Here is a 64,134-nt window from a genome sequence, read left to right on the forward strand (position 1 = left end):
GAAAATTGGGCTAGAATTTTGATTTTTTTCCCTCTCCAAGTCCAAACAAACTGCACGCTTCAAATTTGAGACAAACACTTTCCCGCATTGGAAATGTCTGAACAAATCACCATTGTGACTATCAAGAATTGCCTCTGAGTGACAGAAAATAAGTTATTTTAGACTTTTCAATTTCAATGCACACATATTTTCACTTACCCTTTCCACTAACTATAGATTTTGGGTTTTTATTACAGCGTTTGGGGCAATCTATCCTTGACTGAATTGGTGATAAAACTATTCATTTCATATTGTTTATTTCTGTTTTCACCAGAAAAATACTGAACTAATATATACTTTATCCCCACAGAAAGCTGACCAAGATCAAGCTTTCATTTTTAATTCAAGCCAGAAAGGGCAGAGATTCATCTATGAATTGTTTTGCCTCGTGCAGCTTATGAGGCAACACAACTGTAAAGTCCCTGTGAAAGATGGCAACAATTTTAGTGAAGTCCAGCTATTTTGTAATCATGCAAAAGTTGATAGATGTGATCCACGAGATCATGTGATACAAAATCTTCTAGGAATGGAAGGGCATTTCAGAAGGATGGGACACTACACAAAATCCTGGTGCTTCCTGTATTAAAAATACAGGTCTAGGAGGGTGAAGAAAGTAGATGCTGCACTCCTCAGGAAGATGCCATCATACCTTTGCCTGTCATACTTGGGTTTTCTGTGGCGTTTCTCCTCTCCCTATCATGTTCCAGAATTTAGTTAGCCATATATATAATTTTTTTAATTTTAAGCAGAGCTAGTTTGAGCATAAAGATCAGAAAACAGGATTTGCCCTTGTCAGTAGCTCTAAATCTAATCAGTTTGCAGCTGTTGTGTGGCCACGATGCAACTCTTGAGGGGAAATTCAATTATATTAGGACAGCTGGAGATAACAGCTATCAGTGCTGTTATCACATATCCCTCGGCAGTTTATCCCACACCCACGGCCCGCGGGCGAGCTCGGCGCTCCTGACTAGCGTTATTATTTCAAATAAGCCTCTTAGGCAGCCGCGCAATCTGCTATCCAGCTCCGGGGCTAATTACAGCACCACCGAATCAATTAGTTTGGCAAAGACCTCGGAGATGATCACCGAGTCCAGCCTATGGCCCGACACACCGCGGCACTGAGTGTCCGTCCGTCCGTCCCTGCACCTCTCCGGGGACGGGACGGGCACTGCCCCGTTATCTCCAGCGCCCGCCCCATCCCCACCTCTCCCCGAGTGTCTTTGAGCGAGACCCAAAGCTCGATTCCCTCCCGCCGAGAGCAGCCGGCGGGTGAATGTTTTCACTCCCAGTTACGCGTCCAGGTGGCGGCAGCTTTAGCGGAAAGGCTTTTCACCCAACCGCAACGCCGCAGAGCGCGAGCCCTGAGCTCGGGCGGCCGCCGTGGCCTGTCCGCCCGTCCCCGCCCCAAGCACCGCCCCGGCCCGGCCCCGGCCCCGCGCCCCCGGCCCGGCCCCGTGCCCGCGGAGCGCCCGGAGCCGCCCCGGGCCCGCCTTCCGCCGGAAGTGAGCGGCGCAGAGCCGAGCGGGGCGGGCGGGGCGCGGCGGCCGCGGTCACCGGCCCTCCCGGGCAGCGCCGACATGGCCCGGCCGCCGCAGAAGGAGATCGTCTACAACAAGCTGCTGCCCTATGGCGAGCGCCTGGAGGCAGAGGCCGCCCGCTTCCTGGAACACATCAAGGGCAACCTGGCCCGCGCCGTGCAGCTGCAGGAGCTCTGGCCCGGCGGGCTCTTCTGGACCAGGAAGCTCTCGACGTGAGTGCCGGGGCGGGACGGGGAGCGGGGCCTCGGGCTGCGAGCGGCGCGTCAGTCCCGTCCCTTGCCTTGCCTTGCCGAGCCCAGCCAAGCCGAGCCCTGCCCGCCGGGAGCGCCTCCCGCATAACGGAACCGCTGGCACCCGGCCGGGCCCCGCTCCCGGCCGCTGTCCCGTCCCTGCCCTACACAAGGCCAGCGCTTCCACATCGGAAACGGGGACAAAGGTGGCTCCGGCCGCAAGAGCTCGCCGGCCGCCTCTGAAACTTCCGAATTCTACGACTTAAGCGCTTGTGCGATTAACTCGTGCTTTTGTTTTTAATACGTGTATATTTTTAATGCCTGTTTAGCCACCTGTTTCACCCCTCCCCTTCTTAAGCAAGCTGTGGTTGATACAATCTCCGTGTCACTTCTGCTATAGGGACACGAAGTCTTTCTCAAGACAGGCCATTTGTTGGGTCAGTGCTAGCAGGATTAGACTCTGGCTTAATGCTGTGTAAACACCGCTGGTGCCCTTGATATCTTGGCTGAACTCTGGCGTGGGGTAGATTGTGCTGATGTTGGCCGTGCTGTGTGTGCTGGCAAGGTGGTTTTTGTACAGATGAGCCCGCGATGGTTTCGTAGATAGCACCGAGTACGACATAGTTCCTTCTCGTGAATTTTACGAAGTACACTTGACCCTGTTTTATTCGGGACACTCTGGCACTTTGGTATGGCATCATATGACAGTGAGTCCTGTAGCTGCAATCAGTAAATTCTGTGGATGTTTATCTTGTTTGTTGCTGAATGCTGTGTGTGCCATCACAAACAGTGTTTCCTGTGTGCCAGAAACAACAAAGTACGTGTGTTTGAACCGTTTTGAAACACTCACAACTTCTCTTCTTACATAAGTCATTTTTTTTAAATATCAGTTGATAATTGAATGTACATTTGTCAGTCAAAGCCTGTTAGATTCGACTGTATTGGAATGTGTCTTTCTGTTTCCCAAGAGGCAGTCTTAGATAGAATTACAGTGGTGGTTGCAAAATGACTCACGTGTTTGTGTTATGTGACAGTTTGAACCTGCTTGGAGCCAGTTCAACGCTGCTTCCCTTCCCACCCCCAGCATCTGCCAACTCATACTGGTTTCGGTGGTACCTGTTGCCTGTACCTGTGGTGGAACTTCCTTTTCCCATCGAGTTGAAATAAACTTAGGAGTCCCTACTGTGAGAAAGATGAGCTTTAGCTAAACAGGCTCAGTAGGCACAGAAATTCATTCTAAGTGTGCCTTAGAATCACCCTGTTACTCACTCTGTAAATGGCAATTGCTGTTACCACTTCAGGCTCCAGGGCAGTGAATTTGACCTGTTGGGAACCACTGCTGTGCTGCTTTATGAATCACAGAAAGGTCAGCGGGCTCCAATTTGTGGTTTTCCACCTACACTTTGAAGTTTGAATTCATTGTGAGTGTTTGCAGCTTGTCTGATGCCTGTTAGTACCAAGATTTTCTTTGTGGCATTTTAGATACGGGGAGGCTCTGAGTGTGTTTGGTGTGGGCAGGGAAGGAAACAGTGGGCTTGGTGTAAAAAAAATAAGCTGGTGTAGCTAATGTGAGAGATGTGCTGCTGCTCTGTTTGACTTGACAAAGTACTTCTAGGGATAAAAGGCTGAGAGAATCCAGGTTGTTCAGCCTGGAAAAGAGAAGGCCTGGGGCAATCTAATTGTGGCCTTCCAGTACCTGAAGGGAGCAGACAAAAAAATGGAGAGGGACTATTTGTGTTAACAAAATACAAATAGCTGGAGTGCTTGGAGTGCCAGGACAAGGGGGAATGGCTACAAACAGCCAGAGGGCAGGGTTAGATAGGATATTGGCAAGGAATTGTTCCCTGTGAGGGTGGGGAGGCCCTGGCACAGGCTGTGCAGAGAAGCTGTGGCTGCCCCTGGCTCCCTTGAAATGTCCAAGGCCAGGCTGGATGGGGCTTGGAGCACCCTGGGATAGTTGAAGTTGTCCTTACCCATGGCAGGGCGTGGCACTGGATGGGCTTTAAGGTCCCTTCCCACCCAAACCATTCTGTCATTCTGTGAAGTACAGTAGCAGAAGTTCAGGTGTAGATAAAACACTTCCAGCCCTGTGGTGCTCATAATAATAGAATCCAATTTCTACTGTCTCTCGATACTCAGGGACTCATCTCCAAATTTACTGGCTCCCTTTTTTCCCTCCTGAAAAAAGCTATAATTAATAAAAAGAATATGCTCAGAATCTTCATAATGGCATGATGGCTGTTTAGATTTGTTGCCAATGTCTGAATTGCAAAGACCAGAATTCTTGCAGTATTCTGTGAAATAATTTGCATCTTTATTTATAGTAGAGATACAAATGTTAATACAGATATGTGTACGTGTGACTGAGCAAAGCAGACAGTGGCATGCAGATGATATACCTGCATAGTTACACCTCCTCAGCTTTTTACAACTCTGTGCCACAGGAGAGAATGAAAGTGAAACTCAGATCTTTTTTTGAATTAAAAATTTGAGTACTCTTTCATGGTGACAGCTGAACTGTGTAATTTTTATACCCCCCACAGCTGGAACCATGACTTGCACATATTTATCTTCAGGCCAGCTGTTTCAGCTGTCTGATGTCACAAACTGAGTAGGGAGGGAGGGGACAGAAAAGAGGCAGAATAGTTTATCAGACTTATGTCTGTAAGCTGATTTGAATAATTCTTTTAAGGGTCATTTTCAGTGGTGACACCTGGTTTTTTGAGATGTGTGTGTGGACTGTGGTGAGACAACTTTCTCTCTTGTGAGGAGACTTACAATTGGATGAGGTTTCTGAAGCAAGTAAAACTTGCCCCAAAGACTGGCAGTTAAATCTGTAATAATTGCTCCAAGATTCCTCCAGCTCTGTCTGGTAAAAGCTTGTAAAATACTAACCAGTTGTGAAAGCAGAAGAGTGAATCTCAGCTTGCCACAGCGTGTGTGGGAAAAGCAGGTTACATCAAAATAATTTGCTTAACTGGTCTTGCTCCATAATTTTTATGGTCTTTTGATCAGCAGTATACATTGTCTCAGCTTCCCACTCTTTCATGATTCATAGTTTGTTCTAAAAATTAAAAAAACACTAACTATAGTCAATAAATGAACATATTAATATGATACGGACGTTTCACGGTTACTGTACATGGAGTTAACTCTGCAGGCAGGCAAACACACAAATGCCTTTCTGTGCTTTCTGCTCCAGCAGTCAGGGGTGTGGGAAGATGAAGGACTCAGTTGCTGTTCCTGACAATGTTATTTTATTTGCTTGTCAGGTGTAGACTTATAAAATGACACTGAAGTGTCTTGCTGTAAGGTGTGGAAAAAATGCAGCTCGACTGTTTGGAAGGGGAATGACAGGACACTGAGTTACAGTGAGGATGGAAATGTCTCCGTGGGACTTTGCCAAGTATTTTAATCACTATTGCCTAAAAGTCTTGTTTGACATCTTTCTCTCATCTTTATCAGGGAAACAGAAGCTTTCTTTGGCTGTGTGAGGGATGTGTGTGCTGTGTACATGTACATGTGATTTAAGCAGTCCTGCTGAGCGTGATTCATTGCTTTTCACATCGTTTGTCAAAAACTGAGCTTTAAACCAGTCGTGATCCTGTTCTGTGTGTTAGGAAATGCAGATGGAGAGCCAGGAATTTAGGGGAGTGTGCTGTTCAGCTTCTGGAGGAGAGGTAATTTTTAACTGTAGCAGAGCAGCCAACTTTCTAGGGCAGTTTAGGGTGGCCACATGATATGATAGTACACTTCCTAAAAATAGGCCTATTGTACTTTTGGAGGGAGAGATTGGATATCCAGCACTCTGAGACTGGGGAATTGGCCTTATGGTTTTCTTTTTTTTTTTTTTTTTTGTAATCTCCAGAGACCCTGTACTCTGTAGAGAAAGGCTGGAGTTGGAAACAGAATTTTCATGTCTTAATCATGTTTTTTGTGTTGTGTGGGTGCGTTTTATTTGTTGGGTTTTGGAGTTTTTTTCCATGTAGCTGAACAATGAAGGGCAATTATTTTGTCCTTTTTGCAGGATAAGAACTCAGAAAACCTCAAAGGAATCAAAAAGGCAGTGGATTTAAGATTTCAGATGTCATCTCAATGTAGTATTATCTGCTTTCAGAAGTCTTATCTTTTATTTTACAATAATTTAGTTCTGCAATTATTTTTTTCCCCAATAACCCAATTATCCTGAAGAGGCACCATTTCTATGACAAAAATGATCTGTCTGATTAGCCCCTGGGTACCCTTCAGGGTTGATGAAGTTCTGCCTATATTCTTTTATTTAGTAATGGTGATACTTCATCCCTTCTGAAGGGATATTCTGAAAATACTGCAGTTCTCCTCTGACTGATTTTTCTTGTTTAATCTTGAGGAAAAGTCTGAACACCCCTTTCTAGAAGGATTTATTTTCTGACACTGCCTTAATGCTCAGCTGGATTAATACAAATAATTGACCCCTTTCAGCTCTGCCTCCCTCCTACATAAAGAAGCTGTAAAATATGGGAGCAATTTGGCATCAAGTCCTGCTGCTTGGGCATAGTGACATCTTTGTGTTCAGCATGTTTCTGTGTACTTTACTCCTTTCTTAATTAAACAGCATTTTGTGTAGCAGAGCTGTTGTTAGCAAATGTCACGAAGGAGAACCAGCCAAACATTTTATTTTCAGTTATATATAGTAATACTGGCAGATAAATTGGATCTCTGTGTTTCTTTGTAGTTAAAACTTATTTTCCAGGCTTCTGCAGTTTCTTCTTCTTTTTTTTTTTCTTTTTTTTTTTTTTTTTTTTTTTTTTTAATCATACATGTTTCACCCATTTTTCTTTCCCTGAGGATTCTTTTTTGTGTGTCTTTTTTAGGCATGTGAAAAGTGTAGGTGTTCAGCTCTTGGTGGTGTAATTCTGTAGGTAGGTAGTGTCTCTGGCCAATCCAGATTATTTAGGTTCCTGTGGTAGAAAAGTGGGTTATCCTGTATTTTGTTTGTTTCCTTCTGTGTGTTGAAATTAACGTTAGTGAAAACGCTGCCCATCAAATGTAAACATCCCCCCCTTGAATTTGACAGGAAAAGGGAAGTGGAAAGCAGCTTTCTTATGCCTCTTTAAGAATAGTCAGAGCAGTAATAAAAAGGGAAGTTGCCTCCCAGTGAACAGTAATTTTACAGTTGTGCCACGCCTAAAATGCTCTGATAGCACCTTATATAGGTTTTTCTGGTGCAGAATATCTTTCAAGATATTCTGCACCAGAAAACTTGCACTTGAAACATGTTTATTTTTTTCAATCTCAACTTAAAATGAGCAAACACTTCTTCTGGAGTGAGTCTGATGGATCTAGCCTTGCTGGAGACAGTGGGACACACCACTAGCAAAGCTCAGTGTCTAAATCAATTGTTCATCCTTGCTGGATGCTGTTGGATTTGGGCTTGTCTTGATACTTTTTGGGTTGTTTTTTTAGCTTCTGGATTATGTCCTGTACATGAGGTTACAGTATTTGTAGAATCTTAGAGGGCTGTAAACTTTATTTGGTCATTCTTTTTCTTCCTGTAATTGCACTTGTAAATCTTCCTTTGGTGTGTATCTTTAGGTTCTTACTTGTTGGGCTTGAGAACCAGGTTTTAGTTTTGTTTCACTAAACAGCAAACCAGAGGGATTCTGGGTCAAATTTTGGATAAATGGGATGTTTCAAAATATTGCTGACTCTCCTTGTGTTCGGTTTGCAGATACATCCGACTGTATGGCAGAAAATTCAGCAAGGAGGATCACGTGCTGTTTATCAAACTATTGTACGAGTTGGTGACAATCCCAAAGCTGGAGATCAGCATGATGCAAGGATTTTCACGCCTGCTGATCAACCTGTTAAAGTGAGTAGAGATTTCTGCTGACTGTGGAGATTTCTGTCTCAGAACAGTTGATCTCTTGCTCAATGTTGTGCCTTTCATGTAGCAGAGTTCTTACAGGTTACTTCACTTATCTGCCCTACACAGTGCTGGTGGTTAAAGGGTTCTCTTGTGCAAACAAATTTCAGAGCTTTAGGAGTGGGACCGAAAGTGGAAGAATGCCAGTTTTCCCCATATCAGGAAAGCCAGACAGTTCAGAGAGCCAAGAATTAAGGCTGAATCTCATCTAGGGAGAAGATGAAAACTGGCTCACGAGTCCATAATGTTTATTTCACTTAGTCAGGAAAAATCTTGACAGTGTCACTTGTGCTGAAGGCTGCCAGTGGCCAGCCTGGCCCTGCCTGGCCTTCCTGCAGTTTGTGCCAAATTGGGAGCAGGGATAGGGGTATTCCCATGTGCAGCATGTCCATGACAGTGTTGAATCCTGAACTGCTTGGTGTTTTGTTTCCTATTAGGAAAAAGGAACTGCTTTCCAGGGATGATTTAGAGTTACCATGGCGACCACTCTATGAAATGCTGGAAAGGATATTGTACTCCAAAACAGAACATCTGGGATTAAATTGGTTTCCCAAGTAAGTTCACATTTTAAAACATTTAATAGGCCATTAGTACCTGCTTTAAAGTACTTTGTAATGTGCTTTTAATATCTGGAATTTGATACATGGGAAATATTCTGTTTCTGTTTTCACAAGGCACCTTTCAATAATTGTATGCAGGGCTGCACTGAATCATGTATCTCCTTCTGCCTGTGGCTTGTGTTTGTCATGCTGTTTCTTTCTGTATGAATGTGATTAATTTTTAAATACACTGCAACAAAGGTCTCGCTCAACTTATTTTAGGGTGTTAACCCACAGTTTAATAAATTTAATATGAAATATTTAACAGTATTGTTGTGGTTTAACCCCAGCTGGCAACTAAGCCTCGCATGCTGCCCTTCCTGGTGGGACTGGGGAGAGAACTAGAAGGGTAAAAAGTGAGAAAATTTGTGGGTTGAGCTAAAGATGGGTAATAATGTGAAGGAAATTAACTTTCCCCAGCCAAAACCAGCACAGGTACTAAGTTATATGTATGCTGTTCTCTTCTATAACACAGTAAAGTTGTGGGGAAAAATATACAAATGGTACTGTTCTTCAGTATTTGTCCTGTAATCATTCCCAGGATCTGGAATCCAGGTATAAATCAGTCTGCTCTCCAAAAAAAGTGAAATATTTTCTGTAGGAGATACAGGTATTTACTCAAAGTGATGCCGTGATAGGGAGAAATAATTTCTTTTCTCCAGTTAAAAATTTTAGACATGTTCTGCTGATTTTAAAAATGAAGACTTGTTTTCTTTGCTTTCTCTGCACTGTCAATCCCTCTCCATCTGTCAGATTTTCAGACTTAAAATTTTCATAATTATCCCAGGCAGAGAAGGTCCTGCTCTATAAATTATAAAAGATAGCACATGGATAATGCATTATCTTTGGTTGAATTGAAACTTTATGTCAAGAAATGCAGGTGAAAGTGCTTCATTTGCTTTAAAAAAAATAATTTTCTGAATTATACTGAAGCACTGCCACTGATTCCTGAGGGTAAGATCCTACTGCTGAGAAGGAACATGAACAGGAAATATATGGAGCATTTCAGGCTGAATTTCTCTCGTGGCTGTGTAGCTGAAAAAAATCAGTTTGCTAAATTGAATTATTTTGCTAATTGTAGGTAAAATATGAAAGAGCAGAGCCTTCCTTGGTTTATTTTATTTTTTTATTTTTGTACCTGCACACCTTCCTCTGGGGGGATGGTGTTGAGTAACTGCTCACTGTGTAGGGGGGAGGGAACTTTTCCAGGAGGATAAAGGAGTTTAAGCAGGAAGGAAGATTTCTATTGTGATGATCTGACTGAAGCATTCCATTTTATTAACTTTATTCCATGTCAGACACTCCATGCAGTGCGATTCCTTCTCATACAGTGCTCATCCTTTTTCAAGGGGTACCTTTTTGGTGGAAGTCAAGGTTTTAAAAGCTGATTTGTAGCTGTTTAATTTATCTCCTGTTTTAATTGAATTTTATTTTTGTTTACATTCAGTTCATATCGACCAGGCTGGTCTTCACCTAAAACATTTGTGCTTAATGTATTACATAGGTGGTAAGAATGATTCTTTTTTTTTTTTTTTCTGTTGAGCTCTGGCCAATGTCCCTTCTGCATGTTCTGTTGGGCTGTAACACTGTCACACAGGTGGAAGCCTCTGCATAAATAATTGTATTTGGAAGGCCAATGTTAACCTGACACCACTGGTTATGAGAATGTCGCACTGGATGTCAACCTTGCTAATTGGGGACCCAGGCAGTGTGTGTGGAGTGGCTCTCCAGGGCTCTGTTCTAACTAATTTAACCAGCAAATGTATTTCAGGGGTTTAAATGAGAGCTTAGTTTTCCATTGGAGCAACTGTTGTGTGTGGTTATGGATAAAATCACCACTGATGCAGGGGCATGTTATGGAGTGAAGGCACCTTCCTCTTAAATCCAATGAAATCATGGAAAGTGCTTTAGCAGTGAGGTAATGGCTTCTGGAAAATCCACCCAGCAACAACCTTGGGGCTGTGAAGAGCTGCTGTGTCAAGAGTTCACTGGCAATTTTTGTAGGGAAACAGTAATCGGGAGTTTTGGTGCATGAAAAATGCAGAAAACTGGTGCAAGTGGCAGTGGGATTGCAGTGGAGTTTGCTTTGTTTGGGTTTTTTTTAGAAACAAGGCTTAGTTGTACTAATCCAGTGAGAGATGGCTCACTCTAGTTAGGAGATCACTAAAATAATTAGTGAAACTGTAGCTGGTTGCTCTTTCCATTGTCTTGATTTAAGCTCTGTGGTGGAGTGTCCACTTCAGAACTAGACTTTACCTTCAGACCTTCTCCTGAAAAACTCAAATTTGTCTTACTGCTTTTTGATAATGTAATTTACATGTTAATCATTTTAACTGAAGCATGTTTCTCTGTGTAAATGCAGGGGGGAAAAAAAACCAATTTGCAAATCAGTAACATCATACCCTTTCCAAAAGAAGAAAATAATCCTGTAGTGCCAAAAAAGATAACAGTGATAGGTGTTGAAAGTGGTGTTGGGTGTTCCTTAATGTACCTCCCCAGCTGCATTGTCCTGTCCTTGGCTAACAGTCCCCTAATGGGAATATTCCAGGATGTCTCCTGTAGCTGGGCTGTACTTGAACCCTCTTGAATGGAAGTCCCTTGGGTAAAAATTGTCTTGCTGTTGCTTTTTGTTTTCTGGCTTCCTAAATTTGTAACCAAAAGAAAGGAGAGAACATCCCAATCTTTCTCCTTTGCTCCCTCACACTAACAAATGCTGAGATCCGACTTAAAACTCGTTAATTTTAAAAATTTGTTGATCTCTGGCCTTAGTGTTTGTTAAAATTCCCGTCCTTCAGGTTTTCCTTAGTGAGAGCTGACTTGAGTGGAATGATAGTCTGGGGAGAGCTTATTTGTTTTTGTCACCCAAACATTTATCATGTGAATTTTTAATGCTCTTAAGGAATGTGCTGGTTCATGCTTTATTTATCTGCTCTTGGAACAACTGTTATCTTTTTTCTAACTCCTTCAAGGACAATATTCACTTGTACCCAGGATCTTCCTGCAGAGTTTGGTTTTATTTTTTGTTTAATGACTGGTTGGCCTTTCTTCTCCACATTTTAGAGGCAGTTAACTTAAAATTTTCTTTCTGGGAGAGGTCCTGAGTTGCCTTTGTCACTGTTGCATAAAATATACATAATTTTGCATCTTCTAGGGCACTGTTTGACCGAAGCAGTGCTCTGAGGGCTGGGTGGGCTTTTGCTGGCTTGTATTGAGTGTTGAAGGGAATTGGTGATTTATTCACTTTTTTAGTTCTCCTGGCTGTATGGGATCAATTTGCTTCATGTAGGACTGGAGAGACAGTAGCACATACTGAGTATTTGTGTGTCTCACAATTAATTGATCTTGGTGAAATTCTAAAGATGATCTATTTCCATCATCTTTTTCTGAGCAGAAAAGCATTTTTTAACATTCCTTTGGGATGATGAATGAAAGAGTGCAGTATTTCCGTTTCTAGAGAAGGAATATGTAAAAAATGTAAGAATTTGTTCTGCCAGAATTTTTCTTTTTCATTCAGGGAATGTTTTTGGGTAAAGGTGCAAGTTAGTCTTGAGGTAGTTGTGTAATAAATGGAAGGTTTGAGGAACGTGACAATTTACTACCTTTGTGCTTGCGTTGGTTGATCACTCTCTGCTCCCCCTCCCTTTTATTCTTTGAGTTTATTCTGAGATTCAGTCTTTATAAAGGTTTGATGGCATCCTGTGACAATAGGTGACAATAGGTGAAATGATTTTTTTTATAAGTGTTCTTGCTGTGGATAAAAGCACTTTTAAAATCAGCTCTTACTTGGGAGGAACTCCAATGAAATAACCCTTGATTTGCAGATAATTCCTTTCTTCTTACAACCACTGGACAAAGCCCAAAACCACATTGAAAAGGACAAATAATGGTGTTTGGAGCCTTAAAACAACAAGTTGCCTTTATTTATCTTACAAATATTCATGAATTCCACAAACCCATTTTTCTATGTTTTCATCTCCCCAGAAGTCACTTTGCTGGTTGTTCGTGGACAAAATACAGGATGCCACTTCCATGAAGTGATAGTAATTCTTCACTTAAATGCAGGAAATACCAGAGTGGTATATAAAAAATAGGACCAGGAGTTGAGCAGAGCAATTTTAATTGTTATAGTTAGGTCTGTGGAGAAGGCAGGTAGCTAATGCATGTTCAAAGAAGACATCTAATTGCACCAACATTATCTTAAGCTCTGGAGATAAAGGTCAGCAAATGGTTGTTTATTTTATGCTGTCTCTGAAATTTAGTAATTTATTATTCCTAACATTTCCTCTTCTCATTTCAGTTCTGTAGAAAGTGTTCTGAAAACACTCGTGAAGAGCTGCAGACCGTAAGTGTTTGTTTCTTGATTTTTTTTTTTTTTTTTTTTTTTTTTGGTATCTTTTATATTAATTTAGGAAGGAGGGGAAAAGTGTATGAAAGACCCCCCACCCTACCTGTCATTGCTAGGCTGCTGCTTGAAAATTTAGGATGGAGGGTAGAGACTTTTCTGAGGTTTATTTTTCCTTTTTAACAGCCTTGATGTAGCAATAATTCTGTTGTATAAAAAAAAAATCATATCTAATATGCATTTTAAATACTGCATTGCATGCATACTTAGTATGTTTTAAAAGAAATTAAATCACCAGCGTTCCTGTAATGTTTCTATAAATGATCCTTCTGCCTGAAGTGATATTTTTTTTATGCTGCATCAAAAGTGACTAATAGTTGTTTGATTTGGACCAGCCTTCACAGTGAAATGGTTTTGCATTGTACAGATTCTTCTCTGCTTCAACAAGACAATTTTTTAATTGGTGGTCTTAAAATGATGCACCATAATGTCCTTGATTTAGCTGTGTTTTGTGAAGGTTTTTGGAGGTGAGGGCTGCCTGCCTATGGCCCCTGGGCACATGGTTTTACTCTAAAGTGAGCATTGATAACAAATTAATAGCTGGTTTTCAATATGCTTAAAAAGAGCCAAAGTTTAAAGCCAAGTCTGTGTATATTCAATGGTGTCCTTGTTCTCAGGTATTTCCCAGAAGATGCCACTGCAGAAATGCTGGATGAGTGGAGACCTTTGATGTGTCCCTTCGATGTCACCATGCAGAAGGCCATCACCTACTTTGAGCTCTTCCTGCCCACCACCCTTCCCCCTGAACTTCACCACAAGGGTTTCAAGTAGGTGTCACTGAAGAGTGCTCTGCTCCAAATGCAAGGAATCATCTTTTACAGGATGATTTGAAGTCACTGGTGGCTTTTAGCAGCATTTTTGGCAGGAGTTCAAGACAGGAATACTGTCAACCTGCTTCTTTGGTAAAAGTAACCTGCAGGAATCTTAGTCCCTCTTCCCTACTGAATAAAGCAGACAGCAAATCAAACTAAATTGAATTAAGTGGAGTTTGTAAAGGTGAATTTAAGTCAGAGACTGGTGTGGAGGGTTTGCATCCTTGGCCTCAGGTGAATTCAGAGAAGGAGCTAATGACACTTGTGATCAAAAGGGACAGATTTCACTCTGCAAGGCAGAGGGAGATGAAGTGTTACTTGTTTTTATCTGTTGGGGTGGTAGAGCTGAGGTAGATAAGGAAACTCCTGGAGAGACAGTTGTGTGAAAGGGGGATCAAAAAAGAGTCAGAGGAGAAATAAAGAAAAAAAGGCAAGGACTAAACGTCAGATTTGGAAATACGCTGCGAGCAGCAAATTGATAAAAGCGTGTCCATGTTGATCCCTGTTCTTGCAGAATGAATTGAGGTGCAGGTGAATTCCTGCAACCATCTGGCAAAGTGAGGGATAGATATTCAGTGAGGGAGTTGCTTTCTCAGGGTTAAAATTATTTTGCTTCTGTTTTCTTTCAGGCTTTGGTTTGATGAATTTATAGGCCTTTGGGTGTCAGTTCAAAATCTTCCCCAGTGGGAAGGGGTAAGTATTTGCTTTTCATCTACACTGGAAGAAATCCTCATTTAAATATTCCTACAATGTGCTTGAAAGGAATTGAAGCCAAACAGTGATTTAATGGATTTTCTCCCTTCTGCTTTAACTAGTACAAGAAAGCAGAGACAATAATTTCATTATTGTAAGCAAGCAATTACTGTCTAAATAAATGAGACTGCAGTTGTGCTTGGTGAACATTGTCTAATGGCCAGCTCAGGCAGCTTTTCATTCCAGCCTTGGGAATGCTGGCATTTTCCAGATTGCCTGCTAATACTTAGAGTTATGCAAAGTGCAGTTGTGATTTCTAGAAATTACACTTCTGTTCTGTCTTTTAATACATCTTGGGTGGTCCCTAATTTTGAGTGGTGATATTTTGCCTTCACTGCAAAGAGCTGCTGTCATCTTTGAGATGCAATAAAGAACCTGCACTCCCCTTGGCCAAAAATTCCCTTGTATCTTTCAAGGCAGGTAGGCTGCCATGTGTCTGTGTGCCTCCTGTGAGGAGATCCAAAGCTGGGAAATGAAAAACTCTGTCTGGAGGCAGCCCCAGCAGCAGCTCAAGTGCTGTTGGTGTCAGCTGAGCTGTGCCTTGGCTTTGCTGCAGTGAAACTTGGCCTATCCCCAGTTTCTTTCCCTGCTCAGTATGAACATAAGCTCATTGGCCATCTGTCTCCTTTTACTAATCTCCTGCCTGGATACACAGGAAGAACTTCTCCATGTCTGAGGAGAAAGCTGATTTCCAAACCACTGCGGTCACACATTCGATGGTTCTTCCTGCCTTCCATCACAAATCCAGAGGGGCAGCCCTGGGCCCAGCACTTGGCAGTTGTCCAGATTCAAACACTGCTGATGCCAAAGCTGCTTTTCAGATTCTGTGTTCACTTTTGCACTTTTCTGATGGCTTTTGCCACCCCCCCCCCCAAAAAAAAAACCCCATAATTCTATTCCTTCTGACAGAACTGTGTCAGCTTGCACTTGGACATCATGATTTAGTTTGTTTCTGTCAAACTGTGTAATAAATAATCATCAGCACCCTTTCACAAGTTATCTCTGATATTTTTCCTCTTCCACTGTATTCTGACAGTTTGATTGTTTTTTTTTTTTCCCAAAGCTTTCACTTTTTGTTTGCTTTTCTGTCATGTCCATGTGCTAAAGTCAGGTTCATTCCATCAGGTTGGGATGCAGATAATTAGACACATGGGTTCTGACTCTGCAATCCAGTTTAAGCCTCTGTATGCTGAAAGCTTTTCCTCAGCTTGCTTTGGCAGGAGTTAGACTTGCTGTTTGAAGGGGAGCTGTGGAATTAATTCCTTGTGTGCATAGTAAGGATTTTTTTTCCATGTGTATTTCCTCATACCAAATGAAAAAGGCAGATCATTAAAGAAAATGTAACCCTTGTCTTCAGGCTGTGTCTGATGCCCTGGATTGAACTTGGGGGTTTTCCAGAGCTGTCATGTCCTTCAGCCTGAGAGGTGACTTCTTCCTCTGGGCTATCTGTCTCAGAATTAGGCAGAATTATTTAAGGCCCTTCCTTCTGGCTTTGTCATTGCTTCAAAATACTAATAGAAGTATTGAGGACCTGGTGGGTCTTCCTGATTTGGAGAAGCTCTTAAAAGCAAAGTTGGTGGGTGATGTGCTTTTCATCATCAGGATACAAGAGTGAGTCTTCATCTCCCATTTTTTTGGTTCAGTCCTGATAACTGTCTTTCCTGAGGACATCTTCCAGTTCCCTTTTTGACTCCTAGGGCTGTCTTCTGGTGATGGAGTGTCTAATTCTTCATGGGCAGTCACAGACTGCTCTCCCAGCTGACAGCTGATGCCTGTGACCTTTACAAGCCACTGATGGGTTTAAACCAAAGCACACAAATGTGGCAGCCAGCAGCACACACTGAGTAGGATGGATCCTGCAGGAACTAATTGTCCTAAACAGCTAAATATTGGGAAAAGCTAGATGGATGAGTTGGTGGAATTTTCTTCCATGTCTCTGTATAAGTGCTATTTTAGGCCAGTGAAACATGTCTTGGTGTTTCTGATGGAGTGAAATCTCCCTTCCCAAGTGCTTTTAGTGCCATGGGTAACTTTTATCTTGTGTATGTGATGTAGCTGGAGGGCTGTGCATCTTCTATTCTCAATATATTCTCATGAATATTCCCTTTTTTCTGGTTATTTTCAGCATCTAGTCAATCTTTTTGCTCGCTTGGCCACTGACAACATTGGGTACATAGACTGGGATCCATATGTACCAAAGGTAACAAGTGCTCTTTTCATGATATGCCTTACTTTTTTGCTTGGTGGGTTTGGTTTTTTAAAACACCTTTGGATTAGAAAATTAATTTATGCCAATGTGTGTTTTTCTTCCTGTCAGATTTTTACTAGGATTTTAAGGAGTTTAAATCTGCCAGTGGGAAGCAATCAGGTTGTTGTTCCAAGATTCTTAACAAATGCTTACGATGTAGGACATGCAGTCATGTGGATCACAGCCATGATGGTGAGTAACTACTTCATAAAATGAAACAAAAATTAATGCAAAGCCTTAAATACATACTTAAGATAAATATTTGTTCTGCTGAGCTCACTGCAGAAGTGTGGTTTTGGGCTTTTTTCCCCAAATTATATTGTCAAGTCCATTGTTCCACTGTCAGTGTGGAATGAGGCTGGAAAGGTTTGTGTCACAGCTGCTGCCTGTGGCATTTGGGAAAGGAACAGGCACCTGTTTTAGTGTGAACCTCAGCAGATGGGATGGAGAGAATTTGCTCTTAGTGCTGAGCTGAGGGTGGGGTGTGATTTGCTGTTTTGAAGTCTTGCTGTGGGGAGAACACTCCTGTGCCTCGTGCTGCTGTTACCTGTTCATTTTATCTTGGTCTGTGTGATAAAATTCTGTGGTTTATTTGTTTCAGGGTGGACCAAGTAAGCTGGTGCAGAAGCACTTGTCTGGCTTGTTCAATAGCATTGCCTCTTTTTACCATCCCTCAAATAACGGGCGCTGGCTGGTGAGTCAAGGGGTTTGGGTGTCAAGACAAGAACTTTGGCTGGGATTTCAACCTGTCAGCTCTGTGTGCTCCAGATTCTCTGTTGGTGTATGGTGCTTGGAGCTTTGGATTATCAAGATCCACGATTGCACTGTCATTCAAACCATACTCCTATTCTCATGCCAGTGCAGAGGTCCAAAACAAGACATCTAAATTGGATATAGCCAGGAAAAATAAGGTTTTTTGGCACTTGAAATGAGGCTCAGACACACCATCAGTATTACCTGTGTGATGTTTTTTCTTACTGACCTACTGCCTTCAAGTTATGAAAATCTGGGATGGGCCTTGGGGCAACTTGGTCTAGTGGAAGGTGTCCCTGCCCATGGCAGGGGGTTGGAACTGGATGAGCTTTGAGGTCCCTTCCAACCCAAACCATTCTGTGATTCTATTATACAAAGCAAGAAGGATTTTTAATGCATTGTCTAGTTTGAGACACAATTTTTGATGGTGTAACTGGAGGAATCTTCTGTTAAAGAATGCAAGAATCTCCCTGTGATAGCTGGTGGAAAATAGAGGTTAAAACAAGGCTGGTCACAGCAGTGCCAAGGGAGCTGGCTTGTTCTTGAACAGGGTATTTGCTTACATGTGAATGTGCAGAGAATGCTCCTAAAGATGTCCTAATTACGTAAATAGTCTTGATTCTTGACTGTATAATTATGTGATTTCCATTACTTTTTAAATCATGAGGCACAGTGCTGGCAGCACAATTACTGATATTCTGGGAAATGAAGTCTAGCGACCAATTGTGAACATCATATTTCAGAGCCCTTCTGAGTGTTCCCTTACTGTGTAATTCCAAGACCTTTCCTGACTCATGTTTTGTTGTGCCCTGAGCAGCTCAGGTTGTGCTGCTGCCAAGCCACTGCCCAGCATTTCTGCTCTGTTCCCAGAACAAACTGATGAAGCTGCTGCAGAGGCTGCCCAGTGGGGTGGTGAGGAGGCTGCACCGCGAGCGCTACAAGAAGGTGACCTGGTTAACTCCTGTCCCTGAGAGCCACAAACTCACGGACCAGGACGTGACAGATTTCGTGCAGTGCATCATCCAGCCTGTTCTCCTGGCAATGTTCAGCAAAACTGGAAGCCTGGAGGCTGCCCAAGCCCTGCAGAACCTTGCACTGATGCGTCCTGAATTAGTAATTCCACCTGTACTTGAGAAGTAAGTTTTGGAGGAGCATTGCAGCATCCGTGTGCCCTTCCCAAGATGTGAATAGGAAAAGCAGTCATAGTAAATAATAAATTAATTGCTTGCTGTGAATGAATGCCTGCAATGAGAGAAGCTGCTGATACACCCTCCTGAGCAATCACCTCAGAATGGGAGCCAGGAAGAACTCGATTTTTTTAAATTAATTTCTTTGTTCTGTTGTTTGTTTGGTTTATTTTTTTAAACACCTGGCTAGTGGCATAGTTCTGGGAGCTGTTGAGAGCTCGTGTGCTTTAGGATAGGCAGTCCTCAGGTGGCTTGCATTTCTGGAATTTTGTATTAGATAGTGTGGGTGGATCAGTTGAAAAAGCAACTTTGCATCCTTTTTTCATAAGCCACCTGGTGGGTTCCAGATACATGGGATGGTTGTGTAGCAGTAAGGATGTATTTTATATTTCTGTTTGGTTCAGAGCATGCTACAAGTTGTTTAAAATCACTGGCATTGCTGACTTTGTAATTGCCAGACCGTGTGCCCTGGTGAAATACTTGGTTTGTGCTATTTCTAATGCCTTGAAGCCTGAAATTCCCAAAGAAAAATGGTGCTCCTTCCTGCTCCACTGAAAGCTTTCCTCCTACCCCCTGCCTGTGATCCCTGTGCAGCCTTTTGTACTTTAACAAAACAGCAGAGGAATGAGTTTGATTGAAGAGCCCTCCCCGTGTTCCACGCCTCCCTGACTCAGCTGTTTGCAAAAACTTGGTAAATCCACTCTTCTGCAAAACATCCCAAGCCCAGCAGTTGCAAGCAGAGCAGCAGTGCTGGGTAGGGCTGCCCTTTCTGTTTTGAGAGCAGACCCAGCTTCTTCTCTGTAGTTCAGAGTATCCCTGGAATGTTTGCCTTGGCTGCAGTTCCAGATGATTTGGGTGAGCTGTGCTCTGGGTGACGTAGAGCAGAGCACTGTGACTCCTGTCTGAACTGGAGGCTTTGCTAACAGCAGGAAGCGTTGTTATGCAGTTTGCTTATGTTGTTATGCAGTTTGCTTAAAAAAGTTAAAGGTTAAAAAATCACAGTAACTTCCCAGGTTTTAATAAAGAGGTCTGGACTTTAATGTAACATGAAGTAAGAGGTCCCCTCTCTGTTTAGAGGCAGCCAAGGCACGTTTTCATGTTTGTCACAAGAGCCTTACAGCTGGCATTGCTGCCAAGTCCAAACAGGGAAATCGTGGTAGCCTTGGATGCAGTTCTTAATTCCTGTGCTGCAGCTGCTCAGATGGTCTTTAATCCTGAACCAGTGGTGGATAGCACTGATCCAGTGGAAGGAGCATTGTAACAAAGCAATGTTAAATCTTTCAGAAAATGATAAGAAAAGAATTTTAGAAACATTATTTTTTTTTTCTTTAATGCAGAAAATGCCATGTGCAGTCCACTTCTATTTTCTTTGAAGGCTTTAGAAACATTCCTGTTGCCAATCTGCCTGCTTCCCATTTTACAGAACATATCCTGCACTTGAGACCCTGACGGAGCCTCATCAGCTCACAGCCACCCTGAGCTGTGTCATTGGCGTGGCTCGCAGCCTGGTGTCCGGGGGGAAGTGGTTCCCTGAGGGTCCCACACACATGCTACCTCTGCTGATGAGAGCCTTGCCTGGGGTGGACCCAAATGACTTCAGCAAGTGCATGGTGCGTGTACAGATATTGCCTTTTTTTAGAAGATGACCAGCCAATCGGCCAATAGAAATATTTTAATATTTCTCTAAAAGCAGGTAACTTCCGTGTCCAGAATTTATCAGCCTTTTTTTTTCCTGCACAATTTTATTCCTAAAAATTTAATATTACAAGCCTCTTTGGCTCATTTAACGGGGCAAAATAGTTGTGATAAGCATTGTACTGAGTTTTTGAGCTGTTCTGAACAACAGGATTAAATAGCTGCTCCACAGCTCCTAGCAAATATTCCTACTCTTTTAAGATCAAAAGGAAGCCCTTTATCAGTAGGTTTTCATTATATTAAGTTATAAAAGTCCATGTTTTCAGAAATTCATATTAATTGGCTTAAAACAGTATAAATATTGGGGTTTTGTACCTTTCAAGTTCAGCACAGAATAATGGTTGTGTTTCTTAAAAAATTGAGGCTGTTTTTACAGTGCTGCCTGTTAAGTTTTATGTATGAAATCTGAAATAGCTGTTGAAATTTTAGGGTGGAAGAATTGATTTCTGGATTAATTTGCTTTTTTTAGTATAATTTAGATCCTAAAGAATGATCCTATACCTTAATTGTAGATTGTATACAATAACACTCATTAAAGAGCTGTTTGTACCTCTCAACAGATTACATTCCAGTTCATTGCAACATTTTCTACTCTGGTGCCTTTAGTAGATTGTTCATCTGTATTGCAAGAAAGAGATGATCTTTCAGAGGTAAGAGTGCTGGGTTGGTATAAAAACAAAGCTGTAGCTTAGTTTTCAATTTAATTTTTGTATGCAAAGTGTATGCAAAGATATGAATCCTGTTTGTTTCTATCAGTGGAGCTGATACCAGTGTGCAAATAGGCTTTAACAATGGCTCTTAGTCACAGCTTGTTGTAGAGAATGTTAAATTCAGGCAATTTAATGTTTCTATGTCAAAACTAAATTGCTCATATCCCTGTGTGGTGTTATTTAACCTGGAGCTTTCCCTGCCTTGGGGAGGATGTTGGACTCTGTAATTATTTTAAATAGTACATTAGATGGGTTTTTTCCTTCATTTTTCAGGGCTGTTTTCTTCCTAAAGAAACCCCTGCTCCTCCTTAAAGTCCTGTTTCCCTTCCCTGATTGAGATCCTATTGCTCTCCCTTCAGATATTTGTTAATCTCTTCCAGTCAGGAGATAGTAACAGCATTAGACAGTGAGTTTTATCCCCCTTATCACCACACCTGTTTGCTGCTGGAACACTTTGTAGCTCAGAGAGCTGCAGGTTGCCCACATTATAAGGTGAATTTCATTGCTCCAGAGCTGCAGCACTCAAAAACAAAGAGGAGTTTGTTCAGTGAATATTTAATGTAAATCTCTGCCCGGAGAGCAGGTCTGGCAGCACCCTGGCACTCGCTGACCTCCTGCTGCAAAGGAGGATCAGTGGTGAGGCCAAAGGTTGTATCCATGGAGGCAGACCTGATTTCAGCAGAGAGGTTATTTGGATACACAGCCAGGCCAGGAAGTTGGGACAGGACAGTGTCAAGAACCTGTAATAACTGTTTCATGGAACACTTGAGTCTGTGTGGTGGGAAGTGCACTGGAGGATGTTCTCACTTAGACATTGGTAGTAGTTAATACGGGAAATAAACTTTGTTTTCTTAATAAAAGCCAACCTCATGTGTTTCCTTTGTGTTGGAAAACTGTAGGTGGAGAGAGAATTGTGCTCTGCATCTGCTGAATTTGAGGATTTTGTGCTGCAGTTTATGGATAGGTGAGTGAGCTAAGGCTAGGGGAAAGCTTTGCATGAAAAACTCTATAAAACTTTCCAGTTTCACTTACTAACCCTGCACTTACTGGGTTTATTTCTGTAGATGTTTTGGACTTATAGAGAGCAGCACCTTAGAGCAAACCAGAGAGGAGACTGAAACAGAGAAAATGACTCATTTGGAGAGTCTGGTGGAACTGGGTCTCTCTTCTACTTTCAGTACAATCCTTACCCAGTGTTCAAAGGATATCTTTAAGGTATGTAGAACATGAGCTTTTAATCTCTTTTAGGAAACTTAATTTTGGGTTGACAACAACTGGTGCATTCAAACCCTTCCTTCCTTTGTGAATGTGAACTTCCACATTTAACCAAGAAAAGAGCTGAGGGGGGCAGCTTGAATTCATGTCAGTTTGGTTCATGATTTTATCTACATCCCTACAGAGCTTTCCTGCAAACCAATGATAAACACAAAAAGAAATCATTCCAACAGTTTATTTTATCCCTGTAACAATTTAGGTTGTGGATTTTCCTGTCTTTATAATACTGACCCACCCAAGCCCCTGCTTTCCTTTTCTCTCCCTCTCCCTGCCACTTCTTCAGCTGGGCCAAAGAGGCTGTTCAAGGAGCTGTGTGGTTAATGGGATCAGAAAAATCACCTGGATTAAAATAACTCAGAGGGAGAGGGTGGAGAATCCGGGTTAATACATGGACAGCTTCTTTCCCTGTAGTTTGGATTACCATATTTCTATTTAAATGAATATATAGTTGGAGATGCCAGGTTTTGTACATTTTGAACATTGGGTATGATTTTTGTTTGGAATCTTTTGGTAAATGCAAGTCTTACATTGATTCTTCATTGTCATTAAGTATTTAATTTGTATTTTCCTATTTGTCCATTATTAAAGTATTCATGGGATCTACATTGTGTATAGTTGAGCTTGCCTTGCAAGCTGTTGGATGGAAATAATCTGCTTTAAAAATAGTTAAATAGTTGCTCCTTAATTCCCTATTTATTTGTTAACTAAGGATTGTCTTGGCTTTCCTTCATTGTGACATGTGAAATAAGTTTTTCTGTCATCAGCCTGTGACTTATTCCTGGAAAACATTTTCTGTGTAGTTTTTCAGAATTACCCTAAACTTATATTAGTCATCAAGAGTTATCCACCTCCTCTCTTCCCAAAGAGAACATTTCAGGCTTTCCACAGAGCTGCTTTCTCTGGCTCTCTATTCTGATTTTTTTTTTTTTTTCTGTGTGAATTGTGGGGTTTTGGTTTAAAAGAACACAGGGTTGTGTAGAGATAGTGCCTTCTTTGTAACATCAAACATTTTGGAATACCTAATTTGTTTGGTTTTTTTAAAAAGCAGCCTCCATCTTTTTTATCCTCAGGTTGCCTTGGAGAAGGTTTTTAACTTTGCTGTTTCAAATATATTTGAGACAAGAGTTGCTGGTCGAATGGTTGCCGATATGTGCCGAGCTGCAGTAAAAGTGAGAGAAAATCCTCTTAACTTCCCTCCCTCTTTAAGAAAAAATAGCTAAAGTTGTTGATTTTTCCTGTGTAATACCTGTACTTTTTTCATGTCAGTACAGGTGGCTCTTAATATTACTAAAATTGGCTTGTTGCATATAGCAATATTTCAGGAGGTTAATTCTCATGGTATTTATCTTGCTTCTTTGTTAAATTTAGGTTTTATTGACTAAGGATCATGAAGTCAGGCTGACTGTTGGTTGAATTGGAGTTGGGATGCAATCTAGTCTTAGATGTTTATCAGTGTGTGTGCTGAATTGCCTCAGATGTTTTGTTTTAAAATGGACTTTTTGTGATGCTGTTTCCAGTGCCGCCCCGAGGAGTCCTTGAAGCTTTTTGTACCACATTGCTGCAATGTCATAACTCACCTCACAGGCAGTAAGTTTCTAACATTTTCAGTGTTAATGGCCTGCTTTTGAGTTGATTTTTATTAAGCTTGAAAAGATTGATATTTTCCACAAGTTCATTTCAGCAATGGACAAATCCATTATTCTCTCTAAAAAACCCAAAGTGACAATTTCAAGGCCAAAATCTGTCCTGCTACAAGACCATGATTCCTTAAAAATAAGGCAGTTTGAAATGTCTCCAGACATTCCTCAATTTCAGGATGGTACATCAGCTAAAGTGACTTCCAGCTGGGCATGGGTGCAGTGTGAGTTGGAGGGTTGGGTGTCAGATTTGGGGATGGAAGCCTCTGGATTCTGATGCAGCTTGTTTGGAAAACATGGCTGCAATGTGGTGACAGCAGTGCTTATCCCTTGTTCCTCTAGATGATGATGTGTTACATGATGAAGAACTAGATAAGGAGCTGCTCTGGAATCTTCAGCTTTTATCAGAGGTATTCCCAAAAATGTTCTTCCCATGGTTGTGTGTCACAGAATCCTGCTTAATCCTGCCCCTGAAAGGAGAAAAAAAAAAAACTTATATTAAAGCAATGTAAATGCTGTGTAATTGGCACTGGAGAGCTTCTGATTTTTGCCTAACTTTGAATGCAACATGAGTGGCTGTTGTTTGAAGCAAATAAACACAGTGTTGCCTGTGGGATGAAATTAAAGCAATTATTGAGGGGGAATGAAAGAACAAGGATCAATGCAGGGAGAAACATAAGAAGATTTTTGGTAAATAGAAACATTTTAGAATTAATTTAAGAAAATACAGAAGTGTTGCTAGAAAATTCAGCATGGGGTCAAGCAGATGGCATCACTGAAACTTTTCCAGCAGCTGTGGGAGCTGGAGAATGGAGCCTGGCCCAGCTGGGCTGAGCAGGGTGACCCTGTCCAGCCCTGCAGGAGCAGACTGATGTTTGCAATGTCTCTCTGTGCCCCCAGATCACTCGAGTGGATGGCAAGAAGCTGCTACAGTACAGGGAGCAGTTTGGGAAGATACTGCAGCGCACCCTACACTTAACCTGTAAGCAGGGTTACATTCTGTCTTGTAACCTACTGCACCATCTTCTTCGTTCTGCTACACTTATCTACCCCACAGAGTACTGCAGTGTGCCAGGTGGCTTTGACAAGCCTCTTTCTGAATACTTTCCTATCAAGGCAAGGATTTTCATTTATTTAGGATTAGAGGATTTGACTTTTTGTTGGTTTGTTTTATTTTAAAAGCAGCTGTACGCTCTATGGTTTTATTTGGAGATTTCTGGATGGTGGTAGCAGCAATGGGAAGTGATGCTTTGGGCTTTGACACAGAGAGCAAATGACAATTGATTTAAAGTATATTGGTAGCAAAAAATGAATGTTGTTGTTTGAGTAGTTTTATAGTTTTGAGTAGTTTATATGACTTACTAGTGGTTTGTGATGTTATGTTTTTTACCATGACTGCATGACTGCAATAAGTTAATACACAGCAAGGAGATGTGGTGTTTTACAGGTCAGCAGAATGACAAATAATGATTCTACCATGAGCTTCAGATAAAATAAAGGAAAAGTGGCAATATTAAAAGTTACTGAAACTGTCAGAAGTCATGTGTTGGTCTGCTGTTAAGACTTTGAGGTCAATTTATCAATATTCCAGTTTAAAGGCAGCAATTTTCAGCTGGCCTGTTTCAATATACACCTGCATTTTGCTGAGAAGTGTTTTTACATAATTCCCAATTGCAGATAATCTCTTGTTACTGAAAGCTAGTCCAGTTTTGTAACTGATGGGGACATCCATTTGGGTCGGTTAATAATTTAAAAACAAGCAAAAATGTCCTAAATGCCAAGCACCAAAAACTTCCAACAAAACAAACAAATCAACAAACCCCAAAAAAACTGACAAGCACACAGTCATTTTAAATTCCTCCTCTGAAACTGAAAAAGTTTACAATGACTTTGCTGTTCTCTATGGGAGTATGAAAAGTCTGAGTTGTACTTAAGAATGTGTCTGAATTTATATCCAGTCAAAGGAATTATTAAGTTATATTTCAATTAGACCAGTTCAGTCCTTTTCCTTTTAGTGCTTTCAGAGATGTGTTATTTTCTAAGTATGTGTAGACATACATAGGATTGGGATTTCTGTTTGATTTTATGGTAATGGTGTTTTTCCTAGACTTGTCAGGATAACTACTTTACTTTATAGCAGTAGCTAGTTCCCATGTGTTTGGGGTTTTTTTTTAAATAATATTAAATGCTGTTTTTTTAAAAAACACAAATGAGTGTTTTAATCAAGTAGCTTGATTAATAAGAAGCATCTTTATTTGCTGCAGGACTGGGGTAAGCCAGGTGACCTGTGGAACTTGGACATCCAGTGGCACGTTCCTTCATCTGAGGAAATAAGCTTTGCTTTTTATTTGCTGGATACATTCCTGCAGCCTGAGCTCACCAGGCTGGAGCTCTATGCACTTGGAGAGCTGGAAATGTCCAGGTAGGATGGAGAAAGGTGCATGTATCCTTTCCTAGTAGTTCTTGCCAGTCACAGAGGCAGTACAAAAACTGAGAGGAAAATACTCTAATTTGCACTTTGATGTTATTTTAAGATTTCCAAAGCTCCTACTTCAGCTGAGATAGCATCAAGATTTCCTTAAAGTAACACAGGAAAGAAGTTGTGCACGTTTTGCATTTTAATTTATATTCAGACTGTAAAATATTCACTCTAAAGTATTCCCTCATCCTCCCCATGGACAGAAGGAATTTTCTTGGCCTTGGGGTAAAGAGTTATTTCATAGGTTTTATCTGAGATTTAGATAAAATTCTTCAAAGCAATTTTCACATTAGTTTATCTTACCTGCACAGTTTTGAAATATAAAATCTCCCATGTTTTCCAGAAAATGAAGTTAAATATTGGGATTTGTAAACAAATTAGATTGTCTGAAAAAAGCCCAGCTTGATTTCTGCAGTGCTTCCTCCTGTGCTTAGAGATGATGCAACTAAAGAAAAATCTTCCATAAAACTTCAAAAAAAATGTGGTTTGTCTGTGTATTTTCAAGCAATTAACAGATAAGTAACCAGGTTTTCCTCATTGTTTAAGAGATGATGTGCAGCAGTGTCTTGCCATTGTGCACAACTGCCTGATTGGCTCTGGGAACATTCTGCCTCCTCTCAAAGGAGAAAAGGTGGCTCATCTGTAAGTAACATTTATTTTGTATCCCTAACATTCTCAGTGATTATGTTCCTTCATGCTGGGTTTTAGTGCTTTCTTACTGCTGTTGTCACACAACTGATGCTAGAAGCTTGCTTATAGGGCACACTGATAGTAAATACCAAGATAAAAAAAATTCACATGTCAGGAAAGGACTCCAACCCTCCTGCCCTTCCCTGCAACAAGGAGCCATGTGTGTTCACAGGCTTGACAGAGACCAAATTCCTGCCTGTTTAATAGAACTGATGAGGTTCTGTTAACTGGGAAATCAAAATTCTGGGTTCAAGGTGTCTTTATGGTGTCCCTGCCTCTGACGAAGTCTGACCCAAAGGGTCGGACCATTAAATGGTTAATTTAATTAAATTAAACCTTTAAATTAACCATTAAATGGTTAATTTGTAAATGTGAGAACTAAGGCACACTATTACTAAATCTAGAAGTCAGTATGCTACAGCCATGACATTTAACTTGTTAAAATTAATTAAATGCCAGTGCATTTAATGCACATACCTCATTATTTGTGTAATGTGTAGTAATAATTAACTTTCATGCAGGGTTCCAAGTCTGGTGTCTTTAGAAGAGACAAAGCTGTACACTGGTGTTGAATATGGTGAGTAGATCCCTGTCTGTTCAGATAGGCTCTAAGTGTTGCTTTTGTGGTTGTTTTTTGTTTGTTTGGAGTTTTTTGGGTGTTTTTTTTTTTTTTTGTTTGTTTGGAGTTTTTTCGGTGTTTTTTTTGATTTGTTTTGTTTTGTTTTTGGGTTTTTGCTGTTGTTGTAGGGCTTTTTTGTGCATTTTTTTTGTGTGGGTTTTTTTTTTTTTTTTTTTTTTGTTGTTGTTGTTTTGTAAAAATGGTGGGTTCTTTTGGAGATGATAATTTTGATTCTTCTCTTCATAGAAATAGATTTTTATGACCAACTCTGCCATGTCCTTAGATATAACAAATGGTTATTTTTGTAATAGTTCATACTGCCAGTTCTGAATAGTCTGCTCTGGCTTTCCAGAACAAATTGCTTTGTATGCTGTTGTATGATTAACAGAAAGTGTTTTGTTTTCTTTTAGATTTATCCAGGGAGAATTACAGAGAAACAATTGCAAGGGTTACAAGGAAATTGCTGCGTAAGTTTGGCCACTCCTGTAACTAAAACCAACTCTGTCATACTTCAGTATGATTTTATAGATGAGGAAATTGTATTTGTTTACTTTGCCTGTAATTCTGAAAGTGAAGCTTTACAGAAACAAAATCATTGCTGATATTTAAAGCTCTTTTCCTGTCTGATTATACATTTTATTTCTCCCAATTGTAGGTTACATTCTTGATAATTCAGAAGATGATACCAAGTCTTTGTTTCTCATAATAAAGGTATGCTTTACATTTGTGAGACTTAAGGCCAGATGACTTGTTTTGCAAAACAATCACTCATCCTCTCTTTCTTTCCACAGATTATCAGTGATGTTTTGCAATTCCAAGGGTCTCACAAGCATGAGTTTGATTCACGGTGGAAAAGCTTCAATCTAGTGAAAAAATCAATGGAGAACAGGGTCAGTGGCTTGGCTTTGTGAAGTTTTGGTTCCTGGTTTGCAGATCTGATACTGAAATCTAACCCAAAGGATGCCTTTTTTTACAGCTTCAAGGAAAGAAGCAACACATCAGAGCCTTGCTGATCGACAGGGTTATGCTGCAGCATGAGGTAATTCTTCTCCTTCAATCCCCACTAATTTGCTTGAAAAGCTGCTTTGCACAGTTAGCTAAATGTCATCATAACAATATTCCTGCAGTGGTGTTCTTATATGTGTGAAATGTAGAAACAATCTGTCCTTTCTTTGTGCTTCCCATGAATTCAGCTGAGAACTCTGACGATGGAAGGCTGCGAATACAAAACTTCCCACCAGGAGATGATCAGGGATCTTCTGTGTTTGTCCACGAGTTCTTATGGGCAGGTGAGGAGCAGCCCCTTTTCAACTGAGTAAACTGAGCCCCTGTTAAATTTATGGAGTATTTTGTTGGTCTCTTCAAGTGATTCTACATCCTAAATCTGTTGTTCTGGCTGTTTGCTTTTCAAGTGTACTTCAAAACACCTCATTTCTGGCAACAAAGAATCTTCTGTAACTTTGTAGCTGTTCTCATGTAAATGCCAGAAACAAGAAGTAGGATTTTATAAACAGGGTGGGGTGTTTACAACCTTCCACAAATAATTTTGTTTCTGTGCACAAAGACATGATAAAAACTTTATGCATAAATAACTGAAATGGATGAGGATGTTACTTTTATTTAATAATTTTTTTGTTTCAGGTCAGAAGTAAAGCTCAGCAAGCATTCTTCACAGCTCTGGGAACCTACAATTTCTGTTGCAGAGATATCATTCCCTTAGTTCTGGAATTCCTGCGTCCCGACCGGCAAGATGTCACTCAGAAGCAATTTAAAGTACTGCCTCATTAACTTGGTTTTGTGGCTGTCTTTTGAAAGTGTTTAGATGAGAATTTTTAATGGGGAAAGTGGGATTTGCTTGTTTATCAGCACTGATATTTTCATGGCTAGTAGGCATGACTGGTGGAAGGAATTATTTGTATTAGATCTATTTTCAAGAGAAATACTGTGTTTAAATATGTTCCCTGTATGCTCAGGTATTACCAAAATGTGAGTTAGCACCTATTTTTAAGTTATGGAATGGAAATTGAGGAGCTGTAGTCAAGGTGAAGCAGTTGTGAATCATCTCCTCTAACATAATTGAGAAATCAGGCAGCCAATCTGTGGATAAATTAATTGGCAGGGCTTCCAGTCTCATTAAATGAAGAGGACTGTCAAATTACTGAAGATTTTGCACTGTGAGGCTGAATGTTTATGGGCATTTTAATGATTTGGTAGCTGCAGCTGAGTTTTTATCCTGTGTGGGCGCGTGTGTCGATATCGCGGATGAGCCGAGCTTTAACCTTCCCCAACCCCATCCTCCATCCCACAGGGTGCCTTATATTGTCTGCTTGGGAATCACAGCGGGGTGTGCTTGGCCAATCTGCACGACTGGGATTGTATAGCACAGACGTGGCCAGCAATTGTCTCTTCTGGGCTTAGCAAAGCCATGTCCTTGGAAAAACCCTCCATAGTCAGACTCTTTGATGACCTGGCAGAGAAAATCCATCGGCAGTATGAGACCATTGGGCTGGATTTTGCAGTGAGTGACCAATTCCTTGTGTTCAGGCTTGTCTGTATGGACAAGGAAATTCTCTACTCTGCTGGTTCCAAAGCAGAGACAGCAAAAACTTGGAAGGTCAAGTCCCAAATCTTTGCATTGTCCATCAACAGGTTCCAGAGAAATGCATGGAGGTGGCTGTTCTGCTGCAGAAGTCAGGACAGCCATGTTCAGAGTTCCCAGCTCTGGGATCAGAGGAAATTCAGTTGGGAATTCAGCGACAGAAGGAGAAAAATGCTGAGGCTCTGAGGTGAGTTCAGCTTCCTTGAACAGCACATTAAATGTTATCATCCAATGTGGCTGAACTGAAAAACCCAGAATGTCCAAAGATTGTTGGGCTGCATCTTCTCTCTACACTTCTATCTCCTCTTTGTCTCTTCCTTTTCACCTTCACACACCTTTTGTTGAGGAACTTTTCCTCTGTTTTTCAGTGGATCTCTCAGTACCATGTGGTTGATAACTCCCTCTCTTTCTAGGAACTATGAAAATTTGGTCAACATGCTGCTGGACTGTGTGGAACAGAGAAATCTGTAAGTTCCCCTTTTTTGTGCATGAAAACATTTTTTTGGGGTGGATTGGAGGTGGTTGCATGGATCAATATCCAGGAGGACATTTACCATGGTCTTGGACTTATTTGCACTGGGAGCTTGATTTGTTAATATAAGGCATCATTGCATCTTGGAGTTCAGCTTTTTCCTTAATTAGTCTGGCCTGTTACTGAGGTTTTTAATCTTGTTTTAATTAAAAAAGCTCTGGTTCTGTCTGCAACACTGACATCAGAATAGATTCCAATTGTTCCCATGGTATTTGTGTTAAAAAACTTGTAAAATAATATCCCTGTAGGTATTTTACACCATGTATTTTATATTTTTTCACCTGTGTGTTCCCAGAACACTGGAGGTTTCCCAAAATAAGTTAAGCTCATTGATTACAGCAGTACCATTAATTTATGTATTTCCTTAATCTTGATACACGTAATAATTTCTGAGTAAAACCAGTACATAAACTTTGCTATTTACACTCTGTTTTGAATATTTGGGGTTTTTTCAGGCCCTGGAAGTTCGAGCACATAAGCATTGGCTTCCTGTCCCTGCTCCTGAGGGATGACAGGGTCCTGCCCCCCCGTGCCATAAAATTCTTCGTGCAGTGTCTCAACCACGACGCGATCGTGGTTCGGAAGGTGAGCCAGGAGAAGGATTTCCTTTGGGTCTGCAGCTCTTTGAGCTTTACATCAAGTGCTCAGAGGGTTTTGCTGGGATAAAACACAAAATTTTGGAACTCCCTCCTCCCCCTTCTGCACGTGTACAAAATTCACAGTCCAAGAAATGGCAGTCTTGGCAGTGCTGTAGTGTGACATGTGTAAATCTGTAAACTGTGAAGATGTGGGATGGGCTGAGTCCTTATTTATTTCAGAGTTCTTTTGCAGAATTTCTTTTGCAGATGGCTGCTTTTCCCACCTGCAGTTTGTTATTTGAAGGGAGCCATCAATGTGTTTCATTTGTTCTGTTCCTGCCTCAGTGAGGCTCAAAACAAACCTTCTTTTCCCCCCAAAAATTATTAAAACAATATTAAAATCAAATTATTAAAACAAAATTATTAGTGAGAATTTTCTGGCCTGTAAAGTAATTAATGTTCTTTATCCCCTGAAATAACCAGGATTATTTCCTTATGGGTTCACTCCACTGTTCAATGGCTTTTTAGGGATGATGAGCCACATCCTTCTGAGGGAAATGTATGGAATGAGCACATTAATGCCCATTTTTTTCTTTTCTTTAGGTGGCCATCTCAGCTGTGGCTGGGATTCTTAAGCAGCTTAAGAGAACTCACAAGAAAGTGCCCATCTGCCCTTATGAAATAAGTATGTTTTATTTAATATAAGGCATATCTTACATTTATCCTGAAATGTTTTTTAAAGCTTTTCTGGTTAAATTAAACATAGAATCAGGATCTTTTCTTCCTGGTTGGTAATGTTCTAAGCAAATAGGTAAATATGATACAGAAGTAGTATAATGGGTAATTTTTCAGTTTGGGGTGTTTTTTTTGCTTTGGGGGGTGATTTCCTCTCTGAAAACCTTGTAATTTGTGAGAACAATTTGTATGTCTCCTTAATTTTTATGTATTGTTATCATTTTTATGCATGTTAATTTTGATTTTCCTCTTGGATCAGGTGGGACCCTGAAGCCTTCCAGCATCCAAGCTGGTGACAGAGCTGACAACCAGTGGCTGCACTACAACAGCCAGAGCCTACCAAAGACCAAGGAAGCCTGGGAATCCTGCTGTTTTGTGGAGAAAACACACTGGGGATATTACACCTGGCCCCAGTGAGTAGCATTAGCATTGAGGTGGAGCTGGGAGAGTCAGCAGGAAAAATTCTGTGGGAAATAAAATCCTGGTTTATTATGATTTTTAGTTTTTCTTATATACATGTATTTAACTTGATTGAACCACAAAAAAAAAAAAAAAGCAATTTATTTTTTCCTTTGTGCTCCTTGCTTGTTTTACCACTTCTCAGTGGGTTTTGTGTTGGTTGTTTTGGGGCTTTTTGTTTATTATTTCTTTTCTACCCATTTCTCTTTATATGGGATATAGGCACAAATTCCACATGGCTGTTAAACTGCTGCTTAACATGAATGTTAAAATTAAATATTCATATTGGGAATTAGATATATGTAGAGTATTTTATCCCTAATAATTCTGGGCTGCTTGTATAGCAAAACCTTTAATAACAAACTTTATTGTGTTGTAAATTTTCTTCTTTAAATTTCAATCTTTTGGAGTCGGGGATAAGTTCTATTTATTATTGAGAACATAGAAAACAACACCATAGAAAGCAACAACATGTGCTAGTGTATTTTTGTTTATTATTTTAGTTTTTTATTACTTTTCTTTTGTTTTTAATATTCAGAACTATGACAGTTTATGCTCCAGCTGAGCAGCAGCCAAAGCTTGGGCGAAGGAGAGATGAGCTGACAGAGGTAAAAGTTGCAAATTTGTGGGTTCTTTTTTTTAATAGTACTTCTCCTTCTCTTAATATTGTTGACAGGTTACTGTGGAGATTGCCACAAGATGCTTTTAATTGTACTTTTCTAATTCTTATTGTGTCAGCATACCAGAAGGAGTTGTTATTTTAATTTATTGCTGTTTTTTTCTCAGGGATCATGGAATAATTGTATTAATGAGCTCTTTCTTGTTCCCTTTCAAATCATTATCAGACTTGAGAACAAGGTCATTAATGACAGTGAGAAGGACTAATTTTAGGGGTTTTGGTAATTCCCTCTAAAGTGGAAGGGGAAATGGATAACCCAGATATTTCTTTCCTTGAGAATGCAAATGAAACATGGGACTTGTAAAGACTGAGATATTACTGTGACAAGCAAACACCTCAAAGCTAATCCTTTTTTTTTTTTTTTCCTGTTACAGGAGGAACAAATTATATATGATCACTTTTCTGATCCCAAGTTTGTTGAGCAGTTAATAAAATTTTTGTCTTTAGAAGACAGAAAGGGAAAGGACAAATTTAATCCTCGCAGATTTTGCCTCTTCAAGGTAAGGAGAGCTCAATCACTAAATTGCTCTCATTTTGTAGACAATTCCCAGAGCATGGAAAAGCCACAGACTTCTGGTCTCATACTGTTGCAAAACATTGATTTTTAAAGCTGCTCTGGGTAATTCCATTAATCCTCTCTTCTGATTAACTACTTAGGGAAACATATTTAGAGTATTGTAATGGTCTGAAGGACACTGGTGTGTAATGCTCTTTAAAAAAGCAAAGTGCTTTCACTTTCTGCATATTCAAACTCAAATGTTTGACAATTCTATGATGTTCTTGGGAAGACAGTGTTTTGGATAGTTGCTGAAGACCCTTTCCCCTCTTGTTTTCCAGGGCCTTTTCAGAAACTTTGATGATGCCTTTTTGCCAGTTCTTCAGCCCCACTTGGAGCAACTGGTTGCAGACTCCCACGAAAGCACCCAGAGATGTCTAGCTGAAATCATAGCTGGCCTCATAAGAGGTTCTAAACACTGGACCTTTGAGAAGGTGCTGGAGCAGTATTTTTGAGCATTCTTGGAAGTTAAAGAGTAATTTTGCATTATTAACTCAATTAGAAGTTGAGGTCTTGATTGCCAAACTTGGAACACAATTCATTGCTCGGTTTGGTGCCTGTTCTTGCCAGGTGTTTGGAAAATGCTCCAGTATTAAAGCTAGGAACAGTTTGGTGTTAAGGAGATGGCAAAGTTGATGTGGTTTGTAATTTCCAATAGGAATAAGTGATTATGTCCTCCTTGGACTGCTAAATATTTATTTAATTCAGGCATAGCTGTCTATGGCAAAAAATAATCCTGGGAGAATCAGTACAAAAATAAAGAAGGCATTTTAATATCTGGGCTGGGTAAAATCTTGTAAAAGTAAACTAGTAAAATCTTGTGTCTTGTGTTTTTGCTGGGCAGGTGGAAAAACTTTGGAACCTTCTGTGTCCATTGCTTCGAACAGCTTTATCCAACATCACAGTGGAAACATACAATGACTGGGGCACCTGCATTGCCACCTCCTGTGTAAGCATTCCATTTTTGTCTTCTGAAGCTGGGTCCACTGTGGATTAACATTCCTGCAGTGAACTGGGAGCTGTGGTGCTGGGCAGCAGGGTCAGTGATAGGTCACAAATATCTTGGGTCAATAATTCTTTCACATCACTCAGCAGAACTTAGTGTAGCTTGTCAGCCGGAACCCTAATTAGCAAAATTCAGGTGTGGTTATTAGATATCTCAAAAATGAAGCTAAAAATCCTTCTATTCTGACTGTATTTACCAATTAATTAAAACAGTGTATAGTTTTATTGGGTTTTTCTTCTGTTGAGGTTCATTGTGAAAACATCCTGAATGTGGTCCTTATTTAATAAATAAATCCAGGGGATGCAAAAAAAATCTCTGTCAAAACTTTCCTTGTTTATACCTTATTTTATACATTATTTACATTTTAAATCCCCCCTCATTATTTACATCTCTGTTCCCTGCTCTTTTCCAGGAGAGCAGAGATCCTAGGAAACTGCACTGGTTGTTTGAATTGCTGTTGGAATCTCCACTGAGTGGTGAAGGAGGATCATTTGTAGATGCCTGGTAAAATTAATTTGAACTGTTTTATTGTGCAGAATAGAGTAGGAATTACAGCCTGGATAAGCTGTATTGAGAGGATGCTGTGCCAGCTGCCTTGTAGGGGAGGAGGACAAAGGCAATGCTTTCCAATTAACTTTCCCCACACAATGGCAGGTTCTTCATGATAATATTATTAATATAACTCACTTAACAGGATGAGAGGGTTTGGGGCTGGCAGAGCAGCAGTACTGTTGTTTCATTGGGCAATTTTTACCCATCTTTGCTCATTGAAGGACACTCTGGTGCACTGACACTTGTGCACTTTCCCAAACAAAGTCTGGAGGGGACTGGGGAAGGAGGAATGTTCTGTATGATTAAAAATGAGCTGTTGTGGTTCCCAGCCGCCTTTATGTGCTGCAAGGGGGCCTTGCCCAGCAGGAGTGGAGAGTGCCAGAGCTGCTGCACAGGCTGCTCAAGTACCTGGAGCCCAAACTCACCCAGGTCTACAAGAACGTCCGAGAGAGAATAGGAAGGTCAGTGTTGTCTGCTGCAGTTCTGGTTGGGTTTTAAATCTTCATTTTATTTGGGTAGTCAGGTAGCTAAATAATTAACCTGAAAAGCATTAATGCTTGTAACAAAAGTCAGATGTATAATTTAAGAGACTTGATTCAGAAATTCTAAATGACTTCTCTATATTTGTCTTTTCACAGAATGTTCATATTTTCATTTGTCTATTCATAGAATATTTTGGATTGGGAGGGACCTTAAAGCTCCTCCAGTCCCTGCCATGGGCAGGGACATTTTCCATGAACCCAGGTAGCTCCAAGCCCTGTCCAGCCTGGTCTTGGACACTTCCAGGGGCAGTCACAGCTTCTCTGGGCAACCTGTGCCAGGGCTTCACCAATTTCTTGTCTATGTTTATGTTTGACATCTCTAAAGCTCTTAGAAGAGACATTTGGTTGTAAATAACTTTGAATTGAAGATGAGAGGAAATTTTCTGTAAGTGTTAACCCTCAAAGGTCACCCAATTGATCTTGGATCATTTGGAGTTCACAGGTCACTGTTCTCTGGACAAGAGTCGTGCTCACTGTGTGTTCCTGCTGGCTTTGTTTGTTTTTTTAGTGTGTTGACCTACATATTCATGATAGATGTTTCCTTGCCAAACACTGCTGCAACTAAATCTCCTCGTGTCCATGAATTTACTACCCGGATACTTGAAAACCTCAAACCCCTCATGGAAGCAGATGAAGAAATCCAGAATCATGTTATGGAAGAGAATGGAGTCGGCGAACAAGATGAGCGAACTCAGGGCATTAAACTCTTGAAAACCAGTGAGTTAAGGAGCTCAAGGAATGGGGGGTGTTTTAGCACGTGGTGATTGAGGTCTGCAGATTGTGTAGCAGAGTTGTTAATATTTTTCTTGTTAATCAGTGAGAGTTTCTCTTTATTCAAACAGTTCTGAAGTGGTTGATGGCGAGTGCAGGACGTTCTTTCTCTACAGCCGTCACAGAGCAACTCCAGCTGTTACCTTTGTTTTTCAAGGTATATCCTTTCTCCTTTATTGGTTATGTTTGATTAAAGAAGAATTGTAAAAATAAATGAAGTAATTTTATTTATATATATATTTATAATATTCCAAGGCCAGGTTACATGTGGCATTGAACAACCAGTTCTAGTGGGAGGTGCCCCTGCCCATGGAAGGGGGGTGGAACTGGATCACCCTTCCAACCCAAACCATTCCATGATTCTCTAAGGGACCTTGAGTTATTTTCTTTTGTTTCCTGACTACACAGTTCTTTCTAAGCAGGACCTGTTGTTCCTCTGATTCTTGTATTCTTTGAATCTGTGTCATCCAGTCTTACCTCTCTGAAATAATCCATACGTGTGTGCCCAAAGTGCACAAACATCAATGAATTACCCCACAGTATCTATGTGACCATAAAATAAAGGTCTGTGAAAGTGAAGTGAAGTGACCTTGGTAAAGCTTTGTCTCAATTTTGGACCTGGATCTAAAATATTAAATTAATTGGATTTGATACCAAGAGAATAGCAGTGGGGAACCAACATCTCACCAGGATACTGAGAATATTTGCCATCATATTGATTGTTTTTCCCAGCTAATCTTTCAGCATTATATTGAATGTATTTTTCCTAGACAGCTGTCCTTTCATGAGATTACCCTTGTTTTGAGATTTTGCTGTCACCAGTGCCTATTTCCTAACTTTGTTGCCTCCCTGCTCTGATTTAGATTGCACCTGTGGAGAACGACAACAGCTACGATGAGCTCAAAAGAGATGCTAAGATGTGTTTGTCCTTGATGTCTCAGGGTTTGCTGTATCCTCAGCAAGTGCCTTTGGTACTTCAGGTGCTAAAACAAGTGAGTGTGGTCTAAACAGCTTAAAGCTTCTTCTCATCTCGTGCATCCTCTGATTTTTATTTAACAGTATACAATACTTACGATTCTAAGCAAATCAAATACTGATTTAGATCTGAAAGATTTTATTTAAAGTGTTTTAAACACTTAGTAAGTGTATCTTGTGAACATTTAAGCCACTTACTTTTGATAACAAATGGAACAGCATTTTGATATATTAACATTTGGTTCAGTAGTGGATCACTTTAAGTCTCTTCATAAGCATAACAATTCAAAATCCAGTTTCAGCATGAGGCTTCAGCTAAAGAACTGCCCTTGAATCTGATTTTTTAGGGTTTTACGATATGTTTCTGTTTAACAATCTGCTTTGGAAGTGAAGCCTGTGAAAATTATTCCCTAAATAATAACTGCCTACTTTGGAGATAAAAGGTTAATGAAACAAAATAATAACCTTCCTGAATAAAGGAAGTTCTTTGCAATTGCCCCCAGAAGCTTCTTCCTTAAATATTGTTCACTTTCCATCAAGGGCCTGCTTTCTTTGACATTTTTGCCTTCTCACCCTGATTTATTCACTGCAGACAGCAAAAAGCAATTCTTGGCATGCCCGATACACCATCTTAACCTACCTCCAGACCATGGTGTTCTACAATCTCTTCATCTTCCTCAACAACAGCGAGGCAGTCAATGACATCAGGTGGCTGGTGATAAAACTCCTGGAAGATGAACAGCTTGAGGCAAGTGATCCCTTCTCTGCACTGCTTTCACACCACTGTTTCTTGCCTTTGTCAAGTTTTATGGAAAAGCTGACCTGTAAATTAATTCAGGAGGTATTTCTAGCACAGCATTCTTCCTGCTTTGAAAATGAGCTTTATAGGATTTGTTTCTTTCATATCCATTCCAGGAAAACAGTTGGTAATAAAATACTCTTATTAGTGACTTTTTTAAAACTTATATTGCTTCCTCTTTTTCACAGAATGGTGCATTGCTTGGAGCTTGGTTTCAGTGCATGAAACAGGGATTTTATTAATTCCACTATAAATGTGTGTTGGTAGAAAATTCAGCATCCAAGGTCAAATCCCTTCCTGTGTGAAAAGCATGTAAAACCACTGTTTATTACTCTGCAGTCTGCCTCACATCTAATCATACCATATAAATGACAAAAAATACTCTTTATATTTCCATCAGGAGCTACTTAGAACTGAAAGGCTTGCATTGAAATATGTCAATTTAAGTCATGTTTAAGCAAAGTGAAGAATCTTTAGTGTTAACCTCCTGCCTGGCCTATCTCCCCTGCACCATCATTTTCCCTGGTGTTTGTGCAGTTGCCAAATATCAATGAAATCCTACTTTTGGATGCATTTTTCCTTCTAGAAGAAAGATTCTGCATCACCTTGGAATCCTACAGAAGTTGTTTGTCAGAACACTTACCTCATAATCTCACACCATTTTGAAAAGTACCTTTTATTCACTTGAATGCAATTTATTGAGTTACTTTAAATGTACCAAATTATCTCTCTGCACAGCAGAGGTGCAAATCCAAAAAGCCTACCTGTGTTCATAACCACTCTGGATCATGCTGTTGCCATGGAAGCTTTCACTTTTCTCTGAAAAGTAATCTTGTTCTTTCTTGGTAATAACTGACAAGATGCAGTATCCTGCTGAGTAATTCCTGTGTAGTTTTTGAATGTTGGATTTTTAAGATGAGAATCATTAGCTTTGACTAGGATTTGGTGTCTTTGCTCTATAGAATTGAGGTTTTGGTTCTTGGATTTTAAGATACTTTTATTTTTTTGCTTATTTTGATACCAAGACCTGATGATGATTGTTTTACTATGCACAGCACTCAATGTCTTGATAAGCATTTTTCATATTGCACTGCAGTTTTACAGGAATGAGAGTATTTTCTCTCTGTTTAAGTAGCTCCTTGCAACTTCTACAGTTGGGTTTGGCTTGTGCTGTTGAGTGGTTTTGTTGTGATATGGCTGCACTTTTATAGACAGTGATCAATCCCTTCTGACCAAAAAACTCAAACTCCATAGGTGATGGGGAGATTCCTCTAGTTTTTATATTCTGTATTTCGTCATGAGTGTGATCATTTATAAATTATTTAGTGCCAGAGGTGGTGAGTGATCAGCTGCTTCCTGAATGATTTTTAAGGCTTTTCTTCCAGGTGCTTCTCACAGCAAAGTGTTCCTTCTGGCTGGGTGATTAATTTAGAAATTGAAGTGGTTGTAATACAGGGAGTAGGGATGTAAATGAACCCAGCTCTCCTGAGAGCTCGCTCACTTCCCAGCCGAGCTGCTTTGTGTCTGGCTCTTGTATTAGCACATCATGTCTCATTTAATAGCTCAGCTCTTCAGGGACTCACAAACTGCTGATAAACAACGCTGCCAGCCTCTCACCTCATCCTTCCTCCTTCACTGTCAGCAAAGTAGATCACGTTAGAATAGTACCTTGTAGAAATTTAAATGGAATGGGTCAGAGTCTCAAGAGCTGATTTGAACTTCCTCTCTGTAATTATTGCAGCTCTTGCAGCTGTACTTATGGCTTTGTGAGGCTCAGAACATCATGTTCAAGGATGTAATTTATTATTATAATCTGCTGCATTAGATTCAGAGCAGGTGTTTGTGCTCCACAGAGACAAGTGTTCTGTTTGCAGTTACCTGTGACAGAATGTACCTTTCAAAAATCTGGTGGCAGCATCTCAACCAGTTGATTTGGTTTGCAAGTTTGTAAATGTTGGGAGGCTTTTGTCAGAATGTAATTATGGAAAGTGAGAGTGAGTTTTGGAGGGACTCCCAATTTAAATACAGTTTTACACTTCTGTGACTTCTTGGCTTTGGAAGATTTGAGATGATGAGAGAAATCAGTAATACTGATAGGTTAGTCACTTGTTTTTAAAAGCAAGGATGAGTTGTCTCTACTTGGAATTCACTAACAAGGTGTTGTGACTTGTTTTAAAAAGAATAGAAAAGGAGATCTGTATATTGAATGGCTTGGCAATTAGATGAAAGCTAAGTCTAGTCTTGTTCTTTGTTTAGTCTTGTTCCATGTTACTATTCAGAATATTTTTCCAACCTGGATTTCTGATTTTATTCATGTAGTGCAGCGATCTGGTACTTGAGACAAGGAAGTCTATCATGCTGGAGCATTACAGAACTGAGTTGTTGATAATAAAGTTTGTTTTGTTGCTTATTAATCCAGCATCTGTTGTGTCTTTTAAAGAATTCTTGTGCTATGGGTAGAACAGAATCAGCCGAGTCTCTGGAACATTCCTCCTGCCTTTTCTTGGAAAAGCTCTTCTGCTTTTGTCAGGGGAAAAATGAAATGCTTTTGAATAAAGCCTTCTTTAAAACTGATGTCAATACTGAGCTTGTTGTGAAGCAGGTTAATTGATTATTTGGTCTTGGTCAATGTTTTTAAACTCTCTATAGCTGTTCTATTGACAATGGAGTTAAATTACATTATTTGCTTGAGTAGCAGGTCACTATTGCAAATTTTGTGACAGTAGTTCTGCATTACAGCAGAGCATGTTGATTAATTTTAAAGAGCCATCTAATAAAGTACTAATAGCAGGATACTACTTGAAAGGCTTTTGCTGACCAAGATTTGCTCACTTGGGTTAGTGGGATGTGCTTAAAAGGGCAGCAGTGGCATAAATAAATGGTGTTGTGTCCCCCGTGTGCCCAGGTGAGGGAGATGGCTGCCACCACGCTCAGCGGGCTCCTGCAGTGCAACTTCCTCACCATGGATGGGCCCATGCAGACTCACTTCGAGCAGCTCTGCAAGATGAGGCTCCCCAAGAAAAGGAAGAGGGACCTGGCCTCAGTGGGGGACACAATTCCTTCAGGGGGTAAGAAAGCAGCCCAGGAAGAAAATGGGTGTTTTGGGTAACATAGACTGCCATAGAATTTAATTTGCAACGTTAATGGTGAGAATACACAACAAAGGCAAATATTTTGATTATGTATTTCTATGTTAAATTGATTTCTTACTCTTTTAGAATTAACGTTAAAGAGGTTTTTCCAGTTTCCAGTTCACAGAGATAAGGATGCAGATGATGAGGGATAGCAGGTTCCTCAATAAATAAAGTCACAACATAGTTTCACTTCTTGCCCACCTTACCTTTTATTTGTTAGCAGTGTGGGTTTTTTATTCTAAAAAAACCATACAACAAACTCAAAAAAAACAACCAACCAAAAAATAAACCAGAATGAAAACCTCCTTAGTTAACCCTGATTTGGAACTTTGGCTTCTGCCTGGGCATTAAATGCATCTGAGTCACAGTCATTTGACCCAGAAGTTTGCTTTCCATGTTGTCCAGTAGTTCTGGGATTTGAGAAACTGCTCTGAATGCAGAAAGAGGGAACATGGAGATGTCATTCTTGAGTTATTAGTGAGTTTCCTTGGGAGAGGGAATCTCATTTGAAATGTTTATAAAGTGTCCAGCAGTTGCAGATTGATTCCTACTGGAAGGAGGTGTAAAAAATTAAAGATACGAGAATGAATCTGGGATTCTGAGTGAGGAAGCAGAACCAGTCTGGAGGTCCATAAGTTCATGTCTGAAGAAGTCTCTGGATTTCTGCAGAGCTGGAGGTCTCTGCAGTGCCAGGGGGGTTGCTGCTGATTTCCTTTAACTGAGGTGTGTTGCTGCCCTGTTTTTGCAGACCTGGTGAAGCGCCACGCCGGCGTGCTGGGGCTCAGTGCCTGCATCCTGTCCAGTCCCTACGATGTGCCCACCTGGATGCCACAGCTCCTCATGGATCTCAGTGCCCACCTCAATGATCCCCAGCCTATTGAGGTAAAAATACAGAAACTCTTTATGCAACAGAACACAGCTGAATACCTGTGACTCATTCTTAGTTCTCTTTTCCTGGAAAAGCATAGGAACCTATTTAGATACTTAATTTCTGCTTTTTACTAAATGACTCCTAGTAGTTTTAAAGCATGACCTGCTTTTAAGTATTTTTTTGTAGATCTGTCCTTACTTTCAAATTTAAAGCACTAAACTGAAAGCTGCAAGAACTATATTTATAATGAGGAAGTAGTTTTTTTTCATTAAAGATGTTCCTTTTGTGCATGCCATTCTAGGAAAAATCAACCTGAACCAAAACATCAGTCTGGAATTTTTGAAATGAAGTGTTATGAGCTGCCCTGGAAATAAGGCAAAGAAATCATTGCCTTTAACTCCTGTTGTTTTGCCCTGTCTCTTGGGTTTTGTTGGCTGTGGTTGTGTTAGCCAGAGGAGTGAGATGAAGAATTGCTTTGTTTTCAGACCAAAAACACCCTTTTGAAACAGACAATAAAAAGGCAGTGGGGGAAAAGCACTTGGCTTTTATAAGAATCCCTAAATGTTTCATAGCTTGAAATTATAGGCCCAGGAATCCTTTTTATAAGAATGCTAGAGTCATGACCCCGCTCAAAAGACTAACCAGAACTGTGACAATTAAAATCATGGGCTGAATTCCCCAGAGCCCTCCTGTCCTCTGGGTGTGCTCCAAGCCTTGGTGGTACTGAGCAGTTGTGTTTGTTGTCTCCAACACTGGTTTTGGTGTGGAGCTGGGGTCCCTGACTGACAGAGCTCCATCCCAATTGTGCTGGCAGATGACGGTGAAGAAGACGCTGTCCAATTTCCGGAGGACCCACCACGACAACTGGCAGGAGCACAAGCAGCAGTTCACAGATGACCAGCTCCTGGTGCTCACTGACCTCCTGGTTTCACCCTGCTATTATGCATAGGTGAGTCAGCTGATGGGTTTTGCCATGAGCTTCACTCTTAGGAATTCTACTCCAGAGTCAGGAAGAATCCTTAACCTCAGGGAAAATGCTGCAGCCAAGTTCTGTCCCTTTGCATCTTTCAGTGGTTTTGGTCAGATTTATTTTGGTTAAATATTTTAAATATTGCCCATCTTTCTGTGCATCCCTGTGCTTTGCTAAGACATTTACACTTCTTTTCTTGAATATTGATGTTCCTTTTCTCCGTTTTCTGCCAGTTGGCTGACTTTTAAATGCCTGGCAGTGCCCCTAAAGTGCTGCTTTGTACTTCTGATGCCTCTGAGGACTTTACACCACCCAGGCCAGGCTATCACCTACATCTCAGGATGGGGAATGGCTGCTATCACTCGGTTTCCTCTTCCACACTCTGGCTTTGCTGCCAGGGCTCTTCACACAGGCATGTCCCCAAAGAGTGAATCCATTCCTGGGGTTTCTCTTTGTTACACTACAAGATTCCCATCTCTGTTGTATTGTGATGTTTTGTGACAGTATTCCAAGAGAAGCTTTAATTTATCTTTTCATATGAACAAGAGCATGAGGCAATATTTGTGTTTTGAACTCTTTCTTCTTTCTTTTCAGGCTTCTCCTGGGGAAAGTGAGGATGTAGGAATTTTTCTGCGAAATAAAGGAAACTCAAAAGAAATTGATCATGTAGAGAACTTTGTGCTGGAAATCCTGATGCCTAATCAAAACTACTGTTAAATACAAACGTAGAGACCTGGTTCTACTCAAAAGGAATTTCACCTCCCCAGGCAGCAGCCGGGGGAACCCCGAGGCTGCACCTGCAGGGCCTCATCGTGAGTCCATGGCAAGACCCTTCTCCTTGGCCTGCATCACACATCAGTCTTGTTTCTGCTTCCTTGCACACAGTGACCGACACTGCACATCCCTCACCCCCTTCTTCTGCCCCCTGTTCCTGACATTAAGGATGTGCAGAACCAGAGAGTTCCGGCCGCAAACCGGAATTTTCCCAGTGGAGCTCTCCAATTCTGCCGATGCAACTCCTCCCCCAGTCCATACACAACCCCGGGAGCCTTCCTTCCTCAGAGTTTTATTTTTCACTACTGGGATTTGAGTACCATCCAGTCCACCTCAGGGCAGCATTGCCTTTTTGTATTCTCTCCCTTGTGCAAATGTAAATAGCTGAGCTCTGTGCAGTGCAGGGGTGGCAGGACGCAGCATGGGCAGCTCCTGCTGCCTGGCCAGGCCTTCAGGGGTGTCTTGACCATGTGTGGAATAAAAAAAATCTATGATTCTCTGCATATTTTTAAGGGGGAAATGGGTGTTTCCATGTAATTAGAACCCAGAGATAGGAAATGGACTGTTAGTGGTGGTTGAATTCACGGAATGAAATGTATGCACAGTGTGGAAAGGCAGTTTTTAACAGTGTATTCTCCTAAAGATTGAGCAAGCATATCTTGTTTGAAGATTGTGGAAGCTCTGTGTTTTTTTGCCTGCAGCTTTGTTAAGAGACTGGTATCAATTGGCTGTTTAACAAGCTGTTTAATATGTGTTACATAGTTGTAAAAGACTGTATAAATTGTAGAGGCATTGCATTGACAAAACATTGTACAGTTTGCAACCTTTTACATAACACCATTGTGAGATTAATTTGTAAAGATTCATACTTAGATGTTAATACAGTAGTGGTTCTGGCTTTTGTATCAAAACAAATGCCATTCTTAGTTTTTTAAATTATTTTCTTTAACAGAAATATCTCTTTGTGTCTGAGAGGGTTTGTTTTGCTTCTCCTGTATCTCATGTCTGTGTCTCATTCAGATTTTACTGCAACACGTGTGGCCATTTCTCGATGCTGACATCACATATTCTGGTGTGATCCATTCATAGAACGTGAGGTACATGGAAATAACTCATAAACTGGTGTGTGTTTCATCTTTCTTGCAAAACCCCCCAGGAGCACTGAGACCTTTGTGTGGCTCATCCTAAATTTCCAAGCACAGCAGTGCTCCTGGGGCAGTATTTAAGGAGTGTCAGCACACGGATGTAACCACTGTATAGCGTAGTGCCAAAATTATTATTTCAATTGTGTACGTAGTTTAAGACCCAATAAATGGACTGTTTGTAACTACTGCATCTTCCTGTATTTCTAAAGAGGAAATGTGCTGGTTTGAGACTGCAACTTCAGGTTTTTACCGTGCTTTTGAGATTGGATGAGGCCTGTGTTTGTCCTGGGATTTGGTAATGAGTTAAGGCATCATTAAGGATTAATTAAAGATCTTGTTCTAATGTCTAGGAAATCAGCTTTTACATTTATGGAAAAATACCTTGTGCCAGGAAAACACCTGTTAACTTCTGAGAACTGGAGAAACTAGTTTTTGTTGGAGAGGGTTTTGCTGATAGAATTAAATCTTCACAAGTGATGGAATTAAATCTTTACAAGTGATGGAAAGCCTTTGCTGCAGAGGATCATCTCTAAAGGATCCTTGGCTGATGAAGTGTTGGAGCAGATATTGCATGTGCTGTTCTGCAGCTCTGCTGCTTTGTGCTGTACTTGGGAATCTCTTTTCTTTAGTCAGGGTGTAGCTGGAATTGGTTGAGGTTTCAGTGCACTGTTGGGAATCATGCTCTAGTCAGGAGTGGTATTAATTCCCAACACCTTATAAATCGACAGTAAATTGCTTTATCCAAAGAGATCCCCTGGTAAATACAGCAAAATATTCAAAATACATTTCTATAGGATAAAATACACCTGTGGTAGTGTGAGCAAACTTGTGCTGGTTGAGTTTTGGTGAGGGAAGGGTTGTTAGTCCTGAAAATGCAGGAACAATTTTTTTACCACCAAATCTTCACCAAATACCACAACTGCATTACTGGATTTATTCCCTAACTTTCCCCAAGCAACACCCACATCCTGAATTCTGAACTTTCATCACTGATGTCCTATACTGTCTCTTCCCTGAAGCTGTCAAGATATACTGTCAGTGCCTCAGTCTGGAGAGGGAGAGACTTCTAGCATGAGAAGAGAGAAGTTTTCCCCTTGAAACAGGAAAGAAGATGGAAAAATATCTTGAGCACAGTTTGATAGCTTCAACATCCCTAGTGACCACCTGTCAGACTGCACAGATAACCTGTGACCATCATGGGGAAGCACCAAAGAAAGGCAAAGATGTAAGGCAGAATTTGGGAGGTTTGGGAGGTGTTTTATTTTGTTGAGCTTGGGGGGTTTTTGTTGGATTTTTTGGGGGTTTGGTTTGGTTTTTAAGTGCTCACGTTGCCAGTGGCTTACTGCTCAGTGACTTGCTAGACCATTAAGTGGTGTGAACTCCCCGTGGGTATATTTGATGCTTATTTTGGTATATAAAGAAATTTCCAAGTAGGCAAATTAGACTTTTAACCTGTCTTTTGGGTGGGACCACAGTCTCAGCATTGATGGATTGTGTTGGTAACAAGTTCATGAATTGATGGATTTGGGTCGCTCAAGTTGCCAGTGACTTACTGCTCAGTGACTTGCTAAGTGGTGTGATCTCCCCATGGGTATATTTGATGCTTATTTTGATATATAAGGAAATTTCCAAGTAGGCAAATTATACTTTTAACCTGTGCTTTTGGGTGGGACCACAGTCTCAGCGTTGATGGATTGTGTTGGTAACAAGTTCATGAATTGATGGATTTGGGTTTTCATTTAAAAGGCAAAGGGATGAAGTTCCTTATTTCTGGTGTATTATGACTGTATTCCTGTTATGTCCAGGTATCTCCCTTTCCCCCTTCTCACTTCTTTCCCAGGCTGCTGGGACTGCTGTGCTGGGTACACTGGATGATGTGATGATGTCTCCTGTCAGTTTTTCACAGTTAGGCATCCCCAGCATCCCACACCCTGCTCAGTCTCACACTTCCTTCCACAGCTTCAGGCTTCCTGGAATCCTGCAACAGAGCCTCCAGCTCCCTTTTCCCTGCAAAACACAATAATCTGGTAAGATGCAAGGGGGAAAATAAAGCCCTGTGGGCAGAGCCTCCAGCTCCCTTTTCCCTAGGGCTGTGGAAAACACAATAATCTGGTAAGATGCAAGGGGGAAAATAAAGCCCTGTGGCAGCAGAAGGGTTTGCTGGCCACTGTCCTGGGAAGATTTTAACTCTAACGCTGCTGTGAGTTACCAGCTGATATGTTTTGCATCCTCATAGCATCCTGCAGTACCTGAAAGGCAACTTCTGGGGATTTCTAATGAAAGGAGAGGGATTTAACCTCAGCCTGCTCTAGACTTCCCAGTTGCCAGCAGGCAGAGGAATCCCTACTCCAAGGAAGGGGTTCCAGGTGGTTAATCCAAGCAAGGTCCTCAGGGCATTGGTGCAATGGTAGTTACAGCCTGGTTTAATGTCAAAGACAAACTCTGCAAGATGTAGAATATTAGTGAGCAGATTTTGCTGCTGCAGCTGGAGATGGACACACATTTCCCTTGGGAATATGAGATGCCATCATTTCTGACTGGCTTCTTAGGAAAGCCAGCAATAAACCAAATAAATCTGTTCTAGGAATAAGTGCAGTCATATTACAATAAGTCCAGGTAGAAGCCCAGATGAGTTCACCCTGAAAGTATTCTGTTAAAAGCTTTTCACTGCTACTCTTATTTATTCTCTCTTGGCTTTTATTTGTAGGGTTTTTTTTCTGGGTTAATTTCCCCTTTTAATATTCCAGCTGCTTTTCCCTAGAACTCTTTTGTTAAAATCATAAGATACAAATCTTCAGCTGAGATGAGGACAGATTTTAACAATTAAAAGTCACTTCCAGCAAATATCTGTAGAAGAACACTGTTGTCAAAAATGCTTTGGGAACATTGTTTCTCCTTATACAATAGGAACTCCAAGACTGAACAATGAGAAGCTTGATATGTCTAGAGAGCACTGGATTTTTAAGTGCTTTTAAAGTAATTTAAGGAATTAAAGTTTAAGGAAAGCCTTGACTGCTGCAAAGAGTAAATATCCTTGTATCTTGTGCAAGGCAAGTTTTGCTCTTGTGATTCCTACCTTGCAAAACACACTTTCTTCTACTACTTTTCTCCTCCACCCAAACTTTGGTAATTCTTTTAAAAGGTAAAAAGTCCATTTTAAAAGGGATGGACTGGTGAGACACTTTGCTGTGCCACAGGGGCAGAGCAGGGCTTTGTGCTCCCGTGGAGATCCTTTTTGCCTCAGCTCATTCCCTTGCTCCCTGAGAACAATCACTTCTCATTTTCTGCTGGGATGTTTAAGTCTTGCAGCCTTGAACCAGCTACAATTTCCCCTCCATTTCAAGCCACAGGTAATAACTGTAGAGGGGTAAAACACCCAAACCCCACTCTTGCATTAGGATAACGTTTTGTCACTCTTGTTTAATCCCGTAATAAAGCATCCTCTAATGTTTATAAATAAGAAAATTCAAGGAGGAGATCCAGTTTGTCAATGAAAAAGCAACTCTTACTCATGAGGGCCAAGATTCACCCACAGATTTCAAATTAACTACGACTGCAAACAAAAATACAAGTAAGGAAAAATAAAGAGACAGCCAGGCTGAGAGAGGACACAGATTTGAAGCCACAGAAAACCATGTTTTGGGTTTTGAACCTTGCTTCTCCTGTACACAGCCAGTTTAAGGACAAAGTCAAGCCAAAATGCACCTGCTCAGGCTGCAAGGCACTGCTGCAGCCAGCTGCTGGCATTTCCCCCAAGAACAAATCCACCCCCGTTGCCACTGGGAGCGTGTTTAGCAGGGCAAGGCTCGCCAGCCAGAGGGTTACAAAAACATTGCTCTGGGGTTTAGAAAGGAATGTGTTGAAAAATAGGCAGGTGGCACTGGGAAGCTGTCAGGTATCAAACTTGCACACTTGTGGCTGTCTGGATGGTTCTACAAAGCACCTGGGGTAGGGGATGGTTACAAAAACAATAGATTAATGTGTACATAACGAATGTAAGATAAGTGCATGCATAAGTCAGAAATACTGGCTCTGCTGTATTTTCATAATGCTTTTGTGCCTTGCCTGGCTGGATTTTGGTCTTTTCCACGTGGATTTCCAGTGCCATGGAGGCCCTTCAGCTGTGTCTGCCTCAGAGAATGTGCACTGAGCGTTTCCTCACCCTCACGTCCCTGTAAGTACTTCAAACCCATCCCTCTAATGCTCAGCTATCCAACCCTCTTCATCACTACTGTATTTGTGATAGCAGTTGGCAGTTAACAGATAAATAAATGATGCTGATTGTTTTCCCTCCCCATGGGAACACAGAAGGTGCTTTGCCTCAGATGCTGTGCTTTTGAGCAAACACAAAGGGCACCCTGGCCCCACTGAGCCGGCTCAGGAAAGGGATGAGGAAGTGCAAGCAGGGCAGGAGCAGCATGCGGAGCTTTGATGTTGATGCTGAACAGGTTTTGGGTTGAGGCAGGTGATTTTTTGGTGCACAGTCAGCAGAGATCCTCTGCTCCAGGTGGACCCTGCCTGGAACACTGCATTCCGCTCTGGGTCCTGGTAAGGAAGGAGCTGTTGGAGCGAGTCCAGAGGAGTCACCAAGCTGATCAGAGGGATGGAGCAGCTCTGCTGGGAGAATTGGGATTGTTCAGCCTGGAAAAGAGAAGCTTCAGCCTGACTTAATTGCAGCCTTTCAGTACCTGAAGAAAACTTACTGGAAAAATGTGGCAACACTATTTACAAGGGCATGGGACAGGACAAGGGAGAAAAGGTTCAAATTGAAGGACAGTAGGTTCATATTGGATATTAGAAAGAAATTCTTCCCTGTGAGGTTGGTGAGGCCCTGGCAAGGGAAGCTGTGGCTACCCCATCCCTGGGAATGTCCATGATCAGGCTTGGAGAAACCTGGGCTAGTGAAAGGTGTCCCTGCCCATGGCAGGGAGAGGAACGGGATGTTCTTGCAGTCCCCTTCCCACCCGAACGCTTCTGTGATTCTCCAGACCACGCTCTGTGCTGCTCCACCCGCTCGCATCACCGCTGCTCCCCGAGCACGCAGCGCCAGCGCGGCTTTTTGCAGCCAGCTCGGTGCCGCCTCCGGCGGGCCCGCCCGTGCCCGGCGGTGCGGGGAGGCTGCGGCTCTGCCCCCGCTCCCGCCCCGGCTCGGCCCCGCCGCGGCGGCGGGAGCGGAGCGGGGGGGGGCCGGGCCGGGCGCCATGGCGGGGCGGGCAGCGCTGAGGCGGGGGTGAGCGGGCGGTGAGGGGGCCGGGCGGGAGCCCTGAGGGGGCGGTGAAGAGGCAAGGTGGGAGCCCCGCGGCGGCGATGAGCGGGCTGTGGCGGGGCCGGGCGGCGATGAGCGGGCTGTGACCGGGCCGGGCGGCGATGAACGGCTCGGGGCGGCTGCCGGCCGGGCCCGCGGAGCAGCTGGGCGCGAACGGCAGCGGCCCCGCGGAGCTGCGGGAGGGCACCCACGCCGCCACGCTGGCCGCCTGCGCCTCCCTGCTGGCCCTCGTCTTCTGCCTCGGCTCCTACGGCAACCTCATCGTGCTGCTCTCCTTCTTCGACCCGGCCCTCCGGAAATTCCGCACCGACTTCGACTTCATGATCCTCAACCTCTCCTTCTGCGACCTCTTCATCTGCGGCGTGGCCGCCCCCATGTTCGCCTTCGTCCTGTTCTTCGGCCCGGCCCGCGGCGTGCCCGGCACCTTCTGCTTCACCTTCCACCTCACCAGCTCCGGCTTCATCATCATGTCGCTGAAGACGGTGGCGGTGATCGCGCTGCACCGGCTGCGCATGGTGCTGGGCAAGCACCCGCACCGCGCCGCCTCCGCGCCCTGCTCGCTGCTGCTCACGCTGCTGCTCTGGGCCGCCAGCTTCACCCTGGCCACGCTGGCCACGCTGCGCACCCGCGGCTCCCGCCTCTGCCTGCCCATGGCCAGCCTGCCCAGCGGGCAGGGCAAGCTCATCCTCTACCTCTACGTCACCGACTTCATCTGCTGCGTGGCCGTCGTGTCCGTGTCCTACGCCATGATCGCCAGGGCCCTGCGCAGGAACGCGCGGGCGAGTAATTGCCCTCCGGCCGTGGGCACCCCCAGGGCTCAGCCCTTCGCGGGGCCCGGGGCCGTGCCCGCTCTGTACAGGACCCAGAGCTGCACCAAGCCGCCCCACGGCCACGCCAAGCTCGTCGGCCGGCTCCCGCTGGCCTCGGCCGTCAACCTGACCACGGCCAAGGACTCCAAGGCGGTGGTGACGTGTGTGGTCATCGTGCTCTCCGTCCTGGTGTGCTGCCTGCCCCTGGCCATCTCCTTGGTGCAGGACATGCTGTCCGGCAGCGGTGGCTTTGTGCTCTACCAGTTCGAGCTGTGTGGGTTTACCCTCATTTTTTTCAAGTCGGGATTAAATCCCTTCATATATTCCCGCAACAGCGCGGGGCTGCGGAGACGCATGCTCTGGTGCCTGCAGTACGCGGCCCTGGTCTTTTTCTGCTGCAAGCACAAGACGAGGCTTCGAGCCATGGGCAAAGGCAGCCTGGAGGTCAACAGGAACAAGTCGTCCCACCACGAGACCAACTCGGCCTACATGTTGTCTCCGAAGCCTCAGAAGAAGGCTTTGGAGCAGGCATGCGCTGCCAGCCATTCCAAGGACAGCGTGCTGAGCCCCAAGGCGTCGGCGGGGCCGCAGCAGCACTACGGGCAGAGCAGCTCCACGCCGATGAACACGCGGATCGAGCCCTACTACAGCGTGTACAACAGCAGCCCCTCGGCGGAGGGCAGCACCCCGCACAGCCTGCAGCCCGCCGGCTCCGCCTTCGCCTTCGCCAAGCCCTGCGGCGCCGCGCTCCATCCCTCCGGCGGCGCCGCTCCCGCCAGGCACATCCCGCTGCCCTCCGTGTAGCCTCGGCACCACCCAGCCGTTCCAGAGGGAGGAATTGCGCCAAACTCCTTGATGCTGCCGCCAGGGGATAGAAACAGCGTGTCCCGTTTGCGTTGGAAGCAAACTCGGGGCCGGCGCCTCCTTGACGCGCTCTGGAGTTCCCGTGGAGAGCCAGCAAGGGGGATATTTGAGATTTGGAATTGTTGCACGAGGGTGGTTTTGTTGCTAAGTTTTACTGCTGGGCAAGTAAAAAAAAAACCAAAAAACTAGATGCCATGATTGTGTGGTTCATTATGTCATAAGGCCAGGTTGGACAGGGCTCAGAGTAACCTGGGACAGGGGAAGGTGTCCCTGCCTGTGGCATGGGATGGAACTGGATCATCCTTAAGGTCCCTTCCAACCCAAACCATCCTATGATAAAGCCAAGTTTTATAAATAAGTATTTTCAGGAAGGAAGAACTGGGAAGATGCTTGGTAGTATTTGAGTTTAAACTCTTCCCTTTGCAGGAGTTGGACGAATCAATGTTTTTCAGTAATAACAAAAGTCCTTTTCTTCACAGGGTGAAACCCTGCTTCTGTCGAGGTAAATGGCAAAATTTCTATGAACTCAGCTGAAGTTCAGGATTTCAGTTTTGGCTTCTTCAAGTGGAACAAGGCTGTGTTCAGTCGGTGTTGTATTTCCACTGGGGAGGAACTTTGGGAAGTGTGGCACTGGGATAAACCTCTGCAGTATTTATATTAGTACCTGCTGGGCGTTGATTTTAATGATGGTGGCATTCTGCATCCCAAAATAATTTGGAGAAGTGTTTTCCATTTGATAGAAATTACCATGCACTACCTAATTACTTTCATTACTTGAGGATAAAGATGAATTTTGCAATATTATGTGACTGATAGACCAGGAGGAGCACAGTCACCTCTGGAATTCCCTAACTGGTCAGCTGTCAGGCACAGAGTCGTGTTGCTGCTTGCTCTTTTGCCCATGACTTTGTATAAATTGGGTTTTGGATATTCCTGACAGTCAGAACTGACAGCTGTTAACATTTCCAAAACCAGAATGACAAGTTTTTGAGGTTTTGTTAAGTCTGACATCAGTTTGAGTTCATCTGTCTGCTTAGAAATTTTGTCTGTTGGTCTACACAGAGAGCAAATAACAGAAGTGGTTTTTTAATAAATTCACCCCTTTGTGTTGTTTCTTATTGTGGGAATTCCCTGGGAGAGAGAACAATTCAGGGGCATTTCAATTCCTGACAGTTCTTGCTCTAAGTGGCCAGATCTCTTCCAAACAAACAATCACCTTTCAGCTTCTGTGGACTTCAGCAGAGCCTCAGTGTCTCCAGAATAATTGTGCCACAGGCTTTTGATGCCTTGCTATAGCAAAGTGCCACATCTTCAGGAAAATGACAGTGATGGGAACGTGATTTGTTACTTTAGAAACAAAAAATGTCCACATCATTGCTGTCTGTGCGTTGTTGGTTCAGGCTTTTTGTTAACTAAACTGTTCTCAAGATTCTCCTGGAACACTGTTCTTTGTTTAACACTGAATATTAATTAATTCTGAATAATTCAAACCAGCTTTCTTGCAATAAAATCAGTGTGAACAACTTTCTAATACAAATGCGAAGTGGAAATTATTTCCATAAATCTTTTCTCTCTGCCCAGATTTTTTTTCTCTAAATGAATAATGTGGTTCTTTTTAAACTAAGTATAAAAGATAATGGAAAGATCTTGTTCTGTATTTGAATTTCTCTTCAGTACAAATTGTACTGGAGGGTAAAATACACACGAGGCAGTTTTGGAGGTTTGCTGTGTGTATGTGCAACTTCTCCTGTGCCATTAGATCACAGGAATTTCATCACATGTTTGAAAATTAAACGACTCACACCTCATAAAACATTTGCATTGAGTTTTCATGTGGGAGTAAAGCAAGAAGCGCCAAGCAGGAGGTTTTATTGCCTTTGTGTGACAAAAGAACTGAAATCCCATCAAAGCTGTTTGCAGTTTGCTCTCTGACTCCTGGTGCCAGCTGTGCCCTTAACACCACCTGTGTAATTAATATTGGTGTTAATCTGCACAGTGTCACAGTGCCAGATAGGAAAGCACACCACCTTTTAATCTGCAGGAGGAACAAAACCTCATTTAAGTTGCTTTTACAGTTGCAGCTGTATACTAAATAGCTGTTTTGTGGGAGGTTCATGGGTGTAGGAAATCCAGATTGGACTTGGAAAGCAGGTACAACTTCGCAGTGAATCGTTGACTGAAATAGTCAAATTTTTGATAAAGTAATTGGTTTAGCCTCTTTTTGGAGTGTAACTTCTCTCTTTTTTTCCCTTAGTCTCTTCCATCAGAAGCCTGCTGAGCACAGAACCAGCAAAGCTCCAGTAAAGCTCCAGTAAAGAGTCACTGCAAGGTTAACAAGCAGCAGTGGAATTGAGAGGGAAGCAGCAGAATGTGGAGGTGGAAAATGTGTGAGAAGAGAGGAAGTGAGAAATGTGACCACTGAGTGGTTTAGAAAGAGGAAAACATCAAGGTTATTAGAAAAACAACTGATTAATTACTTGTGGCTCATTAATCTCATTAACAAATGACTTCTGGTTGCTTAAATGAACAAAAATATTTGTAATATTTTTATAATTCACAGTCTTTTAAGCCCTAGATCTCTGTGGTGAAGAGTTGGCTTTTTCAGCTGCTGGCCTGCAGGACTGTGGGTTTTATCCTAATATATAAAACCTCAAAACTGATGATGCCAAATCATTTTGCTGAGGAAAGGTGGGTTTGCACTGTGTTCCAAGGGATCTCTGTCAGTGGAGGTGTCTGTTGCATGTTCCCCCTTTTGGCAGCAAATAGGTTGGTATTGGTGTTGTTTTATCACAGCAGAGCCAATTCCTTTTCAGAGTCTGTGTTCCAAACATGCTGCATTCCTGGACTGGGGATTTTCTGCTGGGAAGTTGTTTGTGTTTGCTCATCATAGGAGCAAGTCCAAATCATGCTAAACCAAATAATTTGTCCTCACCCAGTGTTTATTTTCTGTCAACACTCTGTTGATTTCCCTTGAGTGTGAAAGTTGGATCAGCTGAATTTCTTTTGTTTTTTCCCAAGTACAATAAATAAAATTATCCAGTGGCACTAGGTGAGGGCAAGGACCATGTAGAGGTAGTGCTGAATCCATTGGAAATGGGTCAGGGTCACTGTGTGAGGTGGAACTTTCCTAAATGTAAACAATAATGTACAGAACTTGCTTATTCCCCAGAGATTTGTGATTAAACAAAGCTCACCCCAGTCATTTAACAGCAGAGACCACCACACACAGCTGGTCCTTTTTGTACTGTCTGGTTGCATACTTTATTCTGAATTTACAAAAGATTTTCAAGTCTCATCTCTTCCAGCAGTCACTGAACCCAAAGTCTGCAGCAGAGTGGGTTTAGCCTCTCTCAGAGGGCTAAATTGAGTCAATCTTTACTCTTCTCTTGCCAAAGCACAGAAAGGAGCTGCTCCCTGTGTACCAGCATGGTTTGTGGCTCTCTGTGTGCAGGTTCCCACCTTAAGCTCTCCCAGAACTGGGAATCTGTAGTCCAGCCCTAAGACACCGCTTCTCACTGCCACCACCTCAGGAAGGCAGCAAGGACATGCAGCATGACTTGAGCAGTTCTTCCTTTCAGGTGACACCCACAGCACTTAAAGAAATGCTGGGAATAGCTGGACAAATTCAAGCATCCAGGAGGAAAAGGCTTCTTATCAGTGCTTGGTTCTCATCCCTTCAGGATTCTTTATCAGAGGGAATAACGAGTGTGCTGCAGTCCCCCTAGGAGCCTCTCCTGGGACTGATGCAGACAAACCCCTGGGCATCAGAGCAGCTTTTGCAGGAGGTAAATGCTTTTATCTGACCACAGGTTTTCCAGGCACAGCCTTCAGAGTTCCCTGGGTCTCATTCCAGCTCCTGCATTTGCAGAGCAGATCCGTTCTCCGCTTTCACGAGCGGCTCGTTGGTTGTTTTTAGGACAGCTTTTAGCTGATGCCAGAACATTTTCTGCTTGTGTTCCTCAGGGCTCCACTTCAAGTAAGTTTTCCTTCTCAGCAGTTTCCTGAGTTTGCTGAATTTCTGTGGGACGCTGTGGGGTGGGAGATCTTCCAGCACAATCATGATGAGGGAATCCAGGTTTTCGTTCAGGACCCAGTGTTCGGCAAAATACAGCTCGTACTGGCACCAGCAGCTGTTCACAAAGCTGGGAGAAAGAACAAAAAGCACTTTATGGCTGTTCTCTATGCAGTAAAAAATGTTCCCAAGCACAGGATGCCCTGGCTTGAAATCCCTCTCATGGTAACATATCCTGAACCCGTCATTTTCCAGCTTTTCCAGCAGGTTCTCTTTGGTCCAGTCGGCGTCGTGCTCGCTGTACGAGATGAAGGCATCGAAGAGTTTGTCTTCTGGCCGCTTCTCATACTGCTTCCTCTTGGCCGTGCACCAGTACCAGCCCATCCTGACGTACCAGGGCCCGTCCAGCCGCCAGCAGAGCGCGGTGAGGGCCAGCACGGCCAGGCCGGCAGCGGCAGCGGTCACGGCCAGCTGGACACCCAGGGAGCAGCGCAGCAGCGTCAGGCGGCTGCTGCCCACCGGGAAACCCCGGCGCTCCGGGGGGAAGCTGCACCTCATGGCCCCCCTGCCCCTGATCTCCAGCTGGGGCTCGTGGAGGTAGACGTTCACGAACCAGTACAGGTCGCAGGTACAGAAAAAATGCTCCCCCTGGGCAGTCAGAAGCCTGAGGCTCGTCAGCGGGCTGAATGTGGACTCCACAATGGTCGTGATGGCGTTGTCACTGATGTCCAGCTCGACCAGAGAAGCTGGGAGAGAGCCACGCTGCAGAAAGGAGATCTTATTCCCTGACAGGTTAAAGTACTTCAGCCCTGGGAGGGATGCCCCGAAGCCATCGGGCAGTTCTGGGATCATGTTGCGGCTGCTGTCCAGGCTGGTCAGTGCAGGAAGGTGGCCAGCAGGCTCCAGACGCGTGATCAGGTTCCCCGAAACGTTGAGGTGTTCCAGCTTCTCCAGGGCAGAAGTTAAGGACAACACCTTCACCTTGTTTTTACTCAGATCACATTTTTTTAAGGCTGATGGAAAAAACTCTGTGTGTACACCCATAATTTTGTTATTTTGAATCCTAAATATTTTTAAGTTGGAGAGGGATTTCAGACTGGGGGAGATGACTTTGATGTCGTTGTTGCTGATGTCGAGATGCTGCAGGGAGGGGGGGAAATTGGGAAGTACAGAAATGTGGTTGCTGCTGAGGTCCAGAAATAACAGTTCTTCCACTGTGTCAGCAAACCACTCTGGCAGCTCCACAATGGAGCAGTTGGACATTCCCAGGTGTTTCACTTTCTCTGGAAGGCTTTCAATGGGTGTCCCAGCCTCGTTCCTGACAAAGGAGATGGCGTTGATGTGTACAGTTCCAGGGGGAGGGACACACATTGGAAGTGTGTTACCGCTTTCTGAGAACACTGTGTAGATGAAGTGGTTTCCTTGAACATACAGTTTTTCCAAGTTAAGCAATTTTTTAGCAAAATTTGGGGGTATTTGGCTGATGTTGGTGAAGGACAAATCAATTTCCTTGATGCTGGAAGGGAGGCACAGCGTAAACAGGCTGTTAATGGGGTTGTTGCTGATGTTTAGGAACAGAAGCTGGTGGGATGGGAACTCACAGAAGAATTCTGGATCCAGGATGTTAATGGTTAACTTGTTGGAGCTGGCATCAATGGACAGCGTGTTTTCCATGTGGAAGAACAGGGAAAACAGTGACAGAAGATCCATTTCCACGTTGTTGTGACTGATGTCAAGCTCCAAAATCCTGTCCAGCTGGGCTTGGCAGAGATTCTCATCCAGTTTTACCATCAGCTCGTCCTGGGTGAGGTTGCTGTGGGACAGGTTGAGTGTCCCGTTGATGGGAGTTCCACAGAGGGTGGGCTCAGCTGTGGCTGTGGGAAGGGCTGTTGTGTTCCTCTCTCCCCTCCGAAGAAGATTCCCTGGGCTTCTCCTGAGCCTGGGGCTAAGGATTTGCAGGACAGACAGAACTCCAGAACGTGACAGCTCCTCTGCAGGAGCAGAGGGCTCCAGAGCAGCCCCTGAGGATCTGCCAGAATTCCTGGAAAGCTGCAAAGACCTCGGAGCTTTGCCAGCAGGTGAGAGCTTCAGGTGGGGTGGGAGATCTGACAGAAGCAGCTTCTCATCATTAAATGATAAATCCACAGAAACCAGGCTGAGCAGACTCTGGAACGCTCTAGGCTCAACAGCCCTGATCTGATTGTAGGAAAAGTCCAGAACTTCCAGCCAGTCAAATCCTTCCAAGTCTCCCTTGGTAATATTTTCAATGACATTGTGTGAGAAATTGAGAGCTCTTGCTGTTTTGGGAGCTCGTGCTTCTGAGACAGAGGAGAGGTTTGAATAGGAGTAGTTATAAACCAGGAAGGCTGGAGGTGTTCTCCACATTAGGAATCCATGGGCCTGGCTGAGTATGAAAGGAATGAAGTAGAAATGAAGGCAGCCAGGAAGGATCCTCATCCTGGAGAAAAGAAATGTTAAATCCATCATTATAATATGTTAATCAATACCCTTAAAAATAATCCAAATTTGCTTGAAGTCCAGAAATTGATTCATTAGTTGTATCCATTAGTCCCTTTTTATCCAGCAAAATAAAACACTTACTTCTCTTACTTCAGAGTAAGAGAGAAAGAGTGTCAGAGAATTATTTGAAGCACTATTCATTGGAGGTCCTGGTAGATAAAGTCTGAATTTTTCTTTCTTTTCTTTCCCAGGTAGCCCCTGCAATACCATCCTCCCCCTGCAAAATTTGTGTCTTAGGTTGGAAATGCAAGGTGTGGCTGGGGCTGTGTGTTCTATTGCCATCTGTTAGAGGTGGGGCAGTTATCCTCTGTTAACTGGGCAGTTTTCTTTATCTCTTCCACACCCCATCCTCTCTCCAGGGAGATACCTTCTGTTCATGGGCCATTGAGCATCCCTGCATGGCTGATACAATTCCATCATCCCATTGGGAGATGCTCCACCCAGGAGGAGGAGCCAAACATTCCTACCTGGATAGAATCTGACATTTGGAACACCACAGAGGGTCTTTTCCCATTGGATTCCTAGAGAAGCAGCTTTCTTCTCCACTGCATTCCCAGAGGAAGACCAGGCCCATCTACAGCACCACTGGACCTTCAGAGGAAAACTCCACCCTTCTCCAGGATCCCTGCTCCAACAGAACCACAGCTGGCACTGCAGGAGGGCTGCAGCCACCATGGAATGGGACTGCTGCCACCACCCTGACCCACAGGGTGTCAGGTCCTATTCTGACTCTGTCAGTGTTGTTCTGTATTACTGCATTTTTATTTTTCCTAATAACTGTTATTCCTACTCCCATATCTTCACCCTTCATTTCAAAATTATAATAATTTGGAGGAAGGCGGTTTGCATTTTCCATTTCAAGAGAGGCTCCTTCCTTCCATACAGACGCCTGTCCTTTCAAACCAAGACAATTTGAAATGCCCTTCATGGCTCCCTGGCACTCAGGTTTTATGTCTCCCATCCCGGTGCACAACAACCAAGTCAGTCTGACCCCCTCCAGAACCTGTTCAGCCACCCCAGGACACCCCAGGGAGCTCCACGTAATTGTGTCACCATGGATCTTCCCCTGAGCCCAGCCCCTGGAGCTTTGCTCTGCCCAGGATTTACCAGTGACCATTTGTTTGGCCTTACCTGTAGGAGCAAGTTCTCTTGGGAGCAGGATATGGGAGGCAGCCAGGCCAGGTCACTGCCCCAGTGCCCCACAGCATTCCCAGTGCTGGGAACATCGCTGCCCCGGCTCTCTGTCACGTGTCCCTGACCCCGCTGCTTCGAGGCATTCCCTGCAAAGGCAGGTGAGTAACTGTCACAATGATATTTTTATGACAATCCTTTGCTAGGATTTTTCTCCTATTCTAGCTGAGAAGCCTCAGAAAGGAAATGTAAACAATTAACTATCTGATGGCTGTGGAATGTGGTCTGGACATTGTTTACCAACAGGTGCATCTTTGTTTGATCCATGTGAGTTGTTTCTACTTAATAACCAACCAAAGATCCGGCTGTGTCGGACTCTCTGAGAGTCACGAGCTTTTGTTATCATTCATTTTCTTTCTTTTCCAGCTTTCTGATGAATCCTTTCTCTCTATTCTTTTTAGTATAGTTTTAGTATAGCAATATAATATAATATAATATCATATCATATCATATATCATAATATAATAAATAATCAGCCTTCTGAAACATGGAGTCAAGATTCTCATCTCTTCCCTCCTCCTGGGACCCTTGAACACAACCATAAGTAACCTGTGTCACCACTGTCCCCTTTGCTGCCCACTATTACTGCAAGGGCATCCCTCGACAAAGGGAGAGAATGATGCATCTGACTCCATCTTATTAGAAGGCTAATTAATTACTTTATTATACTATACCATATACATTTCATCCAAACTGAATCTGCCAAGCACTCACTCTGCACATACCTGCACTCATCTCCTGACTCTTGTGTGTCCAACACACACACACTTTGGGTCCTAACAGGCCAAGGAAACAAAACATCCTCACTCTGGGTAAACAATCTCCTTATTGCATCCTACTTTGGCACAACACAGGCACAGCAAATGATGAGAGTTGTGTTTCCCCTTTCTCTGAGGTTCAGAGAATGTGAATCTCAGAAATATTCTTGGGAAGAATTGTGCCTTGCTTTTCTCTGTGAAGAGAAATGTGGCAACAGCCCACCAGGTTTAACTGAAGGGAAGGGACATCAGTGACTTCCAGCTCTGTCCCCCTGTGCCAGCAGTTCCCCCGGCCCACCCCACATCCCGCAGGAACCCCCGGGGTCTGAAAAGCATCGCCAAATTATCCCAGAGCTCTCTCCTCGCTTCCAGCCGCCCTGCCATCCCTCTGACCCGCGGTACCTGCTCTCCTGGGCGCTCCTCCCTCCCTTTGTGCTGCCCCGGGTGCCTTTTGTGGAGCCGGGAGCGGAGCGGGCCGGGCTGGGGCACCCGGGACCGCCCAGCCCGGCCCCTGCCCTGTGCCCGGCGCAGGAGGAGGAGGAGGAGGAGGTGCCGGAGATGATGCTCCCCGGTGAAATCCGCCGAGTTTTCCCCTTCTCGCCCCTCTCAGGCGTTGCCCAACCCGTGCCCCAGGGGGAAATAAAAGGTGGAAGTTGCTCCTTTAATGCATCACAGCGTCGTGCCCAGGGTTTGCCTCGGCCTCGGCATCACAGGTGGGGGAAAAAAGTGGGAAACCGAGTTCAGCGAGGAGGGCATGGATTGGGCACAATCCAGCAGGGACAGACTGCAGGAATGCTGAGGGAGCTTGGAGTGCTGCTCCCTGGGGAACGCAGAGTAAAGAATGGAGCAACACCCTGGTGCTGTGGTCGTGCTCTGTCAAAAACAGAACAGAGCCAGAGGAATGATCCAGACAAAGCTGACTCTGGCTTCATTAACTCAGAAGTTCAGGTTACTTGTGCTGTTAGCCCATGCTGATGACCAAAGTCACTCAAACTTCTCATAACCATGAAATGACATAAACTGTAACTTCCCCGTTGCCTCTCCCTCAAAGAAAATAATGTAAAAAGAGCTTGAGTGGAGAGGAGAGGCCATCACACATCCTGGGGTCAGGTGATGCCCCACAGGGACGCCTGGGTAAGAGCCTTACTCTAAATTATTACCTGGGCCAGAGCTTGCTTTTATATTGCTTCCAGCTGTGTTTTTTTCCCACTCTTTTGCAACCAGCAGTGACTGGAAACTCTCACAGCAGCCCAGAGGCCCTTGTGTCCAGCCCTGGGGGCTGGAAAACCCAAGGTGGTTTGTGCTGTCTGTCTGGTCTCACCGGGCACTTCCCTGCTGCGGCAGGTTCTGGGAATTGCCCCACAGTCATCCCTTCTTCAGACAGATCCCAACCTGCTTTGATAAAAGGGACAGGAAATTGATGACTTGGGATGTCAGGGAAGATTTTCACTCCTGCTCTCAGAGAGGGGTGATGGTCTGTAGACGGACAATTCTCCACCTGAATACAGCGGTGCTGCTCATGAGCCTTGGGCTGTGCTTTGCTTTGGGAAGGTGGGACAGCTGCATCCTGGCACAGGGGCCACCAAAATCCCAGAGACTCAATCATGGTTGGAAGGGACAGAGTTAAAAAGATGGCTTTTTGGTACTAGCACAGTTATTCCACCAACTCTCTGTGCTGGAATTATTCTGTCATTTGTTTCGTCCAACACCCTCTCTGTTGTTTTTTTTTTTTTTGTTTTTTTTTTTTTTTTTTTTTTTAAGCAACCTATTATTTTGGGAATTGAGGGAAGAGCAGGACACAAGAAAGGTCTGAGTGAGCAAGGATGGTCCACACCATGTGGCCAAGAGCAGGACCAGTGCATTAATTCCCAAAACAGATCATGTGCCACTTGTTCTTCTCTCTCTGCAGGGAAAGGTTTTTTGAGCACTGGAAATATTAATGGAGGAGAGCTGAACCTGCACAGGAACTGCTCAAATCCAAAGAGGATCAGCACCAGCTTTTAGGAGGCCAGACCTCACAGAAGCTTTTCTCATTAAGGTGTGCTTGGATTTAGGTGCTGGATAAAAATAACAGGTATTTATGACCTGGAAATGCACTTGTCTGTGTGAAACAGCTCCACCTCCTCAAGGTGTAGGAGCAAATCTAAGCCAGCTGTTGGTCAGGAGGGGATGGGAGAGGAAGGGGAGCAAAGCTTCTTTTGGATGTGGATGTGGGTGCTGGAGCAGCCCAGATTCCAGGCAGGAATAGCTGTGAGCTTGGAGCTTCCTGTGCAAGGGGAAGTCGAGGCTGAGGAACACCTCGAGGAAAACCTCGAGTCGAGGATTTGCCGAGAGCCTGTTTGGTCACACCATGGCAAAAGCTGCTGCTGGGGGCACCAGGTGCTGTGACTTCTGAGTCAGTGATGTGCTTTCCCCTCCTGTAGGGAGTTCCCCCCAACGAGGGGAATTCTGACCTTCCATGAAATAATTATTCTTGGCTTGCCCTCTGATCTAATCACCACAAGGAGGGACGTGCAGGAAGAGTGACTGTGCTGTGTTCCCTTCCCTGGCACAGCCTGAGGGATGCTGAGGCTGCCCAGAGCTGGGTGGCTCCAGCCTTTCATCAGGGCAGCCTTATCCAATATAAAACCATCCCAAGGGATTGTGCAGCTCGGAGCCATAACGAGGGGATCCAGCCAGCCCCTTGTGCAGGCAGCAGCAGGTGAAATGCTTCCATCTTTTCCTGCTCTGTGCTGGCTGCTGATGCCTCTGGAAGGATGGGAATGGGGGAATCTGGGTACAAGACTGTTCTGTGGGGAAATAATCTATGTAAAAGACTCTTTCCCCTTTCCAGCTCCCTCTGCCACCTTGCTGAGCCTCAGAAATCGGGATATGAGCAAGAGCAGTGAGAGTCAATTTAAATGCCAAATCACGCTGCTGCTGCTGTTTGGGTTTTCTGCTTGATGAGACTAAAATAGGTTCTGTTGCAACAGTCCAGCAGCTCAGGGGAGTATTTTGGGCATTATTTGCCCACTCATCTGCCACGAGGCTGGCAGGTTCCTGGCCTGCAGCCGTCAGAAATTCCTGTGCCTTGCACAAGGGCTGCAGAAAGGAGAAGTGTGGTGGGCACAGGGAAGTGACCAACACACTCCGACCGGACACTGTTGCTACAGCCCCAGACGTTCAAGGCTCTGCTGGGTGTTGGCCATTACAAACTTTTTCAAAAATATCATGTAAATCTACTTCAGATCCTCCTGTCAGCAGTATTTCAACTTATCTGGTCCCTCCCAATTTACTTTTAGGAAATGTCTAGTGCCAGCAGATAAAAACTTCCCAAATGTTCTTGGCGAGGTAGACACACTAGGGGGAAATGGACCTGCTGGCAGGAAGGATGTTCAGCAAAATAATTGCCCCTACAATGTTAAATGTAAATAAATAAACGAAATGTCCTGGGAAAGCAGCCCAGAAATAGCAGCTGAAGAGGGGT

The 64,134-nt window shown here is 43.1% G+C and overlaps 3 protein-coding genes across 4 annotated transcripts; 2 read left to right on the forward strand and 1 right to left on the reverse strand.

Annotated features, from left to right (window-relative positions):
- The first annotated feature begins 1,528 nt into the window (after positions 1-1,528).
- On the forward strand, positions 1,529-45,430 carry PSME4 (proteasome activator subunit 4). 2 transcript variants are annotated; one of them, XM_041417119.1, is made up of 48 exons: positions 1,529-1,789; positions 7,518-7,658; positions 8,150-8,266; positions 9,759-9,818; positions 12,609-12,653; positions 13,331-13,480; positions 14,155-14,218; positions 16,404-16,478; positions 16,596-16,718; positions 17,128-17,220; positions 18,150-18,415; positions 19,890-20,076; positions 20,722-20,811; positions 21,771-21,835; positions 21,936-22,086; positions 23,217-23,315; positions 23,664-23,733; positions 24,126-24,193; positions 24,684-24,899; positions 26,048-26,205; positions 26,809-26,904; positions 27,474-27,529; positions 27,982-28,038; positions 28,227-28,282; positions 28,363-28,461; positions 28,548-28,610; positions 28,765-28,860; positions 29,213-29,344; positions 29,880-30,089; positions 30,221-30,357; positions 30,584-30,637; positions 31,158-31,287; positions 31,884-31,965; positions 32,275-32,428; positions 33,013-33,082; positions 33,528-33,653; positions 33,991-34,143; positions 34,554-34,658; positions 35,128-35,219; positions 35,597-35,728; positions 36,318-36,526; positions 36,652-36,737; positions 37,444-37,572; positions 38,148-38,303; positions 41,260-41,422; positions 42,237-42,370; positions 43,174-43,308; positions 43,924-45,430. In XM_041417119.1, the coding sequence occupies exons 1-47, from the start codon at positions 1,617-1,619 to the stop codon at positions 43,306-43,308; spliced, it is 5,523 nt and encodes a 1,840-aa protein (XP_041273053.1). In that variant the 5' UTR covers positions 1,529-1,616; the 3' UTR covers positions 43,924-45,430. The 2 variants fall into 2 exon arrangements, with proteins under 2 accessions (XP_041273053.1, XP_041273056.1); XM_041417122.1 differs by lacking the exon at positions 9,759-9,818 and having other exon boundaries at positions 1,530-1,789.
- Positions 45,431-50,447: 5,017 nt separating this feature from the next.
- Positions 50,448-52,341, forward strand: GPR75 (G protein-coupled receptor 75). The gene has a single exon (XM_041417234.1). It carries the CDS (start codon positions 50,616-50,618, stop codon positions 52,125-52,127), a length of 1,512 nt encoding a protein of 503 aa, XP_041273168.1. The 5' UTR covers positions 50,448-50,615; the 3' UTR covers positions 52,128-52,341.
- Positions 52,342-55,797: 3,456 nt separating this feature from the next.
- LOC121342645 (toll-like receptor 2 type-2) lies at positions 55,798-59,973 on the reverse strand. The gene is made up of 2 exons (XM_041417212.1): positions 59,851-59,973; positions 55,798-58,657 (listed from the first exon to the last, which is right to left on the reverse strand). The coding sequence occupies exons 1-2, from the start codon at positions 59,943-59,945 to the stop codon at positions 56,032-56,034; spliced, it is 2,721 nt and encodes a 906-aa protein (XP_041273146.1). The 5' UTR covers positions 59,946-59,973; the 3' UTR covers positions 55,798-56,031.
- Positions 59,974-64,134: the final 4,161 nt, after the last annotated feature.

This window comes from Onychostruthus taczanowskii, unplaced genomic scaffold (assembly GCF_017590055.1).
Source record: "Onychostruthus taczanowskii isolate IOZ18803 unplaced genomic scaffold, ASM1759005v1 scaffold55, whole genome shotgun sequence".
NCBI classification, from domain to species: domain Eukaryota; kingdom Metazoa; phylum Chordata; class Aves; order Passeriformes; family Passeridae; genus Onychostruthus; species Onychostruthus taczanowskii.

Bases quoted from the DNA above. Each gene is read 5' to 3' on its own strand.
- PSME4 (XM_041417119.1), top strand. From the start codon at position 1,617: ATGGCCCGGCCGCCGCAGAAGGAGATCGTCTACAACAAGCTGCTGCCC. The intron at 29,345-29,879 runs GTACTGCCTCAT...TCCATCCCACAG, and splicing joins TCACTCAGAAGCAATTTAAA to GGTGCCTTATATTGTCTGCT. The intron at 30,090-30,220 runs GTGAGTGACCAA...GTCCATCAACAG, and splicing joins CCATTGGGCTGGATTTTGCA to GTTCCAGAGAAATGCATGGA.
- GPR75 (XM_041417234.1), top strand. From the start codon at position 50,616: ATGAACGGCTCGGGGCGGCTGCCGGCCGGGCCCGCGGAGCAGCTGGGC.
- LOC121342645 (XM_041417212.1), bottom strand. From the start codon at position 59,945: ATGTTCCCAGCACTGGGAATGCTGTGGGGCACTGGGGCAGTGACCTGG. The intron at 58,658-59,850 runs GTAAGGCCAAAC...TCTTTTCTCCAG, and splicing joins AAGAGAACTTGCTCCTACAG to GATGAGGATCCTTCCTGGCT.